Source organism: Cricetulus griseus, chromosome 8, assembly GCF_003668045.3.
Source record: "Cricetulus griseus strain 17A/GY chromosome 8, alternate assembly CriGri-PICRH-1.0, whole genome shotgun sequence".
NCBI classification, from domain to species: domain Eukaryota; kingdom Metazoa; phylum Chordata; class Mammalia; order Rodentia; family Cricetidae; genus Cricetulus; species Cricetulus griseus.
The window spans coordinates 23,259,563-23,331,651 of NC_048601.1; the positions used below are offsets into that span (position 1 = coordinate 23,259,563).

Here is a 72,089-nt window from a genome sequence, read left to right on the forward strand (position 1 = left end):
TTCTATAACCTGTAATAGTGAAAAGAAAAGAAAATTAAGATGGGCTTGGGTTTCCATGAGCAAATGATGTCCCTGTCTCTTAAGTATGAACAGCACAGTGTCCAAGACAGTTCAGTAAATACAGGAGGGAATGGGACCCATTGCAGACAATTACTGTAAGGATTCAGGCATTATGCTGGCCTGCTCTGTCCACCTGGCAGAATGCACTCAGGCAGAACCCTGGTCAGCCCAGATGCAAAGAACCCCTTTAAAAGAAAGACCTCCACTCACTTGCAATCTCTTTCTACTCTCTCTTTCCTGCTCTTCCCCTAGGGCAGAGAGGACTTTTCCTGTCTCCCTCTTCTCTTCTGACCTCTCTCTGTCTCTTTACTTCTTTTTTCTTTTCTCCTCCCACCCACCCCTTCCCTAAGCTTTGTTTGCCTGCTTTGTTTGTCCCTCTGCCTTGGTCACCCTCTCCTGCCATGGAATCTGCCAAGGTCCCCCACAGGCTTTATCATATATAACATTGATTCACATGGCTCGGCATGTTTGCCTGGCATTTTCTCCTGCCCATGGTAGTCTGAGATAAGCCAGGACCCTGAAACCTTCAACTTGGTCACTTTTCCAACTAAGGAGCTCTGAATTTTTCTGTTCACCACCGCCATGCCTGGTAAGACTTGCCCTTCCTCTCTACCTCTGCCCACGCTTCCATGAGTTAGGACTTGTGTGGAGACTTGCCTTTTTGGCCCAGTGAAAACCCCAGTACTGGATGACCATGTGTCTCTCGGACTCCAAGAGCCCTGGTCCCTGATTTGTGCTCAATGGACCGCAAAATCAGCCTGTGCCTCTTGTATCTGATCCTCCCTTGGTCTCTGGGATGCTATGGATTATAGACCTTGGCTCTTCTCTACCTCTCTCATGGAAACTGAGCCCCCCCATATCAAACCATGTACCCACTTATTGGCACCCTACATTCTAGTTGGAAGTTTGGCCTCTGCTCTTTTTTACTTGTCTGTTTCCCTCCTGTTCCTGGCATGCTAAGACTCTCTCCTGCCTGCCACAGCAGCATCCTGCTAAGCCTGTCTCAGGATGTCATCCTCCCCCCGCCCGGGAATATCCTGGGAATTTGCCAAACATCTTATGCTCCTGTTCTAAATGTCTCTCTCTCCTGTTTGTCCCATCTCTGCCGAGCCATTCAGCCCTGGATGGCGGGTTCCTCTTTTCCATCCAGCTATGTTACTATCATGTATCTTCCCCGTGCAGATGTCACCTGCTCACAGTGGGCTGGCCTGAGACAGCATCTGCTCAGGATTCTCTGAGAGATTTTTGTTTTGATTTTTTCCCCATGAATGAGATTTTCGGGTTTTGTCCCCTAGCCTACCACCTGCCATACTGACTGGTGCATTTGTTTCTCGGACCTTCAGTGGGCTTTTTGGATGTTGTGCCTCCTGGACTCTGGTGTCTATGGGCTTCACATATCTTTCTGCCTCACTCATGGGAAACAAGCCAATAAAATTATATCTCAAAACTTGCTAACTTCTGCCAGTGACGAGAACCTGTTTATGGCAGCCGCCATCTTGACTGAGAGAGACCATTTGGCCTAGCCATAGGTCTACCCATGCCATGGGTTACTCCCTTCCATCAGCCTAGGCAGAGGGACAGTCTAGCCAGTTTCTGCTGACAAACCTTACTGTCGTCAGACATAATTAATTTACTTTTTTGCCTTTCTTTTTTTTTTTAATCTCTTATTTCTTCTTTCACTGATTCTGTTGCACATGGCTTGTTTCCCAATGGAATCCGCCAAGGTTCCCCTTGCTCTTTATCATAACAATTACCCAATAAGCAGTGCTGCAAACTAACTGAGGGTTAAAGAGGCATCAGGCCTCTCCAACACACACGTTTTTCTATAATAATATGCAATATAAGCAAAATAATTCCTAAGAATGCTATTCACGTAGAATTTTTTGGAGGAGGAAATTTGGGAGACAAACCAGAGGAATTCTGGCTACTCTTTAAAGGAGGGTGAACTGTTTACCTTCACTGCAAGGAGCACTGTACTCAGCGAGTGCAAACTCATCTGAGAGAGAGAGAGAGAGAGGAAACAGAAAAAAAAAAACCATTATGTGATGTCATGATGAACATCTGTGATTGCATCAGAAATGTCCACGTCATTCTCCTGATGCACTGCTTGCTGCCTTGGGCATCCTTCCAGGTACAACGAGACATTTCTTTTAAGGACGTCGTTGTACGCCCTTAAATCTCATACTGTCCTACAATTGGATTACCTGACAGAAAGTTAACTGTGCAGCTATTATATTTTACTGGTTGATATATTTAAAATGTGCTTTCTCCAGTAGAAGTAAGGAGATGAAAAGTCAAGTAGCCAGCCTGATTGGAGACAACACGAGGTGATGAGAAGCCATTGCTAATGGGCTACCCAACACTTTGCTAAGTCCTTCTGTGATCAGGAGTTGGATGTCTGGTCAGGTGGCTCACACTCACCTTTCTCGTAGTAATCATAAACTTTCACTATGGCTGGCTTCAGTTCTCTTACTGGAATGTCTTGCTTAACTGTGAAGGTCAAGTTTATGGTCTGATTTGACACCTGGAAATCAAAAGGAGCTCAAATGACTTTCTGGGAGCTTTCTTCTCACTTTGAATAAACAGAGAAGTATCAATGGGGATTTTAGGGGGTGAGAGCATTATCTGATAACAGCATGGTGTACTGTGTAGAAAGCCTTCAGAGTAAATGGAAAAAATTACTACTTAAGTATCTAATGTAACTTCATCATTGCATATACCTCAATCCAGTGGTTCTCAACCTTTCCAATGCTGCAACCCTTTAATGCAGTTCTTCTTGTTGTGGTGACCCCCCTAACCATAAAACTATTGTGCTGTACTTCATTACTGTAATTTTGCTGCTTTTGTGAATCATAATGTAAATATCTAATATACAACCCCCAAAGGGGTGACCCACAGGTTGAGAACAGCCGCACTCATTAATGCCAGCAATGACTCTGTTCATGGTGTATGTGCACTTTCTGTTCACTACTACTATTATATCTTCTTTTAAATTTCAGAGTTTTGGTAGTTTTGCCTTTCCATCCTGTAAAAGTACAGATACAGACCCAAAGAAGTCTATAAAAGATGAACCACCACTGCTTTGTCAAATGAAATTCCTATCAGTAGAGGTTTGAACAACTACACTACCACACCTGTCTTTTCAATTATTGGTCCATGGGTGGACTGGTGTCTTACTATTATGTGGTCCAAGTGCCAGCTGAGATGGCATCCTCTTTTATATTGTTGATAAAGATGATGATATAATGACTGACGACAATAATCACTTTCCTGCATTATTTAGCATCTTCAAGCTAATTGGTTTATGTAATGAAAGCTGTTATGGAGAGTGTCTTACAGGTCCCTGGAAGTATTTATACTCCAGTAGTATACTGTGGCATTTCTACTCATAGTCTCAGGTCAAATACCTCCAAGAGAGGGCAGCCACTGTGATACGAGAATTCTCATGCCTCTAGCACTGAGATGATGACTCTAAAATACACTCACTTTCCAGATAGTTCCTGGAGGATTATTTTCTATGTGTTTTGCACCAGACAGTCAGGGCTCTCACCTTCTCCAAGTAAATGAAGACATGGTTATTGTTGATGTCTGTCCGGCTCACATACATAGAGCTTTCAAACTGAAGAAAATGGAAAAACCACTAATGTTAATAAATAGAAGAAATACCTGGAGAGTCCAGGGAAAATGAAATTATATTATTATCAAAATACCCTGAGAGCAGAATTTCTTCCAAGGTCCCTTACAAATAAAGCATAAAAGTTAAAAATGAAAGGTAATTTGGATGAAGGGCAGACTTCCTGTATGGTATATGATGTACTTGTAAAGCTATGTATCTGAAGACAGGGGAATCACTTCTTTTTCAAGGTTCAAGCAACATTTTATTTATTCATGAAGGAGACTTTTTCTTGCTTTTTCCCTCTAACTTTAAAAAATCTCATTTTCTCTTAGCATCTGTGCTACAGAAGTTTATGACATCAGCCATTTTCTTATTATTTCATTGGTTGATATTCAGATGCTTTATCTCCTAAGATTCTAAGTCATCAATTAGATGACTGTTGAAAAGGACAATGGGTCTTTCTCAGGGATGAGCCTCATAACTGGTTACCCACCACTGAATGGCCAACTATGAAATCATATCACACAAGCAACATGAAATGGCCTTAGCAAGTTGTATTTATGTATTTGTGTTTATATACGTATACATATAGACACAGATATGTAGCAATAAAAAAGAAAAAGAGGCCATGAACTTGAGAGACAGACAGTAAGGGGAACATGGAAGAGATTGGAGGGAAGGAGGGCAAGGAGGAGAGAATGGAACTATATTTTAATTAAAATAAGAAAATAAAGAGAAAAAGGTTACATATGTTTACAAATTTCCCTGGTATCCATGACGTCTAAACAATACTACACACGCAAGCACAAGCACACTTCATTTGGAGAAAGCATAACTCTGAAAGACTTAATGCATTTTAATAAACATTATCTTGGTCTGCAGATGCATAACATATAAACTGAAATGGGCTGTTGTGGGCATATCGTGAACATACCGTCTTCAATGTTAGCTTCAAGGGGATGAAACCAGACACCATCTTCACATCAACAATCACCATGTTGGATGCTGGGCGGCTCCCTGTGTAACTGCAGATCCAGGGAAGGAAGACTTAGGCTTTTCTTATAGTATTTAATATTCTTTTTCTAGGTCTATATATTGACTACTTCGTGATTCCACAAAGTATACATAAGACTTCCCAAGGGTCCTGAAAAAAACTTGTGGTATATTCAGATTTGTATAGAACTTGGTAAATCTATAGAGACTAGAACTGGAATCAGAATTTGAAGTAGATTGGACTCAGACCTGTGCTTTCAGGAAGTTTGGCAGGGGACACACCTTCAAGGCCTTCACTCTATACCAGATTTTTACTGTTCACACTTCATCTCCCCAGTTCCCTAAGTAGAGTAGCCTACCAACTCACAAAGGCCTTATAGATATATTTTTGTAAGTCCTGTGGCCACTTGACTATTGCTATGGATATGTATGATGTTTTCCAAACCTATTATACTATATACAACTAGATTTACTTATTGACAGTGCAATTACAATGGAAGAGCGACTACTTCCTTCTATTTAAGTCTTCCAAGTATTTTTTTTTCTTCTGTGAAGACCAAGATTACTATAAAATTTCATTATATAGAAGGAATTCAAGTGATAGACAAAAGGTGATACTGTTCATTTATTTATTACCAGGAGTAAGTAATTATTTGAGGGAATTAACTTCTGAAGGTGGAGGACAGGCAACATAAGCTCCACTGCAGAAAAACTCAATTTTACCTACTTAAAAAGGATACCTTATTTTCAAAACACATCCAAATATTTCCTATCCAACAGCTTTGCTTAGTGAGAAATTCCAGTAAGAGGATGGGTTGTCTGCCCCTCCCCCCTTATATAAAGGAGTCTTACCTGATGTTAAGTGAGATCTGAAAGCTGGTGTGAGCTTTTCGATCATTACAATTCTGAGGCAGAGTCTGTACCACTAAAGCAAATGGGAATGCCATCTCTTCTGGGATGACATTGTATTTCAAGGACGTCTATGGAACATTCAAGACAGGAATCAATTTTTGTCCTTTCCTCGGAGTCTCAACTCCCTCGATGTGCTCTCTCTCTCTCTCTCTCTCTCTCTCTCTCTCTCTCTCTCTCTCTCTCTCTCTCTCTCCTCTCTCTCTCCTCTCTCTCTCTCTCTCTCTCTCTCTCTCTCTCTCTCTCTCTCTTCTCTCTCTCTCTCTCACTTGGCCATTTGCTTGCTGGGTTAAGATTTTACAGGGAGCACAATTCCTGGCCCCCCCCCTCTTCTGCCCAAGTCTCACCTGGAGGTACACACATCCTTTTCCTGACACGATTGCAGTGTAATCCCCGGGCACAGCTGGCAACTTGACATTTTGCAGTAATAATTTGTTGTCATTGTTCACTTGGAATTTTGCAGAAAACGAATCCAAAGAATAGATGGTCACATCTGCAGCTTTCTTAGTTCTTACGAAAGTAACTGACGCATATTTGGACAAAGCATGGAGAGCCACCGCGGTGTCCTGAAAGAGGAATGGCACAACTCACACGACACACTTCTAAGTGATTTGTTGCTCCCAAGTCTGAAGCTTAGTCTCCATGGTGGTGCTATTAGAGGTGGATCAAAGCAAGTAGGAGGTTTGTTCTGGTTTGAATAAAAATGTCCCACAGAGTCTCATGCATTTGTCTGTTTCCCTGTTGGTGACAGTGTTTGGGGAATTTTAGTTGGTGTAGCCTTGCTGGAGGAAAGTATGCCGTTGGGGTGGATTTTGAGAGTTAAAAGTCTTGCATTATTGCCACTTTGTTCTCTGCTCCATGCTTGACATTGAAAGTGTCTGGTTCCTGCCACCATGTCTGGGCCTTGCTGCCATACTTCCCTGCCATGAAAGATTCTTATACCTCTGGGACCATAAGTCAAATAAGCCCTTCCTTCTGTAAATTACCTTGATAATGGTTTTATATCATAGACTCAGAACAGCAACTCAGAGGACCTTGAATCACTTGCCACATTGTTCCTGGGAGGGAGTATGTTCTGGTGGGAATCCCATAGAGTTCTTGTGAGTACATTGTTATAAAAACAGCAACCCTGCCCAGAGGATCCTAACACTCAGGAGGCAGAGGCAGGTGGATCTCTGTGAGTTGGAGGCCAGCCTGGTCTACAAAGCTACACAGAGAAATCCTGTCTTGAAAAATTGAGAGAGAGAGAAAAAAGAGAGAAGGTGGTAGGGAGGGAGGGAAAGGGAGAGAGAGGGAGAGAGAGGGGGAGGAAAAAGAGAGGGAGAGAGAGAGAGAGTGTGTGTGCAACCTGGCCTTACACAGATCTCTGGCTTCCTGTTTTAAAATAGGGTATTGTCTTCCCACAAGTTTCCTCTATGGTTATCCACCCACCATAAGGTGAGGAAGCCATCAGACATGGCAGCCTGCATCAGAGCCTTATTTCCATGTTCACATGTTCTGTGGACTTTCAGTATCAAAACCTTAAGCTAAATCAGCCTCTGTGTTTTGTAAATTACTCTCAGATATTCTGTTATGGAATTAAAGGGGCACTAATATAGATACAAAAATTCCAATTTTCCAAAGTCCTGTTAGCAGTCACAAGGGCTTTGGGTTTCCTATTTTTGTATTGTCCTCACTTAGATAGTTAAACTTTAAAGACCAGTTATAACTTTTGGGTGGATAATAGGATCATAACATCACATTTACACCTTGGGTTGTGTGCCAACAAGTCCATCAGCAGCATGATCTCTATCTACCTCTCCCTATATAAACATATGTGACACAGGATGTAGGAAATATATGTAAATGGAATTGAATACTTTATTGGCATCAGCTATTTAATTATGATAGCCCTTTTGACTGTTGTGATCCTTTCTGCTGTTCCCCAGCCAGAGCTTGGTCTGACCCCCTTTCCAAATTAAACTTCTCCTGTGCTGATGAGAAGTCAAGGCCTTTATAAATGTTCGGAGTCAGGTGTCAGTTTCTCCAAAGGAAGCAGGGCATTTATCAACAACATCCTCCTGATGTGTTGCTGTTCTTCCTTGGCTCTCCCCTTTCATCAGAGTACCACCTATGCTCGCCTCCTCCTTGCTCAATGCCACTGACTCTGAGCCGCGAGGGCACATTTAAATAATATATTTCTAAGAAATAAATGAAAATGATTTTTAATCAAATCATTTTTTTTCATTCTTGTGGGAAAAATAATTGTATTTTTAATGCAATTGAAAAGGGCAAGAACTGGGCATTGGTGGTGCACGCCTTTAATCGCAGCACTCAGGAGGCAGAGGCAAGCAGATCTCTGTGAGTTCGAGGCCATCCTGGTCTACAGAGCGAGTTCCAGGACAACTTCCGAAGCAATACAGAGAAACACTGTCTTGAAAAACCAAAAAGGAAAAGAAAAAAGAAAAGAAAAGGACAAGATTGTATTTCTCCATATCCTCCATTCTCTTAGAGAGGACATGTGCTAACATCTACTTTGTCTGAAAATGAGGCTTCTTGCTGGACACCTGCTGATGAATTGTTTAGATGCATGAATATATAGTTGAGCTTAAGAGATTGGATGAGTGAAGACAGTCTATTATGTTCCCAGTAAACATAGTTTTGTGTACTAAGAGTGAAGGAACCGGCTTCCCTTTTGGCAGCCATAACAGCCGAACATGTGCTTCTATGACCTTGACCTAGTCACTAGAAAGTCAGATGCCTGCCTCGTGACAAGGAACCAATAGGAAGTTAGCTGGTGGTGCTATGCTTTACGACCCTGGGTGTGCTTTACGGACAAGCGCACAGCAATGACGTAGAGAGCATAGCAACCACCCTGGGAGGGCCTATGGGCCATAACAACCAGTTGACCAATCAACACAGGGCAAGCCCTCCAAGCCTGGAAGCACACCAATCGTGAGCCTGTGCGTAAGCCTGTGCGTACCCCTAGACACTCCCCTTACGCTGCCCTATAAGATCTTTTGGGAGACCCAAGGAGCCGTCTTTTCTAGCCATCCGCCATGGTGGGTGGGTGAAAGACCCGAGCTAACATGGGGTTAGCTCGTTAAATTACAATAAAGCCTCGTGCAGTTTGCAGCAAGCTCTCGAATCCGCCTGGTGATTGGGGTGACCTCGAACGTGGCCTGGGACCCCGAATACTTGAGTTTTCGGGGGTCTAACAAGAGGTGTCTGGGGGAACATCAAAACTGTCTAGTTTAAACATAGACCTACTGATGGACACATCTGCAAGGAGAGACTGTTGAGTCAGGGTTCCCATTAACAGTTCAAAAGAGAGTGATAGCCTTCAAGGAGAGTAATAGGCAATTTTCCCTTCCTTCTTCTGGTGCCCTAGTCCTGTTGTAGGCTCATGGATTTGTTACTGAAACTGGGAGACCATAGTAATACAGGGATGGGGTGGGGTGCTGTAGGCTAAGAATAGTTTTTTTGTTTTTGTTTATGCTGTCCTTGAATTTCTTCTGATTATTTTTGCATATTAATAATCCTTCAAGTCACCCTTGCTCTTTTATTCTCATGTGTGTTTGCAGTTGGTAAATCTTTTACCAACTGAAGGGAAGTAAAAGGTTCTGGCCAACCCCTGACCTGAGTGGAGGAGAAGCCACCAAGGGAATTCTGCTGCTTTATGAGCCACTTGACAATGAGCATCGCAGCAGTCAGATCCTCTTTGGTTGGAGCAGGCTGGTTGGTGAGATAGGCAAGGAGCACGTAGGCAGTCATCTCTATCTCAACAGAGGAAGCCTGGGGTTGGTGCCAAACACTCACTGGCACTGTGGGTTTCTGACATTTTGTCCAGTGGATGGAAGTGTCTGGAGATGAGAAAAAGAGATTCATTGGTGACTAAATACGTATTCTTCATTGTTTGAAAGCAGCCAGGGCAGAGCTTAAGTGAGGCCTGCACTTCTAATGTTATCTTTCAAACCTTGGAGAGCTACATTCCCTTTGGTATGAATGTTAATTTGACATTTCAATCCAGTCAAGGCAGGGAGTGTTTGTAGAGTCACTTAAATTAGTTAGTACAGTTGTACGATGGGAGAAATTTTTCTCACTGATTGTGGGTGTTCGCTGTTTCTGATGTGATCTTGAGCTTAACTAGAATGTATTGGATGTCTTATAAAAACCTTTCCCAAAGTGTCTTATGAATATCACAGAGCACATGAAATAATAGAAGTTTATACTCATTAGACAGCCCGAAGCTGACATGGCTGTTAAGGAATGGAACTGACAAGGACTGTCAGGGAAAGTCAGTTTATCTTAGTGAGCAATTTGGCAGCATTCAGCAAAGAAAAAAAAAGTGTCTGGTTTCTACTGAGTCATTAAAACTCTAGAAGCATAACTTGGAGAAGCTGGCATGTACCAGAGAGATGGGCACCTGTGCATCCACTGGGGAACAGGAAGTGTAGCATAGTGGCAAATCTGTCATTCCAGGATGTGGGAGGCTGAGGCAGGAGGATTGCCATTTTAGGCTAGCTTAGGCTACCTAGCAGGACTATGTCTCAAAAATAAGCAAGAATGGAAATTAATAAACTAAAGTTGCAAGTGTTGGTAGGGAGGTTTTTAAACTTAAAAATTAAAAGGGAAATAAGCTGCTGAAATGTCAACATGTATAGTACTGCATATGTAAAGATGAAAACTATAAAATTAAAAATATTACTTATGGACACATGCAACAAATACACAAGTATATATTGTAATAGTGAATTTAAGATAATGTTAACCTTTGAGGGTGGAAATGAAACATGGAATTTTGTGTGTGTGCTTGGGGGATACCTTATTTCTTATACTGGGAATGAGTTGCCCAGATATTTTCTAATTGTTCTTTATGCCTTTTGCACTATCTGAAGAATTTCTCAATATATTGAAAACATTTAGTAACACTATCAAAGAAGAAGGTCTGAAAGGTTCAGGCATTATGTTGGCCTGCCCCTGTTACCTGGTGGAATAGGCAGTACCCTGGTCAGCCCAAGGTTCCATGGGAACTAAGTCTGCACGCAGATACAGAGGACCCCTTTAAAAGATAGGCCCCTGCCCATTTATGCTCTCTGTTCCCTCTCTCTGTTTCCCCGCTCTGTTTCCTCTCAGCTTCCTTTCTACTCTCTCTCTCTCACCTATGCGCTCTCTCTATGGCGACCGGCCATGGCGGTCAGCCATTTACCCCTGTTCCTCTTCTTAGTCTCCCCATTATGCCGGGCCTTATAATAAACTTATAGTCTTATATCTCGTGTCTCAGCATTTCTCTTCTTTTTAAACAAAAGAATAACAAGGTCAATTTCATTGAATATGTGCATTGTATTTTCTATTTCTTTAACTTCTCATATAACTGTGATATATGCAAAATATTATATGAAAATAAAAAAGATTGGTCAACATGACCAATTTGTGTAATGAGACAAAATGCTAGAACTTTCTTATGAGGTCACCAAGTAAGGGTCAGATGTAGATTAGGGACTGATGCCTTAGTAGTAGGTAATGTTTTGGTTTTGGCAGTGGATGTCTCCTCTCTAAATAACAATAGACTTGGGCCCAGGTGCCTTTACTCTTAACCCTGAAGGACCAAAGGCAGGTGTGGCTAGCAAATACCTGGAGGATTAAGGGAAGTAAATCTCTTTGCCCCTTATACATGATAATAGAAGTCTTCTGCCATTTTGTCCTCACTGTTGGTTGAATACATAAATCAGATCGTGAAAGAATAAACTACAAGCGTATTCAGTATGGATTGAATGGCCCTCCTAACAGCTAACTTGCATCTCTGTCTTGGATTCTTAACCCCTTTAGCTAGCCAGACTTTCTGTCATCCACACTCCCCTTCTCAGGTATGAACTCGGGCTGCTCAGCTGGCTGTGACTGCAGCCCCGCAAAAACAGCTTCCGACACTTCCATACTATTTACCACTTGCCACACTATCCACTAAGTGTTGACATTTGTTATTCACTTAATGAAACAACCCTACAGGGCAAATGTTACCCCCATTTACAGATGACACTTGTCCGGCTTCACACAAATAGTTCATTTTGGATCAAGTCTCCGAGTCTGAGCTTTTCACCACTTAAAGCTGATGCTTCTTATTTTTTCATGTGTGATTTCACTTTTAAAATCATAAATTTTTTTTAAAAAAAGATGTTATATGCAATATATAGGTACCTAGATGATAGGCAGCAGGTAGCAGAGAGGACAGAGGTCACAGATGCAGGTAGGACTCTCCTGCAATATGTTTTTTGGTGCCCAGGATGTCGGCAGGAGAAAGATCTCAGGTATGTTCTTACCTTCTTTTACAGATTCCCCATCTAGTGATTTCAGGATCTCTTTCCTCATGGCATGGTCCCCAGCAAGGGCAAATGCATAGGCCAACAGCGCCTTAGTGTAGACATGGTTGTCGTGGGCTCCTTCCTTTCTTGACTTCCAGGCTGTGTCCAGGCAAAAGAGGGCATTGCGGATAACATTATGCTGTGAAGGAGAGCAGAAAGGAAATGGGTGTGTGAGCAAAGGTGCTAGCATTCCCAGGTAAGCACACAAAGTAGACCATGGCGCTAGAGATAAAGAAGTTTTTGTCCAACTCATTCTTATACATAGAAAAAATAGCACCTAACCAAGGCTCAGAAGCACCATATAAGAGGAAACAGAAAGAATGTAAGGATAGGCAGGAGTGCTGTGAAATGCTCACTTCTGAATATGGCATGGCTAGCACACTTATGAGCTTACAGAAGGCTACTGACGAGACCTACAAATTATCAAGTCAGCCAAAACTGGCATAGATGGGTAGGTGCTCTCCAGCTCCCACTCCCTACTGAGGGATTCTTGGTACTTAGTTTCTGGAGGGAGAGACAATCATTATGTTTCAAGCTTATAGTCACTGATCAAAGTCCCATGCTTTAGTGGATGGTCCCACACTCGTGAACATGAGCAGACTAACTGGACTTTGTGGGTTATATTTTTCAAAAAAGGCATGAAGTTGGGAAGGGATGGATTGATGAGGATACGGAGCAGACTTAGGAGGAGGGGTGGATATGATTGTATGTTATTGCATACATGCATGCATTTCTCAAAAGAAGGATAATCTATCAGTAACCATTTATCTGGTATCAACCATATCTTTTTGGAGTTCATGGGAGAGAAACAGCATAGATGCCTCTCTGAGAAAACGTAAACCTTTCTTCTTTGATGGAGCAAGTGGACCTGTGAAACATTTGCACTGCATAAAAGGGAAGCTGACACTAGGTGCTTGGGAAGCTCAAGTCTCAGACAATAGGCCAGGGTTTTCCTGCATCCAGAGCCACCTTTTAACAGGGAAGGGAGTGGTACCCACAGTGACAGGGAGAGACATCTCCAGGAAAGCAATGGTGATATAGGCAGACACGGTGACCTCATCGTCTACTCCTCCCTGTTAATGGGCAAGAGGAAGAGATATGAGTAGTTCTATTAATTGGCTTTTCTTATTCTGTTGTGCGGTGGGATATTAACACCTTTTAATATCCATCCCCCAGTCAATATATCACAATTAATATGAACTCTATCCTCTCTTTCTTGGTGATGTCTATGTCTTATTGTTCTTTGATGGACCTGATGGTAATTTCTACCCTATGACCTCTCCTCTCTGTCCTCACAGATCTCATACTAGATAAATCAAAACTAGCACTAGAATGACTCGCCTTTATCACATTATTGAGCAGGGACCCGGAGCTCCTGAAACAGCCATTGTCCTTCTGCTGGTGGGTGAGCCAGAGGAGGGCTTGGGTGATGTGTGCTTCTTGGATGAAGATATATTTTCGAGCCTGAGCAAAACTCTTCAGTACAAAGGCTGTGAGCCTGAGTGAAGACGATACATTGCTGTTACAAGGGTTTCAGGACCACTCCACATCAACTTCATGAATCACCCCCTTAAATTGAATCCATGTGCCCTGGAGATGCCCCCTCCTTTAGTCTACTCAAGGTGCTAGACCTAGAATTTGTCTTAGCTGTAAGTATCTGCCTGATTTCTGACCCAATTGTTTCCCTTAGTTCTTTGAGGAAGGTCTTTTAAAAAGGCAAAAGATTTATAGGGTCTGAAGATAAAAGAACATGAGATGGTCCTTGACCTTTTTCTTTAAAGGTGTCTTTCTAAGGATGACAGAATCCTCTCATGTCCGACTCTTCTATGCAGTAACTTTATTTATTTATTTATTTATTTATTTATTTATTTATTTATTACTTAGGAATGTAAAAAATAAGATATTGCATCATTCTTAATTCTTTCCTCCCAATTAATTCATCCCCTCTCAAGGTAAGTATGACCTGAGAAAAATAATACAAGCTGAAGTTGATATGGCTTATCTAGAAGTCAAGCAATATACTCACTATATCCCTTTAAAATTCTCAGTTGGGGAGCTGGTTTAGAAGAGAATATGTTGGTATAACATGGCCAGGATGGCTTTTGGGAACACAATTAACATACATGTGCTTGAATATCAGATTATCTGCTTGTTAACTTGCTAATACCAGTGCATTCATGTAGTATAGTCCATTCTAGATCTCCTAGCATATGACAGAGTTGCTATTGATATAATTGGAACACATATAAAGAGCTAGTACAAAATAAGAGCTCAAGAAATTGGCTTCTCCTTACCAAGTATTAGCAGTATTCCCTCCAGGTTTATCCCCGAAGGTGCTGTAGGAACCATCCTGGTACTTGTAGTTTAACTGTCTTTGGTACCCTGCAATGGGAAGTCAGTGAAACAATGTGGCAGGTTGAATACCCATGGAAGCCTGAAAGGTTATTAAAATGTTTGACATGTCTTGTGATTTTTCTTAAATTTTTTGTCCACATATAGTATGTTCTGAGTTTGGAATGTTTTATGGGAGTTTGGAAAGTACACAGTTTCTATGAAATAAACCATGCTAATGTTTTCTATTATGGTAGTCATTACATTGGGATAATATGTGACAGTAATAATAAATAACTCAATCCTATTGGGCAATCCAATGGAAACAATGCTATCAACTTTCAGTCCCACACTCAATACTCACCCATACTGAGGTAGTCAACGGCCTTGTTCTTGATCTCCTGGGTCAGCTGCCGGGTTTTGTTCAGATAATCCAGGATGTAGACGATAGGAGCAAACAGGACCATATTCTGTTCTCCACAGCCATAGGGCATGTTAAGGAGATTCTGTGTGTTTTGCATGGCAGAACCCAATATGTCTCCTAGAGAATGGGAGAGGTGGGAAATAATGAAATTTAAGATTACATCTGAAATATTGGAAAGTAAGTAATTAGCCATGTTAAAAATGAGTAATTTTACAAAGGGTGCATTTCCGGAACAAAGGCACTATTGGAAACAACAAACAATTCAAAGAAGAGAAGTTAAAGTTACATTTTCATGTATGTTTGTGTGTATGTATGTATGTGTGTATATATATATTTAAGACAAGGTTTTGCTATGCTGGCCACAAACTCTGTACCCTTCTGCCTCAGGCTCTCAAGTGTTGGCATTGTAGATATATGTATTACCATATTTTTGTTGTTGTTTGTTTTGAATAAATATTTATAGAAAAGTAACACTGTATGGACTGAGTAGTTGTATTAATAATATATTTAGGAGTGTGTGTGTGTGTGTGTGTGTGTGTGTGTGTGTGTGTGTACGCAACAACAATTTTTAAAATGAGGTAATAATTTAAGAGAGAATGCAAGGGTATATTTGGGAGGGGTTGGAAGAAAGAAGGGGAAAGTGACATATATTTTAATTTAAAGAATTAAAAATTATAAAGTAAAACAATTTTGTTGTGTAAATACAAATAGCTTCTCTCTGTGTGTCTCTGTCTCTCTGTGTGTGCGCACACACACACACACACACACACACACACACACACACATATATATATATATATATATATATATATATATATATAATTTCCCTAGGGTGTGAACTCACCCAAAACTGTGACAGAGGCTTGGACAGATTCCATCACCACATCTGGTGGCAGCTTCAGGTTTATCTGTTCAGACTCCTCAGCACCTAGGGCAAGAAGCAAATCAACAACAGGAAAGGCTGTTTTGCACTGTATCTTTTAAACCATTCTTCACTGTGTCTTTTAGAGATGTCAATGGCCAGGAAACTAGAACTGTGCCGTATACATAAGCTACTTCGGAAAAGTTGTTCCTTTTTTAAAAAAATAAAACAGGTTTGGTTTTTGTTTGTTTGTTTGTTTTTTGGCTTTTTGGTTTTTGGTTTTTGTTTTGGTTTTGGTTTTTTCAAGACAGGGTTTCTCTGTGGCTTTGGAGGCTGTCCTGGAACTGGCTCTGTAGATCAGGCTGACCTTGAACTACAGAGATCCACCTGCCTCTGCCTTCCAAGTGCTGGGATTAGAGGCGTGCGCCACCAACGCCCGGCAATAAAACAGTTTTTGTTCTGATGTTAGGGGCTTTTGGGACTTGGAGGTTTTCAGAATTTCATCCCAAACCAAATGTTTTCCCTCGATGTCAAGTAGCATTTCCAAAAGAGGCAAGAAGTCAGTGAATCTGAAACAGAGGTTCTGTCACAGTCAACCCACAGCCTGCCTGGTGACCAGTGATGTGACAAGAGGACCCATTTTAAGCACTCACCTTCACAACTCCTCTCTCAATAATTGTGAGAAGGGAAAATCCAACAGAGATTTGCGTGTATAAATAAGCAAAGAAAAACTCCATAAGAAACCTAAATTCTACAACAATATCGTGTTCTTTCTTTTAGATATGAATAAAGTATATTTTAATGGAGTAAGAAATAGAAGTAAGGAATAGTACCTGACTAATTAAACATAAAATTATCACTATAATAAAGATAAAATAGAAAAGTATAATAGTTATTTCCTATGTATCCTTTTCATAAAGTTAATGTCAAAATTTTTGCAAGAAAACAAATACTCTAAGCAAACATAAAATAAAAGTAACCAAGTGGAAGGAAATAGTTTGACTCGCTTAAAATAAAGTAGTATCAATTGAAAACATTTTAACTTGCTTAAAAAAGTAATATTGATTGATGAATAAATATATACCGCCATTTTAATCTTCATAGAACAGATGCAGAGGAAAATGACAGAACTGTGGTATTAGTCATCTCTTTCTCATAAAATTAGTGCTGAGCTACATAAGAAGTCAGATGTCACAGCTAACGGTGAAAGAGAACACAGTGTGTCCCTCAAATAATCTGTATTAACTCAGGTCAAAAAAGACAAAGTAGTCAACACATGTGATCAGATGATATGATGGAGTTTTATAAACGAGCCCTGACAAACAAACAAACAAACAAAAGCTAAGTTCAGCTTCACTTACCATGAGTCAAGACAGCTTCACAATGATTTTAATCCAAAATGTTGACAACATTTGTAAGCAATGGAGATAAATAATGACGCTGGGCATACATTTTGGAAATGTATACTGATGGAAGGATGAACACAGTCATGATAAGGAGGTGCATTTTCTACTGAAACTGAGACTAGAGAGAAATAAGATGAAATAGGAACTATGAAGCCCCACTGTTTCCCCTGCAAGGTTCAGCCAGAATCTTTCCAGGGACTAGAGCATGTTTGGAAATTCTCATTATACAGAAACAATCTTAGAAACACTCGGGGGGTGGCCCACAACTGAAAAGAACCCAAACCAGAAGGGTAAAGACAATGCCATTTTAATCACTCCACTTCTGCTTTCGCCAAGTTAGCACAACGCTTGACAGAGATCTCCCCAAGCCCACAGCTTGTACAGGGAGAAAAGACAACCAGAGACAGTCATCCATCCCACTTGGCCTTCTAAGGGAGTTGTTTTCCAGAGAGCCCACCATGGTCCCAAGTCACAGAAAACTTCAGGGCAATATCACAGCTAGATCACACAGATTCAGAGGAAGATGCCTCAAGACAGATTGCTCTAGGAAAGATGCTTTAAGCCCTATGGCAGCTAAAAAGAAGAACTTTAGTAGAAACACAAATCAAAATGAAAAAGGGTTAAAAACAACACTGCAGAAAAACATCAGACCAGGAAAGAAGACAGCAGACGGGGAGAAATGAAGCATCTACACAACCAGGAAATGTTAACGTTTGGAAACAGCCTTGCCTGTCAATAACCACCTCGAATGTAAAGGGATCAATCAGTCTCCAGTATAAAGACAGAGAATAAATGAAAAGATGAAAACAAGACCTAACTTTGTGGTGCTGCAACACAATCACTTTTTCAGGACACACATGGAAGCAAAAAGAATGGGGATAATGGCACTTCTATTGAGTTAAATAAATTTAATTAAGAATATGTGAAAAGGCCAGGCTTTGGTGGCACATGCCTTTAATCCCAGCATTTGGGAGGTAGAGGCAGATGGATCTCTGTGAGTTCGAGGCCAGCCTGGTCTACAGAGTGAGTGCTAGGGTAGGCTCCAAAGTAGTACAGAGAAACCCTGTCTTGAAAAACAAACAAACAAGAAATACGTGAAAAGAATCAAAGACTTGTTATTTAAGAGAAAAATAACACTTGTAAATATACAAGTACTTCCAACCAGAGTTCATAGACAGAGCAAATATTAAAGGATCTGAAGCAATACAAGCTATAATACAATAATGGGATACTTGTTTTAATGCAGTAATTGAGGGGGACCTCAACACCCAACTTTAAAGTGTGGATAGGTCTTCCAGGGAGAAAACAAATAAAACACTCACTGGACTTAAGCAGCACTCTAACTTAGACCTAACAGACAACTGCAGAATATTCCATAGAGGACAGTAGAACTCCACTCTTCTTTATGGAATGGGGAGCAATGCTCATAAATTATATTTATGTGGTCAGGATATGAGGGTTTTGATTACCAAATGGAATATATTTCTCAGATTTTCTTGGCTAAGCTTTTCTTTATTCCTTGCTGGCCCCCATCTTCCTGTCTCAAATTCCCTTCATTAAATTGTGTGTGTGTGTGTGTGTGTGTGTGTGTGTGTGTGTGTGTGTGTGTGTGTGTGTGTGTGTGCGTATACATACTCACATTGCAAACATTTGCTAGTTTTAAAAAAATTAGTTTTTTGAGAATTTCATATAACATATTTTGATCATATTCATACACTTCCAGCTCTTCCCTGATCTGCCTTCCCAGCTTGGCGCCCCCACCACCCTCCCACCTGGCTGCTTCAGTACCAATTTGTTCTGTTCAAGTATTTTTGTATCTGTGGTCTTCCACTAGAGTGTGGTTGACTTTCTAGGGGCTATACTCTTAAAGAAAACTCTCTCTCTCTCTCTCTCTCTCTCTCTCTCTCTCTCTCTCTCTCTCTCTCCAGCTAAAAACTGCCATATGCTTGACAGCTAGGGGTGGACTCATGTGCCGAAACCTTTACCAAGCTGGGATTTGGTTCTGTTGTGGGCTTACACAAGGTTTTGTGCATGGTGTGAGTTCATACATGCAGCTGCCCTACTTGGTCCGCTGCTCTGCTGTGATACTGTTTCCCTGTAGTCATTTGCCACCTCTGGCACTTACACTTTTTTCTGTCCTCTCCTCCACAATGATCGCTGGGATTTAGGAGGTGGTTTAGTATACATGTTCCCCTTCACTCTGGCCAGCTGTGGGTCTCTGTGTTAGTCTCCATCTACTGCAAAAATAAGCTTCTCTCACGAAGGTTGAGAGATGCACTGATCTATAGGTACAACAATAAGTCTACTTTGAGATTTCATTTTACCTCATTTAGAATGGCAAAGATAAGAAACACAAATAATGGCAAATGCTAAAATGGATGCCGGGAAGAGAGATCACTTCTGCACTGCCTGTAGAAATGCAAATTGGTCCAACCACTGTGGAGGTTCCTCAAAAAAGCTAAAAACAGATCTACCATATGATTCAGCTGTACCACTCTTGGGTATATACTAAAAAGATTCCATAGAGTCCTACTCTGGAGATACTTGTTCATCCATGTTCATTGCTGCTCTACTCACAATATGCAGGAAATGGAAACAACCTAGATGCCCATCAACTGATGAATGGATAATGAAAAGTGGTACATTTACACAGTGGAACATTAGTGAACTATTTAAAATGAAAATCTGAGGCAGAATGCATGAAGTTGGAGACAGTCACTCTGAGTGAAGCCGTCAAGATCCAGAAAGACAAATGCCACATGTCTTCTCTCATCTATGGATACTAGCTTTGAATCTTCACAACGGGTGTTTCATTTGGAATAACCATAGACATCAAGAAATTACTAAGGGAGCCATGAGGAGGGATGTTCAAGGGTGGGGAGATTAAGCTGCCCTGGTGAGGGTTAAGAGGAATAGTGCAACAGGAAAGGTTAAACTGGGGTCAGGAGTGGAGGGTAGAATAGAGTACAGAGGACAGGAGGGGTAAATAATCCTAACGACCTTTCAAAAAACAACCATTCCTGGGGCTCACACTGGGGAAGCAGCTGAAAGGGAAAGCTGACCACCTGCAGGAGTCTAGGCAGCTAGAGGAGGATCTAAGGCTCTTTTCTGGGAAGACTCACCTCTTCCTGACCACCCATTCTTCTGAAGTTCATAAAACACTATTGGGGTAGATCGCACATTAGGATTAAACAATATGGCATCACTTTTTGGAAGCATGTCATGAGATAAAAGGGAGAATCCTGGAAAAATCATGAATATGTAGAAATTATGCAACCAGCACCTGAAGAACCAGTGTATCAATGAAGAAATTGATATCCAATTAAAAACATAATGGGACCAATGAAAAGGGAAACACAAAATAGCCAAACCTATGGGTCACAGACAAAGCAGTTCTAAGAGGAAAAATGCATACTATTAATTGGCCATTACCCAATCGGAAGGAAGTTCTCAAGTAAGTGACTGACATTCCTCCTAAGCAACTGGAACAAGATGAGCTACCACAAACTGGCAGAAATAACACACTTATGCAGCACAAATCATATCATTTAGAAGGAATGGGCACAATTCAGGATATCTGCAACCAATCAAGACTTCATCAAAAAGAAATAGGAAATCTTAACAGATCAAAAATGAATCAGAATACTGACCTGGTATTAAAATCGCCCTTAAAGAAAAGTCTAGAACCTGATTGACTGCACCGACGAATTCAATCGTCTAAAGAAATAACCCCAATCTTTCTATCTTCAAAAACATTAAAGAAGGAATAGTTGCAAATAATTTTTGTGAGATTAGCCTTACCGGACAAAGACATTACAAGAAAAGAAAATTGCAGGCAAATACCTAACACAGGTGTGACAACAATCAGCAATGTAACAGCAAGCTAAATCCAATGCCACACTTAAAGGATTATACACTATGATCAATTGGGATTGGTCCCTTGGCTGCAAGAGTGGTTCACCATGGGCCAGTCAATGTTATACCACAGTGACAAAATGGGGAATGAAAGTATTATTGTTTCATTACATGGAGAAAAGTAATTGAATAAAATTCAAAATGCTTTCCTGATTAAAACCCTCACCAAATTAGGTATAGAGGAATATACCTTAACACAACAAAGGCAACACTCACTCAACAGAGAAAACTTGAAAACCTTTCCTCTATGATATGGGACACCCTACTTTTTCCACTTCTACTTATAGTGCTGGAATTGCCAAGAGCAATCAGACAAGGAAAGAAAGAAAATCATCCAAACCATAAAGGAAGAAGTAAAATTATCATTCTGTTGTGATGATAGCAGGAAATCTCCCCCGTAAAGTCATTCTAAGATGTAAGTGAACATCTTAGAATTCAGGGCACAGAATCAACACACAAAAACCAGAAGCATTATTGTTCTAACAATGAATGATCTGAAAAAGAAATTGAAATAGGGGCTGCAGAGATGGCTCAGTGGTTAAGAGCACTGGCTGCTCTTCCAGAGGACCTGGGTTTGATTCCCAGCACCCACATGGTGGCTCAGGAGCATCTCTAACTCCAGTCTCCGGAGCACCAATGCTCTCTTCTGGCCTTCATGAGCATCACACATACACATGCAGACAAAACACTCATACATTTAAAATAAAAACAAATCTCAAAATCTACAGGAAATCTAAATAAAAATCCCATTTATAGTTGCTTTGGGGAGAATGTGTAGGAATAAATTTAAGACAAGAGATTAAAAAAAAGACATGCTGGGAAGTATGAAGTGTTGAAAGAAATTAAAAATTAAACCGATAAATGGAAAGATATCCCATGTGTCATCAATTGTAAAAATGCTTGTGTGACCCAAATTAATCTATAGATTTAATACAACTCTTTCAAAATTTCATGACCGTTTTTCATAGAAATTGAAAAGGAAACCTTAAAATAGACGTGGGAGCAGAAAAACAGCAAAGGCAATCACAAGCAAAAATAGCAGAACTCGAGCCTTTACACTGTACCTAAGCATGTTACAAAATTGACATAATTAAAATCACATGATATTTACATCAAAATACACATAGAGAGACCACTGGAAAGGTATAGAGACATTAGAAATGAATCCACATGTGTATAGACAATTCTCAATGAATGCAGTGAGAAAAGGATAATCTCTTCAAAAATTGGTGCCAAGGAACCAGATATTAGTCTGAACACAAGAAGAAATAGCTCCTTGAAGAATTCTCTTGTTGTAATGAGAGTTGTTTGTTTGTTTGTTTGTTTTGGTTCCCCTGCCTTGGCATCCCAAGTGCTGAGACTATAGGCATGCACCACCATACACTGACCTTTTTAGGAACTGCTTTCTAACTCATCTGTCATATGTGTTGATGACATTTCAGGTTTTATCCCACAGAGAATGGAAAAACAATCTTTGAATTTCAAATGTTATACAAGTCTTAGTCACAGTGAGGTTAACGATAATGGCTGAGGCTTACCCATTGGACAGTGCAGACTGTTGATTGTCACTTCATTCTCTAGACCTTCAGCCTGTAGGTAAAAGACAGAAAAGTGGGGACGAAATGCATTGACCTTCAGGATATGTGTGTTGTTTACTCAGGGACCGCAGAGTCCCTAACAGTGAAGAGACAGATTTGATACACGAGATAAATAAATTCTATTCGTTCTAAGTATATGAAATAGATGGGTTGATAGAAAAGCAAATGAATGAAGATTAATGAAATTCAAGGGATAGAAAAGAATGGTGGTAGGTAGGAGATAGATAGATTAGATAGATAGATGATGGGTGGAGAGATGAAAATTTTGTGAAACCATGTTATTATTGTTACTACAGTACCTACATATTTATGTTATTATAAACCTTATTGCAGACTGTGCATCATTCAACATTAGAAGAAGAAATTGAAGAGTTGAGTTGAAAACCTAAGAATTTCACTCTTTGGTGACTCAGTGTGTCCTCTCGGGTAGGCAGGGTTACTTACTTCCACCAACAGGGACTTGATGATTGTGTCTTTCTTTCCAGTTTCAGGGACCTTTGGGACTTCATTCCCACAGAGCTCCTGAGAGTTGAGTGCCTCTGTACTCACAATGAAACTCACATATCCTAGTAGGAAAAAAAAAAAAGCCAAGTAGAGATGAGCACATTTCCCCTTCCTCCACAATTCCAAACTCAGAATTTATAAGGGTTTGCTTTAGATTAATAAAAACACGGGAGTAGAAATGGAAGCAACATCCACCAGAGTTAGAGGTGAGCAAGTGAGATTCTTACACCCTTATCTTACATGATAAGGTAACCTTCTTTTGCTGTGGCTAGTGTTTTATTTGTGACAGGACTCCATTATGTGGGCAAGACTGGCCTTGAACTCATGATTGACCCTGAGTAGCCTTGAGCTCATGGTTGACCCTGTCTCAGTCTTCTAAGTGCTGAATTGCAGGTGTGCACCAGGAAACCTGGCAGTGCTTGGCATTCTGGAATGAAAGTCAAAGAGAAACAGTTCCCCTGCCTGGAGGTCTTTGGGGAAAGGAGCACTGCTCCAGCTGTGATTGCTGATCCTCTGGGACTCTGCTACTTACCTAATGTCTTAGGGGTTACTATCCAGGACACAGTTTGACGCTGCTTCATACAGATGCAGTGAGACCTTTGTCTCCTCTCCATCGGGGCAGTTAGGTAATTTGGAGAAGCCTCCAGGTGCACAGCAACCTGGAAACATACAAGAAGCAAGATTAAAGGTAGGAGACCAAGTTTAGCCTGAAGCATACTTGGAGATGGTTAGATTTCATGTTGCCTGGCATTAACAAGACAAATAAAGATGCAGTGCTATGGTACATTTATTAGCACCTCACAGAGAAATCTCAGCACTTGGAGTATTGCTTGGTCTTTTAAGTGGTGAAGCCAGAAGAAAGACAGAGAAGGAATGTTGCCTGGGTGAGCGCTATCTCTGGGACTTGGAATCGTGACTATTCCCTGGCTCAGTCACTCCATAAAAGTCTATATGAAGTTATGGTTTTGACAGAGGAGAGATGTACACAAACAATATTCTAAATGAAATTATGTATAATGAATTCATTAAGAAGAATAAACATATAAGAATGCAGGAGCTGGATCTACAAACACTAAAGCATGATTCTTGCTGGTGCAAGAAATCTTTCTACTCTAAAAATGACCTAACCTTGAAGATTTGTGGTTAATGTCAGAAACTCATCTTTGCAGGTTGATTCTTAGAGATATTCACTTTCATAAAATATGAATACATGTATGATAGCTTCTTCTATTGATCGTATTTGTAGAAAAGGGATGGGTTTACTTTTTTCTTTTTTTAACTTTCTTGGGGGTATTTCTAAGAATGAGACTTTCTTTTAATCTGCTTGAGCTCAATTGAGGAAGTAAATCTCTACCCGGATGCACTTTCGGAGGAAATTCAGCACAGTGGCCTTGAGTGTGAAGGTTTCTCCACGGATCACAGAGTAGGGCATCGTGAGCGTCACGAAGAAGGGCTGGAAGGCTCGGAAAGATACCACAGGAGAGAGGCCAAGTCCAGTGTCATTGGACAAGCAGAAGGCTCCAGCCTTCCACTCAGTGATGGCGCCAGGTGTTATCACTTCCTTTTCACCCCTTCCTGTGGAGCTGCAAGGGGTGGGATATGAAGTAAAGGAAGTGATCATCTAAATAAATCTCCTTCAGGAAGAAAGCCCTATAAATCATTCTGTGGTCATGGCTTAAATGAACTCAGTAGAAATATCGGTAATTGAAGAGCAAAGCAAGACTCTCAGTGGCAAAATGGTGAGATTTTCTTCTGTTTACAATTAAGTCCAATTTAAAATTGTCTCTTGATTATTTGAGCTAATCTCTTACAGAAAGACATAATTATAAACTGTGCATGCAACTGGTATTTTTCTCAATTTCTGTTACAAAATCTGATCCCACTAGGGTGGGCCTATAGATTTTACTTCTGCTACTAATTGTGTTTGTTTGGCTAGAATTATTCAAAGCTTAACTTTCGCTTTCTAATCAGTAAAGGGGCATATCTTTTTTTTTTTTTTTAAATATGTACTGTTCTTGCTTCCATTTGGTCCTTATACCCATTTTCTAGAATCTTACAGTTAAAAATTTCCAAAAAGTCTTGCTTCTGATTCAAAAAAATATAGGTGACATGGTAACTTTTCCTGAAAACAGTGATGGGACTTAAAGCTGGGAACTGAAAATTGAGAGAAGAGTTTTTAGTTTCTCCTAGAAGAGAGTCATTTAGCCTCATTGCTCTCAGATAGTTGGACTCCCTATTAGCCCACTTTAGAGAGGGGGAGGTCACACAGAAGACCACTAAGAGTCCAAAGAGAAAGGTGGAAAATTCCCGCTATTCTACCCAAGGTTTTTGCTTCAGTGACAAAAATCAGTTTCTGGCTTTTCCTGGAAGGAATTTGTCAACGCATCAAGCATCTCAACTTTTGTAGTTCTGTCCAAGAGTCTGGTCTGCCTCCTAAGTCACCCACCTCAGGGAAGAGAAGGTGTTTGATTCTCCAGGACTCTGACACCATGGAGAACAAAGAGAAGACATGCAACAGATGTGCACTTGTGGCCAGTGCCTAGTTTTGTCCTGGAGTAAGTTTGACTACATACTCGGTGACACTGTTTTCCCCCAAGGGACCAGGTCTTTAATGCGTTTATAACATTGGAAAAGCCCATGCTCCTTCTGCTGGATGGCTCCAGAGACAGAGCAAAGTGTCCCAACAGCTCTCCTGTCCCTGGAAGCAAAAGGACAAGGCTGGCTCCTGAACATAATGACTGAAAGGATGTTCAAAAATAGGAACAATATGAACAAGAATGCAGCCATTGTCACAGACCCTCTCCTGGGCTTTGCACAGTATGAACCCAGCTCTGGGACTCTCCAAGAGGAATGAAGGGATAGAAACAAACACTTAACATGCAAACAATTTCCACGTCTCAGAAGATCAGTTTCCATCTCATCTATCTCAAGGCACTGACAGATCTTAATAATTGCTAAGTTCCTGGTGACCACAGTGACAAACAGGATGGTGCAAATAAGCACAAAAATCCAAGAAGTATCTAGAATCTTTGGCTTGGCTAGCTGGTGGAGTGCCTCTTAAATACTGGGAGATCCCAATACCCCATGTTCAACCACAGCCACAATGTACAGACAAATTCCATGAAGGAATAATAAACTTAAAAAACAATCAACCAAATAGACATATATAGAACTTTCAGGGAAAATAACAGACTATGATGTCTTCTCAAGCACACAGCAGGTATTCTCCAGGGTAGATCATATGCTGTGTCAAGAAACAAGTCTCAACAACATTAAAAAGCACAAAATTATTTTGTGTATCTTTTCTGACTAGATGGCTTCACCCATCAATTGCTGTACTTTAAAGAAGAATTAATTAACATCAGCCTTTCAAAGATATCCAAAAATGGAAGTAGTGACCAACCTCACTCAGGTATCAGAGTCAGATGAGAAGCCCAAAGGAAAATTAATCTATAAGCCAATATCTTAAATAAACCAAGGACCACACTCCTTAATAGAATAATAGCTAACTGAACCCAATGGGACATTAAAAAGATTGTGTAGTGACCACTGGATGCAAAACAGTACAATCAGTGTGACACACCACACTAGCTGAATAGAAAGTAAAACCCATATGATTATCTTAATAGGTACAGAACAAAAAGTCAACATCATCAGTTCATGATATGAACTCTCAATAAAGTAGGTATAGAAGGAAATTTTCTCCATTTAATGCAGACTGCTCACGAATGTCACTGGCATTATAACCAGTGGAGAAAACCCCAAAGCTTTGCCTGTAAGATCCAGCACAAGATAAGGATCCCATTCCCACTCTTGTTCGACTGAGTACTGTTGAGAATATCTAGAGAGGAAAAAGAAGTCAAGAGTATCCAAGTTGGAAAGGATGAAGATTATCCCTGTTTACAGGTTATCTCATCCCAAATGAAGAAAATCTCCAAAGTCTTTTAAAAAATAAATAAGACTGTTAGAACTAATAAATAAACTCAGCAATGCTGTTGATTTGAAATTAATACATGAAAGTATGTGTGCATTTCTGTACCAGTGACAAGCTATCTGGGAAAGAAATAAAGACAATATTACCATTTATGGTGGAATAAATACTTAGAAATCAATTTAGCCTAGGAGATTCTACATTGCTCAACCGTTTTTGATGCTTTTACAGTGAAAGTGAAACACTGTGTGAAGCAATCCTAAATATATATATTAAAAAGGGAAAACTCACTAAAGGTTAAAAACTGTCAGGTATCTGTATTTCTGCAATCCTTAAAAAAAAAAATAAGTTACTTACTCCAAGACCACCAAGTCCCAGATCCACGTCTCAGGGAAGTATTTCCGTATAGTCTCCATGGGAGACTGAGAAGCCTCTAGAAAGTCCTCCATGGGGCTTTGGCTTAAGAATCGGTAAGCAGCTGGTACTGTGGTAGGACAGAGAAAACAGAGGTAATAAATACAAAGATTGAGTTCAGGAGATGGTGTGCTACCAAAATGCTGCCACCGAAAGATCAGGGGGGTGAGGTGGGAGCAGTCAGGAAAGGGCAGTCAAGAAGGCCTCTGGAAGGAAGTGGCGTTTCAGCTGAATTCTGAGGCATTAGAACAAACTGAACCAGGGGAAGAAAATCCCAAGCACAGAAAGCCTTGGACTGTGTGCAAAAGAGGAGGCCTCATGGAATCCCAGGAAGCTACTGCCCATTGTGCCAAATGAAGAGACCTAGGGTGTTGGGTGTGGGGGAGGGCAGAAGCCTAGGTTGCCATTGACATGTTCCCCTATGGGAGAAAAGAAAAGAAAAAGATGGTAATGGTTTTTAGAAACAGTTTACACCAATAGAGGAATCCAAGCTAGAAAAACTCTATCTATACTCCATAGTGAGTCAGAATGCCAGTCATACTGTGACAGCCACTCCCTTTATGGAAATGTACACAAATGGACATATTGATAGACAGTGGATACACAGGCAGATGACAGATATATTAGCTTCCTACAAATCTTAATAATAAAGGGCTCTACAATAAAAATACCCGATTCTTTGCAGCAAATACCACATAGAAAATAGATTCTCATGGAATGTTTTCCTAGACTTTCCTTTCTTCACACTTAACACGGCCAATCACTAGTTAACAATATAACACTAAATCCACGCTGCCTACTATGATTCAGCAAAGGAACAGCTTCTATCACTGAAAACAGGGAGGAGTCTTCACTGATACTTTAGGGCCATTGAAGAGCGTCTTTGCTTGACTGGGAGAATGAAGCCCCGCTTTGTGAACAACTAACACTGTTTTCATAGTTAAACTCATGGAAACCATTCCTTTCCCTTCACCCCCCTCATCTCTGTTGGCAAAGACCGGTTCTTGGTGCCTGATTTCCTGACTCCTCAGAGGCCATCCTTTCTTTACTTTGTGCCTGCACTGGATCTGCAGTTCTCTTAGGCCACTGTGGTGGAGGGGTAACAGTATCAGATTTGGACTTATTTTGTTATGAACATCATGCAATGGCCTTAATATGTCTGAATCAAGTCTTTTGTTAATTTTGGTCACATTTTATTTTTTAAAAATTTTATCTTATTTGGTGCAGTATTTTCGGCACTAACCTCTTTTTCCGCCTTTGTTCTGTCCACAGACTTTAGGTTTACGGATATCTGAATTGGTGAATACCTTCAACCCCATATCCTACAAAGGAGATGATCAGCTGATCAGTGCATAGCCATACACACCTCCTTTTGTCTGAATTAAACTTCCCACGTTTGCATCTGAAGCAGAAATGTTAGCACGACTGTGGTGTTCATATAAATTTGTCCCATAAAATCACCCAACAGCAGTAATTTTATATGTGAAATCTATAAATATCACAAAGCAATGAATTTCAATAAAAGGAAAATGTCATTAAGCATTAAAACTTCTGACCCTGATTCCCCTGTGTTTGGCAGTTCTGCTCCTGCTGGCGACCTCAGAGAAATCATTCTATCCCTTTACTCTGTTAGTTCCGACCGTGACTAGAAGGCCTTGAAGCAACTAACTTTTCCACACAGGATGCATTAAGAACTTTCAGAACTGTCTCTGTGGTAGGGAGTTTACCTTTAGGAGGCCATACATGTCTGCTTCATTTGTATGCAACACTGGCGAATACAAGATGCCGTTAACGTACAAGCTGTTTTTCTTAATACAGTCTTTGCTGTCTTCTTCCTCCAGATCTGCACCCTCAGGGAAGCCAGTGAGGTCTTTCACTGGGAGCAGATCATAAACCTAAAGAAATGCAAGCCATAGAACTAACTTACTGTTGGCCTTTTATTAAACAAACAAACAGCATCCAAGAACAGCAGCACCAGCCTTCCCTCAAGCACTGAAATGTGGAACATTTTCTTACTCAACAGAAATCATTTTACGTGTGGTTTTTTATATCACAATGCATTTTCATTTTGAAGATGTTTAACTGTCTTAGAAGAAAACAAAACTAATGTACTTCCCTATTTAATTAATTGAGGGTCATCATACTTGTTTACACCATTCAACAGCAAGCACTTTACTCGATGCTAAAAGGAGATGAAGCCTTAATGAGAGATTGAGTTGTGCTGTGAGTGCCACAACAATTTGGGAAGAAGGAACGAAGTGATAGTTCTGTCACTACCTTGTAGTTAGCAACTGATTCTGCATAGAATAAAGGGCACGTGCCCCAGATAGAACAAGTACTATAAACACCCTCCATGGGGTGGGGGGACAAAGCTTCCTCCTAAGCTTTTATCCAGATACAAATGCTCAGATCGTCAGACAGTCCCTAAGTGCTGACCCCTGAAGTTCTTGACACGATGCCTTCAGTCCATTCAGGGGAGAGAAGTAAGACTGACATGAAGTGCTGACAGATGCACAGATGTGCCGTTAAGGGAAAATAGACCATGACCTGGAAAGACCAGACTGGGAGCATGTGGTGATCCTCACAAGCACCTCCTTCCTCCTCAGCCCTGTCCCCACAATTTTCCTCCCCTGCTTCATTTTTCTCCGAAACATATATTGTCCATTTCAATTGCAAAAATGTAAATTCTATAAGACACAAATATCTGACTTTCCATAGCTCACAAGTAGGTCCCGGTACTTGTATAGCCCCAAACACAGTAGGTGTTAAGGACGTGTTTGGTGAATGACTACCAGGTGAAACTGGTATTATTAGCAAAATACTAACAAAGGGTTGAAAGGAGCTCATGTCCCGTTACAAATGCCTGAACACTCTGCTTCACAATTACAGAATTGCTGGACTGTTTACTCTCTATCCATCAAGCTCTGACAAGAACAAAAATTACATTATACATACACAAAACAATGTTATTTTTCTGCTTATTGAAATGTACTTAATATGTACTTTAGATATATATTTTAACATTTTCTATTGGAATATCACTTGAAAAGACCAAGCAGTGTGGACGGTGATGAGATGTTTCAGCAGCTGTGTCTGCCATGCAATCCCGAGGACCTGAGTTCAGTCCCAAGCACACTGTGCAAGGACAGCGTTGACACTTGAAAGTTGTTCTCTGAGCTCCCCAGTGATCTACACTGTAGCACTCACACCCACACCCACATCGTAAATGCACAACAATAATACAAGGTAAATATTTAAAGGCCAATAAGTTATGTTTTCTCATACTTCTACTTCCTTTTTAAAATCTTGTTTGAGACAGAGTCTCTCTAGGCAGTTCAGGTTGTCCTGGAATTTGCTGTATAGTCCAGGCTGACCTTGAACTCACAGAGATCCTCCTGCCTTTGCCTCCTAAATTCTGGGATTAAAGGTGTGTGCCACCACCCTGTCCTTTTTAAAGTGTGTGTGTGTGTGTGTGTGTGTGTGTGTGTGTGTGTGTGTGTGTGTGTGTGTGTGTGTAAGTCAGAGAGCAACCTGTGAGAGTGATTCTGTCCTTCCAACCATGTGGGTTCTGGGGACTGAATTCAAACTGTCAGGCTTGGCAGCAAACTCCTTTATTCATTGAGCCTTCTTGCCAACACTTACACTCATATCATTATCAAAGTAAAAACCTATTATTTCCTTTTGTAAGCTTTCATCAAGCTTCAACAAGAACACATTCCCGTTGGTCCCATACTGGAAATGGGAACCCTTGAATAAACTACAATTAGTACATCCTGGTAAGTAGTCATAGGTAATGGTGTACCCTTCCATCGTGTCCTTCAGCAGTTCTATAATCTCAAGTATTTAATTCTCAGGGTCACTTATCATACAGTGATTTGTTTTCTCAATTTTTATTCATCGGCGTATCTCTTTTGTAGGTAATGATGGTCACTTTGTGACATTCCTTATTTTACTGAACACCATTCTCATGAAAATAGAAATCTGAAATATCATTGAGTTCGTGAAGCCTTGGTGTCAGCAGATAGATCACCCAGGCCCACTTCATGGAGTACTGGCCCTCATTAGGCTTTCCAAGATGTTTAAAACTGGTTTGAAAACATATATTATTGATTTTGCAGAGTTATGGGTTCCGGGCACTCTATGCTCTTTGCACGTAAGTATACTTTATCATGACTTTCCAGGTTCTACAATAAGAAATAAACCTTTTTCATTTCACACATCCAGACCTCTCTTGTAGCACATCTTTAGTCTGGGCTGTTACCCTCCACTACCCCTGGCTAGTACTGCTAAGCTCAGTGACTCAACACAGTCCCAGCTGGGTTTATATCATCATGTGATCTGGAGCAAGACATGACATTGATGCTTGAATCAAATGTCTTTCTGGATAATTTGTATTGTTTTTACATTTTCAAAATATTGCTTCTCTGGTTCACCAAACTAAGCAAAATACTTGCATCATTTTTTTTTTTCACCTGCAGAAGCTAGTGGTGTGAGAGGGAAGGAGAAATAGGAGAGAATGTGTGGAAGCAAGCATCTTCCTCATGAAGCAAAGTGCCTGCCAAAGAGTTCAGAACTATCAACCTATAGGGAACTATAGTTGTGTTCTTGTGCTTTTATTTATTCTTTGGGAATTTCATGTAATTAATCTATTTTGATCATATTCTTTCTCCCCCCTCAATGTCACTATAGCTTCAATAGGTCTTACATCACTCAACCATTTCTCCTTGCATCAAGGCCCTGAAATGGCTGTCTTTCATCTCCAGGGCCGACAGGGACTTACCAAGGATGCAGAGAGCTCAGCCTCGGGCTTCGTAAGCGGCACACTTTGGTCCACAGCTCGCAGAGCACAGAGGGAATGCGGAGAAGCTGTAACACTAAGGAAGGTACGAGTGCCTGGAAGACCTTTCTTTGTACTGAAGCTCATATTCACCTGGCATATTGGAAAGAAAGGTCAGAAAAACCAATTTCTGTATTCCTACGGGTAGCCCTTATATTTTGCAGGTGTTCCTCACCTCCAGCATGTAATAGCTTTGGTTGCTTTCACAGTGGTTGGTGTTATGCTACTTGAGTGAGGCTCTTTCCCCGCCTTGGAATTTGCTTTGATTCTCACCATTAGTTAGACTATTGTAATGGTCTCTAAAGATACTTTGTGGTGCTATATTGTTTATGATCTAATAAAGCCACTGGAGATAAGAATGCAAAGCCAGCCACACTAGACAGCCATGGAAGCTGGGCAGTGGCAGCACATACCTTTAATCCCAAGACTCAGGAGACAGGCAGATGGATCTCTGTGAGTTCAAGGTCACCCAGGGCTACACATGAGTAAATCAGTCTAAAAGAGAAACAGAGCTCACGCCTTTAATCCCAGCACTAAAGAGGTATATGAGGAAGAAGCAAAGTCAGTCTTAGGCAATTAGTCTCCAGCCACGCTGAGGAGAGCATAGCAGTATAGGATTCAGAGGCCTGGTGGAGAGCAGTGCAGTCTGGAGATGAAATCTGAAGTTCAGTGGATCATCCCTTTGGTCTGAGCTTTGCTTTTTTGATCTTCAGCTTGAACCCCAATATCTGTTTCTGAGTTTAATTATTCATGCTACAATACTTCTAAAGTATCTCTAATTACAGTGAGTGCTCATTAACTCTGGATTTGTGAACTACAAAAAAATCTAAGCATTTTTACTTGTGCTTCATGTGGCCTTTAGACTCGCTTGCATATTTCCTAATATTCCACCACAGAGAGAAAGGCACTGGGAGCTGGGCTATCTGCTAACAGTCAATGTTACACAGAGAATTTTAAAAATAAGGCGATGTCATGATTTCTTAATGTGACTCTGCTGGGACATTCACCTAACCCTTCCTCCACCCATGTGTAAGAGAACAGCTAACACCAGGGACAGCTAGTTACAAATGTTGAGGTTTTATTATAGGAAGCACCCACCTTGTTGAACAGACAGTCCCCGATCTCATATTTGACGGTATCTGCAACTACTTCGCCATCAGGCAGAATGATATAAAGGAGTAGTCGAGCCACAGGGGCGAGGTCTGGATCCACGGAGATGAGAATGGAGAAATGGCCTTTCGCTGGAGCAGAGAGGAGACGCAGCAAGCATGAATTAGACACATTCAGAGTGAAAATGAGAGTTACTTTATCACACAGAGCTAGTCTGGGCCACTGGCCTGGCCAGTGACTGCTCCTATTAGTGAACACAATGGACAGTGCACATAACAAATGCATGGCTACCTTGTAGAACCCTGGCTCTGGAGAAGGCAATTACACAAAATCCTCTCTCCTGCATAAATCATACACCTCTTTCTCTTCACTTTTGAGCTTTAGCTGGCTGACACGAGCCTCAAATGCTACATCAGGGAGCGGAGGTTTTGTCCTTTTCTTCAGAAGAGAAAGTCTACACTCCCACAGAAGCCAGCTCTGATGCCTATGGACACTGTAGTGTCTGTATTAAGTGTTCCTCAGTCCACTGCAGTGCCAACATTTTGGCACCCAGAGCTAAGTAGGTGCTCATTCATAGTTTTCTAGACCCCATCACACAGGGGAACCTTCAGATGTTTCTTAGTCTATTATTCCTGAGCAGAATTCTATTCCATGGTAGAAATGCCCAGCTGAACTCTGGTAAAACACTACTAAGTTCAGGGGAGAAACACACACACACACACACACACACACACACACACACACACACACACACACAGAAGGAATGTGTAGGGAGACAGCTTAGTGAAAATCCTGCTAAGTAGAAGCATCCAAAGTTTTCCCCATCTCCATTTATAATGTTCTTCACATTGAGAAGAGTCCATAAATATTTCTGGCTAGAAATTCTGAAATAACTACAGTATTCTCATGACTCTATCAATAGCTTAAGTAACCTAAGCAAAATATACTGGGGGGGGGAGAAGATCGACAAAGAGGACATTGTATTCCTCCCTGACTTCCTCTTTCTTGTGACTAAATAGAAAAGAGACCCTTTGGAAGCATCCCTGACAGGTGATGAGGCCGGGTAGTCAGCGTGGAGTAGAACTGTGGGGATAACCCATACTCACTCTCTCCTTGCACCACAGGCAGCTCGTGAGTCCCCGATCTGATAATGCCTCCCTTTGACATTATCTGAAAAACAGGGAAGTGGAAACTTTCCAACAGAGATCTTATCCTAGCTTCCATTCTACACGCTTGTCTTATTGAGCCCGTGCTGGAAATGATCAGCCCCGGGAGAAGTCGGATTTTTAGGAAGAAACAAGAGTAAGAAACCAGGGGCCGGGGTAGATGGCTCAGCAGTCAAGAGGGATGCTGTTCTTCTAAAGGATGCGGATTCAGTCCCCAGCACACAGAGCGGACAGCTCACAACACCCTGGAACTCCAGCTGTAGTTGCGGTCTCCCCGGCCACTCACACGCATGACACAGCCACAGCTACATGTATACATAAAAATCATAAGCTTTCAAAGGAAGTGAAAGCCATGATGTCCCCAGAGCGCTTTATCTGTAGGCAGTAACGCAGTAAGCGCCCTTCTCACCAGGTAATGGAAGATCAGCTCCTTCAGCTCCTGCACTGCCTCTCCGTTGAGAATATAATGCGTCTGGACCTGCAGTGTAGTGTCACAGGACAGTTTAGTAGCCACGGGTTCCAGGCGCACAAAGCTTTTGCTTGGCGAGAAAACTGCGTTGGCGGTGTACCGTGCCTCCACATTCTCTCCTGTCAACCATCTGAATCCATAACAGATATGGTTATCCTTGTATTTGGCCTACAGAATTAGAAAACCAATGTTACTTCATTAGATAGTTTGTCAGGAACCATTGTCTTTACAATGCTCTGTAAGTTTACCACCCCTCCTTAACTAGTAGCTAGAAGTCTTTTCCTCTACAGAAGAAGAAAGAAAGAACCTTATTTTATCTGCCTTAAATATAGGCACAGTTGTGACTTTGCACCACAGAACACCCTGAGTTTGATATGTATACATCCGAAGGGGATACCATGAGCTATGTGTCTTGCAGGTTAGTTGGCTTGAAGTCCTTTGCTCCTTTGCCAAGCAGACTGACACCGTAGTTACAGAACCTCATCAGAGAGAGTAAACACCAGTAACTAATTCACAAATTAGTCGCATCTTTGTTCATTAGTTCCAGGTGGGTTTATGAATAAATGAAATAGTGTAACCTTATGGATTTGAGAAAATAACTGCAAAAATCACTGGCTAGAGCTGAGTTGGAGAATAAGCTGATATCCTTTCTAGCCTGACTTAGATATGTGATGAATGTATTCTATAGTTCTGAATTTCATAATATTTAAATCAGATTAAATATCCTATTTGTTAACATAAACATTAAGAAAATGTTTTAGAGAGACTGGGTAGTACTTGGGAGGCAGAGGCAGGTAGATCTGAATTTGAGGCCAGCTTGGTCAGAGCAAGTTCCAGGACAGCCAAGACTACACAGCGGGGGAAAAAAATTATTATTTTTTTATGGTTAAAACATTTTCTCCTAGCTTTTAAAAATATACTTTATGTTATCATTAGCTCTGGTCTTGCAACTGGGCAGCAGGGTGAACACTAATGCCCAGTGGTAAGACTGTTAAATTTTATAGATACTCCAGTTGTTTTTATTTTATTATCTTGAGAAAGTGGCACAATATTTTTCACAGTGTATGCACCATCTGGCAAAACCGAGCACCCATATTTAGTCACAACATTTCTTTCTTATTAAAACCATTAAAGCTAACCTTAAGTTGTTAAGTCATAGGGTATTTTCTCTCCATAGGACTAAATCATGATTTGGAGATTTCATCCCTTAGGTTGCAATTTCATTTTCAAGGCTTATGCATGTCACCCCTTTCCACACTCACCCTGATAGTGAGGGAGGCACCCATAACGCCTCTGGTGTCAATGGAGAACTGCACCAGGCCGTTCTTATCAGTGGTAGCATTTATGTGATAGTTTGCTTCATTTGCTTCGATGAGGATCGTTTCGTGTGGGATAGGGTTGCCTTTCCCATCTATAAAGAGCACCTGCAGATTAAAAGTAAAAGTCTGTCCCTAGGTGTGGCATGCACACAATGCCAGGCACTGTGCTACCATCAAGGCGTTATAGGGTGGTAAAAAGAGACAGATGCTAAATAAACACCACTAATGCAAACTTAGGGAGTAGTAACCAAGCCTAGGAAGAAAAATAAGAGCGTGAGGTGATACAAAGCAGAAGATCTTCGAGTTCTTAGTGACATGGCAGATGCATTGTGGCTCATTCGCAAAGACTGTATGCTACATAACTTTCAGGGAGTTGTGGAGAACAAGAGTTACATAGTGATAGAAAGTTTAGTTCAGTAGTCAAAAAATTGAGCCTCAGACTCTTATCTTGTGGTAGACAAGAGAACTTCCTATGGCTTAATGTTATGGCATGGCATTAAGTATGCAAGCGAAGAATTGTACTACAGGTCCCAAGTGCTTCTCCAGCTGACATATGTATGCACCTGCTTCTCATCTTAGATGGTCAGCCTTCTGGAAAATGGGCAGACTTGATGTGCTTCCCATAGCACACATGTAAACTTGAGGAGGCACACAGCATGATATCAGGTTTTAAAACCTAACAGTTGTTAATAATGAACTCGGCAAAATAAATAAATGGATAGGTAGGTAAGAGACAGATGATAGATAGATAGATAGATAGATAGACAGACAGACAGACAGACAGACAGTTAGATAAACAACCCAGTCCCTATTATAAAGTTGGTGACTTTTTTTTTTTTACTGTAAGCTACTTTGAAATTATTTTGTTGTGAACCCAGCCTTTAATGGCTAAGCCATCTCTCCAACCCTACTTTGAAGTGAGTTTATTTATTTTTAATTAACACATAGTACATATTTATAAAGTCCAATGTGAAATTTCAGTACATATCCAAGCAGTGATAATGATGAGATCAGGATAATTGACATATCACTTGTCTCATATATTTTGTAGCAAAAAACAAAACAGGCTGACATATATCAGTATTCCTAGCAATCAAATATAGGTTTATCAAGAAAATGTCAGCTTCACATGCAAACACAAGAATGGGCACACAACTTCACTCTTTTGTCATTGTAAAGAGTCTTCTGACAGATAATAAAGTAATTTCTCAGCATTAAATTAGAGACATTGTAATATACTTCTGAGAAAATTTTAAATGGACTACACTTTGGTTTTAGGAAGTGGGTAAAGTTTCTGAATATGTTCTGCAACCATAACATAACTGAACTTTCCACAATGTACTCTATTTCATTTAAGTCTAGTCCTGTCTTTCACAGCCACCACAGTGAAGCAACCTTTTTATTAAAAACATGATACACAGTAGTTACACACTGAGGTGGACACAACTGTCACCTCAGACTTCTGGAGTCACAAAGGTCATTTGCACATCTGCTTACAACAGAAAAATCCTAATGGAAAGTTGTTGCAGGTCTGTAGGGAATGCCATTACAAACTGCTGGAAACCTCAGTGTTTTATCTCCGCATTTAGGGCTGTTTAAAAGTACATATTTGTTCTTACAGAATACTGATAGTAATATAATATTTATGAAAAACCCTGACGCGAAGGAAAAATGACCTGCATATCCATTTCCACATAGTCAATGTCAGAAGGATGACATGATTTGTCATTATGAATTTCGACAGGCTTAAGGGATAATGTCATAAAAATCTGTAGGTAGTCCATGAAAAGACTTACTGATTTTAAACAATGCTATTCTAAAAATGATTTTAAAAACCTCATCAACTTGATAAGCCTTTGGGATAGTTGTAGGGACTTCTATTCAACTTTAAGATAAAAGCATCCATTTTTTGTAAATCACAACTTTTGGTTAGCTAACAGATATTTGATTATATATTTTCCCCCTTTGGCTACATTGATTGACAGCACTAGCAAATTTTAGCAGACATTGTACCCACGCTGTGAATTCTGATAGCACATGGCTTGATGAATTGAAAAATACTCCACCTGTCCATCAAATGGGATCCCTTGTCTGAAATATGAATCCATGTTCACAAATGTCAGATTGGTTAAGGTTCTTGTGACTTTAATGGACCCTTTTCCAGTTGCTTCCAAACCTGAAACAGAAGCAGAGATGTTCTTTTGTTGAAGGCCGATGTCTGTGAATGTCTTATATCATTACCTCTTTCCTTACAGTTCATAATTTGGCCCAAACAAGAAATCAATGTCATTTCTTCTCCCACACCCATGCAACACACAACCTGTTTCTTCGTCTTTGATCTTGGTGTTCACTTCAAGCTGCATCTCATACTCTTGCCTCTTTAGTTGGAAATTCTTGGTTTCCAGTAGCTTCAAGAAGCAGCCCTGGCTGTCTAGCTAGTAAGTGAAAAGATAAAACACAAAAACATAACGCATATTATACTGGAGAGATGAATAGTTGGTTAATCTGGCAGAATTTAGGAGGAATGATAAAATAATCTAGGCATTTTGTATAATATTATGACATATTATGCACTGTCCAGGGCATTACCCACAATTTTATATGATATCTTGTGTATAATTAACAGATATAATTCCTCACTGCCTGCCATTGCCTAGAAAGAATGACTGAGAAATATGCTAATGGTTTGTGTAATCTTACTCCAAAAGAGCCAACATTTCTCCAAATGCTGGGTCCCAGCTATGGCAGACATCTGCTAACTGGTCATTTATCTGATGACTATCTCACCTCCCTGGCAGGGAGGTTGTAATGAGTTCTTGCTTCTAGAAAGAAAATAGAACTGATACCCTTCAGGTCAAGGTGATTTAAAAGATATATGGCGAGTCTCCTTTTACAGAAGATACCTGGCAAGGCTTTGGATGGCTTGACATGTTATTCTGGAACATGCACATTGGGCAATCACAAAAGACAAGCAATTATTTTTAGCTAAGCCATTTTTTTTAAAGTTTCTTAAAGGTATTATAGAATTTGCCCCTGGCTTAGCACTATGTTGCTATTAACAATGTGTTTGTTGTTAGCTCCCACAAGGCACAGCTCTGAGCCTACCTGGTGACAGAATTTCTCACAGAAAGCCAATGACTCTTCACCAAAGCAGGTAGAAGGATGACTGTACTTTCTACAAATGTTCACAGTCACATGTCCCGTAACAGGCTTCCCGTAGGTGTATCTGCCATGAGAACGTTACCAAATGACTCAAAGCAAGCACCGGACACCCCCTATTGATTTCTTCTGTAAATCCCCATCAAGTACAACATGTCTGTTCTCAGTGTTTCTTTCTGCCAAGTGCTGAGATCATTCATTACACACCAGAAGTTGACAAGCTGACTGGACTCAGAAAACCTCCATGCCATGCACTGGAGCTCACTTCACTCTTCTTTTGTCAGTTTTTTCTTTTAATCTTGATTTTTTTATCATAAATTTTATTTTGAGATAGCTTTATATCCGAGGATAGCCTTGAACTCAACCATCCGCCTGCCTCAGTTCCCATTGTGTTGAAATTATAGGCATATTGCACCATACTCAGCTTTTAACTTTAAATTTTCAGTATAGTCTTTTAAAAGGTTTTTTTTGTTTGTTTTTTTTTGTGGTTTTTTGCTACAAAGGCTAAATAGATTGTTTTGTTGAAAAATTAGATTAGGATACACACTATTAGGTTTCATTATGACATTTTCAAATAGCATTCTTTAATTCTCCCTGGACTTTTCTTGCTCATTCCCTTCATCTTTCCTCTGCACTTTTATGCCACACATATTCTCTCTCTCCTTTTCCTTCTCATGGTCTCCTAGTCTCATAATGTGTGCCCGTATCCATTCCTACTTGCATGCACTCATGTGAACATTACAAGCTAGGACCCACAAGTGAGAGAGGGTGTGTAAATGTCACATTCTTTTTTTTTTAATTCATTTATGTATTCTGTATACAGTATTTTGTCTGCATGTTTCCCTACAGGCCAGAAGAGGGCACCAGATCTCATCACAGATGGTTGTAAGCCACCATATGGTTGCTGGGAATTGAACTCAGGACCTCTGGAAGAACGAACAGCCAGTGCTCTTAACTGCTGAGCCATCTCTCCAGCCCGTAACGTCACATTCTTAAGAGAAAAGTAATACCAACATACACACAATAAACTTAATAGAAACTGCAAACATTATCAAAAAGACTTAAGAATCCAGACTATCAAAATGTGTCCTCGGTGTAAATCTCTCTGTTTATGTTTGTATGTTTGTTACTTTTTAATGAAAGAAATAGGGTTGTGGCATTAATGTCCCATGTGATTGCTTTGTTTCCTTCCCTATTTGGAAATCTGAAACATCCACTGCCTCTGTGTGCAAGACATTGCTCAGCAGTTACAGGGGACTAGGTGGCCATGACCCCAAGGAGCAGACAGTATGTATGCCACGTGTACGACCTCACAGCAGCGCTTGTCTTTTTTTTTTTTAAGATTTTATTTATTATGTATACAACATTCTGTTTCCATGTATATTTCCACATCAGAAGAGGGCACCAGATCTCATTACGGATGGCTGTGAGCCACCATGTGGTTGCTGGGAATTGAACTCAGGACCTCTGGAAGAGCAGTCAGTGCTCTTAACCTCTGAGCCATCTCTCCAGCCCAGTGCTGGTCTTTTTGCTTCCTGTTCTGCTACTGCCACTACAGGTCTCTTGGGGGCCCAAGGTCCTTCAGACATTTCTGGATTCAAAAGGATCATCCTGAAAGAACGTGTTCAGTCACTCTGTGAAAATGGCAGTGGGAGAAGGAGGTGACAGCCTAAAGTAGCCTGGTGAGTTATGTATCATCTTGATTCTGAATCCACTCTCTTACCCATTATTTGCAAGGTCAAGTAAGTGACCTGTTGCTGACTGAAATCCCTCTACAAGCTTGCATTATTTTTCTTCCTCCCTAGTGTATTGGTATCACTTATGGCTAAGGGAAAGCCAGTATCCTTCAGCACACTTGCGCTCATGGGTGCGTGCGTTCGCGTGTGCGTGCGTGCGTGCGTGCGTGCATGTGTGTGTGTGTGTTCAGCTTTCTCATTTTCAGAGTCAATCCCAGCCACGTGGCCTCTCGACAAATGGTCCCTACCTCACAATAGTTATAGAAATGCTGACAGAGACGATGTAAAGGAACATAAGAAAACACAAAAAAGGAACAGGAGAAGAATGTCCTACAGTTGGGAACCCTCCCAAGGGGCTTAGAGTTCCCGCGTTGCCCCTGTTCCTGGGGAAATCAGCCAAAGCATCTGAAATGGTGAATCTGCGTCAAAGAGTTGTTGCTGTTGATTTGATGGACTCACATGCCACACACAGACACATTAATCTCTTTGTCCAGGATAGTGATTATCTCCGGCACCTCCACTTTCACTTCAAACTTGGGAAGCACTGTGAACCACAATAAAGGAGGTTAATGTTGCTCTTCAGATTGGAAGGCTTTAATGTTTCCTAGTTCTTTGTAGCAATTCCCTAGGGACATACTGGTATTATGTAAAGGTAACTCCATTCTTCAATTAATCCACACTTACTTCATTTTCAAGTAAAGATTTTGATTAAGGAACTATGGCAGTCTCCCTCTCTTCCTCTCCCTTTCCCCCTTCTCTTTTCTCTTCACTTTCCTTCCCTTCCTCCCTCCCCCTCTCACTACTGAAACAGTATTTTATTTTGGTCATGCAGCATTGCTACAAACAATCAAACTAAATTTTATTCACCAAGCACTGATGCCCCATTGAACTTAGATCTAATCGATTCTACTCTAAGCCAAAAATTATCCACAGGAAACAAAAGGAATCGAAATGAACTCAAACTAGGAGCTCTAGACATCTCAGTTATGAAAGACAACATTCCATGATTTTCCACAATCCATACCAAATTCCTCCACAGAGAAGGGGTGCTCTACCGTCCTGCCTGTTTCTGTCCGCATCACCACCTTGTAGAAGCCCAGAGCGGGCTCTGAGGTGAGGGGGAAGGAAAACTGTTTGAGGCCACCTTCTAACTTGGAATTCTGCCATTGTATAATGCGATTTCCTTTGGGGTCCTATAATAAATTAAATATAATTCATTGAAGTGCAGAGAACATCAGATATTATGAAAGAAATCTATGGAAGCTTCCCTGTTATCATAAAGAGGGTAAATGGCAAGGGTCAGAGGGCAGGTGAGTTTCAGCCATCCATTTCTTGGTGGGCTGGGGGCTTTTCCCTTTCCCAAAGTCTCCAGCATATGATTATAAGAAGTCCGCAAAGAAGGTTTCTGAAATAACTGCTTTCCCCTTGATAGTGGACTATTCATGTTGCTTCTTACCTGAACGTACAGTATAGGAATCTGAAAGAAAAGAAAGAATTGTATAATGTTCTCAAATATGTGGAATAACTCAACACACACACACACACACACACACACACAAACACACACACACACACACACACACACACACAAATATCTGTATATTTATTCTACCAAATTAAATTTTACCCAAGTTTTAATTTATTCATTTCAAGCAATTAATAGGTGATGTTAAGAATTCAGTACCTCAGCTGGAGAGATGGCTCAGTGGTTAAGATCACTTATTGCTCTTCCAGAGGACCTGGATTCAATTCCCAGCACCCACATGGTAGCTAACAACTGTCTGTAACTCCAAGATCTGACACCCTCATACAGACATACATGCAGGCAAAAGACCAATGTACATAAAATAAGAATAAATAAATTATTAAAAATACACTTAAAAAAAGAACTTAGTAGCCATGGACAATGGATATATATTGTGAGCTATTGTTAGGAATAGGGCTTACTAATATTATCTAAAAACTGTAGCATCTTTGTCAAGAACATTCCCTTCCTACGCAACTTTACAGACTGAAAAATAAATACATGGTGCTGGAAGTAATGACTCTTGATCCCAATTATTAATATTCATCGTTAGGTACTTCTAAAAATGAGAAAGGATGGAAATAGCTCCTCTACCACCCACATTTATTCACTTATAAAACTAATATTTATTATATATGTACTTATATGCTGTTGTCATTCTAGATGCTGAGAACATAGCAGAATAGAAAAGAACAATATGCCTGTCCTCATTCTAAAAGAATGGACAGAAAACACACACAAAAAAAATCATATCCTATGTATAAGGTTTGAAATGTATTATGCTTGTCACATATATATTACACATACACATTAACTTGACAGAATGGCAGCTATCATATTTAATTTTAGGTAAAGTAAAAGCAGAAGCTGAGAGACAAATATCAAGGTTACTGCAATGGTCTTGCTTACCGATGTTGGCCAAGTTGTAACATTTCAGATAGTGAGACAAGGTATTTTTTCTGAGTCAACATGATTTTGTGTGAAGTAGATGTAGGTGTGAGAGACAGAGAAGTTGGGGTCATGGCATTTCCTTTTGTCTTGGAAATAAAGGACAATTGATTCTTTTTAAGATGGGAAGATGTAGAGGAAAATTCAATTGAGAATGGAGGATTGGTCTGATGCCCACATTGTGGTAGAAAGAGTTGTGACTTCTCACAAAGGAATAAATTTAATACTCCCAACTTCTTCCATAGCAGAGACTTTGGTGTGTTTGAAAAAGATTTAAAACTCTAAGAAATATTTGAACTTAGATTTTTGGACAGTTGTCCATTGTTTATTTTCTTACTCTTCCTAGTTAGAAACTGAAGAGTGTGTTAGAAACTGACAAGCAACCGAGTGCCAGGTCACGGCAGAACGTGTTCCCTACTGCTTGACATGGGATAGTGTTTTAAATGAAGACCCTGAACTATTGCAATGTGAGAAATCACTGTTAGTGTTATCCAAAGCTTGCTCAATAACCCAAGCAGAATCATAGCCCGTTGATACAAATAACAAAGATTTTATGTAAATAATAGGAGACTTACCAATTCATTAAGGGGGCGAAAATTTTCATCCAATGAGACAACACGAAATTTCACTGAAATAGAAATACTTTGATGAGCCCCTGACCCGTCTTATAGGGAACAGGCAGAGGGAGAGGAGTTGCCTTTTTGATGCTGTTCTGTCTGTGGACCTCACCATACCTGTCTGCCCTGCTTTGTAGATGGGTTTGTCAGTCTGGACAAAGATGAGACTCTCGTTATTCTTAATCAGCACCGTGCTCCGCTTCCTGAATTCATGAGTTGGTCCTTTTACTTGGACAGTAAGGAACATCACCTCATTGGACAAAGACTGTGCGACCTGAAATATGGAAGGGAGTCTGAAGCCCAGTGAGTCTCTCCAGCCTCCTTCTCTCCCTGCTCTACGTCTCTACGGAGATCTTGCTCGTTTTGCTTAATTACACCCCTTTGTTCTCATCCGGGGAGTTGGCATAGGCAGGAATTCTGACATTTTACAAATGGGAAGACCCAAGCATAAGGGTAGAGAAGACACACTAATAAGAAAAGTTGTGACTGAGAATCTCGTCTTGATTTGTTTGGAAAACAGTGAAGTCTGGATTCAGTTATACACTGCATTTGATCAAGTAGTTACACACTAACAGGACATTGTAGATGCAGGTCTTTGGGGTCTTAACACTATGGAAAAAAGGAAGTATTTGTTAATACTAGCTTACAAGTATCCCCCATGCATCCAGCTCTGAAGAGACTTTGGACGCATGTCCAGGGTATAGGTGGTGGCTTATGATTATCCTTGACCTAGTTTGCTTTATAAACTTTAAAAAATAATTTTGATTTTAAGTAAAAGTCACATTTCCCTGTTCTCTACTGCATGCTGTTGGATTTTTTTTAGACTAATGGAACTTTTTGACCATTGAATTTATTTTCAGTATGCCTATAATATTGACGTGAAGCTGATGAGTTGATTCTGAATCTACACTTGGTGGCCTCCTTCAAATCCTTTATTGAACACCCCAGTCCCCAGCCCTGCTGCCTCCACCCAGTTTCCCAATGCTTCAGCTTGGTAATACTGGAGTACTCCCTAACTGAGTCAAGTGTACACAAGCCAAGGGGCTGCACTCACTGTGAAGGAGACACACTGGAATAAGTCCTTGGAAACCACCAGGTCGCTGAAGAGGCTTTCGTTTCCCTGGACCGACTCCATGAAAGCACTCACAGATACTGTCTCATTTAGATGGCTCAAGAGGAGGCATCCCTTCTCAGGGGTGCCTGTGTGGAGCAGGGAGGGAACCAACACCATGTAGATTCTGGGGATAGAGGATGCAGTTAGAGGAGAGTAAGGGAGTTCACTTCACTTTGTCCCAACACAGTCCCGTTATCATTAGTTATACGTCTTCCTTTCCTATACAAGCATTATCATCCGTCATCCTTAGTTATACGCTAAGACGGACATCAAACTGCTGTGAATGGCATATGAATTCCCTCCCCCTTTCCTTCCCAGGCCATTGTGGTGAACAGAGAGAGAGAGAGAGAGAGAGAGAGAGAGAGAGAGAGAGAGAGAGATTGTACTTATGCAGCAAGCCTGTAAAACTCTCACACCAACAATTTGCTTCTGCTTTACAAACATGGAATCACAAGAAGTGGTTGAGCCTCTCAACTGTGGCAATCAGATAACAAAGTCTTTGTGGGTTACTCAACCTGGATGTTTGCATCGTATGCATATGCCTTTCCAAATGTAGGGAAAAGCTCCGTTCAAACATAGCCCATCCTTTGGTAACTCAGGAGCGGGCAGACAGTTTCTCAATACTGTACCATATGACTAAAGACTCCCCAGTTTCAAACAGCAAATCTCAAGATAGGTTTTTTAAAGTGCCATGTACCTCTTACATACTCTCAAGTTGACTTCTATTTTTATTACATTTTAAAACAATAAGCAAATATACTCTTGACACTCTAAAATAAGGCTTAATTTCTCTTAAGTTAGGTTTCAACTTCTCCATAGAATCTTAAATCTTATAAGTAATATTACCTATTTAAAATATATATTGAGAGATATGGTGGCACATGACTTGGGAAACTGAGGCAGGAGAATTACCATGAGGCCTGCCAGGCCTAAATAGCAAGATGCTATTTCCAAAATAAATAAATAATAAAATGTAAAAGTTCTCTTTGTAATGGTCAAAAATTCTAATTTCTGTGTTGCTAACTACCTAGATGTTTATACTATGATTTCCTTATGCTTCAAAGTATCTCGGGGACAACACTTCATGTTTCATTAACAGGTATATACACATATATATTTCTACATGAAATTTATATACCTATGGGTTACCCAACCTGGATGTGTGATATACCCAACCCACAAGTATGTAAATAGAACAGTAGCTCTTCTTTTAAATGTGTGATCATAAATTTGGTCAAATGTTTTCTTATGATTGAATTTTCAAAAGTTATAATATACAACTTACCAAAAATATACATCACGATTCAAAGATATTAGATTTAAAATTAAAATACTTTTAAAGCACATCTTTATTGAGAACTGTATTACTCCTACCCCCTTCCCCACTGTCCCCCAGTGAACATTGATGATCTATGGTTGGTTATTCCTCACGAAAACAAATAACACTTTTCTTTTGTGTAAATGTAAGCACTAAGGAAAACGGTGTCCAATACAAGTAAGTAAATGGTAGATAACAATTATGTCTTTGTCATCATTTCTTGCCCATCCTCTTGTGTGTTCCCAAGTATTGTTCTAGCTGTCTGTCTACTCTCCTTGGTTCTTTCTCGTTTCTTTGAAACACAGACTTTCATCACCAGCTGATTTGTACAGAAGTCTTCTCAGCATCAGCATGGGGAACCTTTCCTAGGGATATGTAAATCCCCGGACAAAGCGCCACTGGGGACAGGTGTGTCATATTTTATCTGAGGAATGTAAAGGACACGAAGGACAAAGTCTCAACAGAGCCACACGGTCTCCGGGTTCTGAAGACCGACTTTTAACACGAGCATCCAAAAAGGTGGTGCGTCACATCATTGGGGAATTTGGATACTGCAAAATCCAGAGAGTTTAGGAGAAATGATAAAGGCTGAGTGAATGAAGGGGATCTGGGAAATCTCAGAGATGAAAGGAACCTCAGAGGCGAGAAAGAAGGAGATGATTGTATAGGAAAGGAACGAATAAGCCCAAGACCCTACAGTCAAGCTTCTCGCGGTGTGTGGAACTCACGGCTTTTTTGTTTCGGAGGCGTCTGTGGGCGGGGTCAGCAGCAGCAGCAGCAGCAGCATGGTCAGTCTCGGGTGTGGCAGCCTGTGCTTCCCCATGCTGCAGAAAGGACCGGAGACCCCGCTGCCTTGCACCCTGCTCCCCGCTGCCGGAGATCTGGTCCTGAACGTGCTGCGGAGCAGCTGGGCTTTATGCTGTTCTTTGTGCAAGCAGCTGGTTCTACCCACACAAGTTCTCTAAACAAAGCTGAAGTCTTTGAACATTTTCTGAAAGGGTCATTGACGGCCTAATTACTGTCAAGGTTAATTCCTGGCCGGTTAGCCTGAATTCCCAGAAGGATTAACCACTTTCCAGTTTTGCTCACTTTTTCTGGTTTTTACAACAAAGCGGATAATCGGCTTCTCCACCCCCTGTAGCCTCCCGCTGTGCCTTTTAATGATGCTCTGGGCTCCTGCCTGGAGAATTGGCTAGGAGGCAGGCTGCTGCTTAAGCAGCACTAGGGAGACTGGAATAGTTCATTCGAAACGAGTGTGCCAGCAAGTTCTGGGCCACATAAGGCCTGTCTTTAACGTGAGGCCCACGGTCAGCAGAATTTTGAACCAAACTAGCTCGTAGGTTTTAACTTTAGAGATATTATATACTAGGTTGCAAATGAAGCGTCAGGGCCAGGAGAAAAGATTATTTTTAAGTTTCCTAATGCTTAGCTGTAATCCAAGTGGTGGTGGACAGGAGACAGGAGTATCCTGAGCTTGCTGGTTGGCTAGTCTAGCCTAAACAGTGAATTTCGAAGTCTCAATACAGCATAACAGTGACCTTACCCTCCACACACACACATATCTATTTTAAGAAATTGAAAAGTAGCAAGTTTCCAACAGCCCCCACCCACTGTGCCTAACAAAGATCCTAATTGCCCTTGGTCATCCAACATTTTTGTACAGCACCGCCCCCCCTCTAATCTCTACATCCTGGAGACAATTTTATTAATTCATGCCTCCATCCACTCATTCTCAAAGCTCCTTGGTTATTTCTAAGCATTATATTGATCCTCCCTGACTAGAACCTAGCGATAGAATGTCAGATAAGTAGAAGCAAGAATGAACAAAAATTCTAACATTCTTATGGGGCAGGGGATAGGACAAATTTTACCATCGAGACAAATTAAGTAGCCAACCATTATCATTAGAGAAGCTGAAGACTCCCTGAGGGCAGATATGGGGGGGGCACAAAGAGCAGACGTGGGCTCCTGGAAACAGTCTGGGAGGGACTGAAAATCTGAAGGTAAACTGTGAAGGGAGTGGTGGTTAGGCAGAGGAAGGAGACGGGGGAGGGGGCATTCTAGCTTTGGAATGGCACACATGTGCCCAGGAGGCAAGAGCAGCGATGATGCCCCTCAGTAAAATGAAGCGTATTTGTCCTGAGAGGAATGCCTGACTGGTGAGAGGGGTGGCAAAGACAGCTGGCTTTAAGTCAGAGAAGAACTCTGGCAATACTAAAGTTCGGATTTGCTCCTTGAAAAGATCAATCTTACTGAAATATGGAGTGGTGACAAGGAACTAATCCAGAAGATGGCGGAGTGTGCGGAGTGTGCCGAGTGTGTTCTATGCTAGGGCATTCACGATGGAATTGGAAAGAGGTTGCCGAGTGACAGCATATTTGAGAGATAAGATTACAGGTGGGGGAAACCTTGCTTGCTTTAATTTCCCAGCTAGTCGGTGAGTGGATTGTGCTGCCTTTAACTGAGTAAGACAAGGAGCCGCAGGCAGGAGTAGAGGCAGGGGCAGGGGGCTGAGCTGAAAGAACACATAATTTTAGGACATTCTGTGAGGTATCCAAGTATTCTGTTCTTGGTCTGTTTGTTCTAGGGGTAAAGTCTGTACCTAACTTTGTGTGTCATTACTTATACGTGAGTCATCTCTATCCTTAACTATCAATGTCCTGGGTCATAACCCAAACCTGGGATTACATTGCTTCTTTGTGGACAGCATCTTGAAATATACACTACTTCTTTTTCTATGCCAAAGTTAAGCTGCCTGGATACCTGAGGTCCCTAGATTCACCTGCTTGTACCAGCTAGATGAACCAATGTCGATACTTAGAAGATGCCAATGACAAGTCAAAAGTCCAAAACAAGGACTCAAGGAACACTTGTCTAAGTGATAGGCCGTGGCAGTCAAACAGAGCAAAAGTCAGGATGGAGGAATCTCAGGAGAGTGGGGGGGGGTGTGTCTCTGAGTCCCAAGAGAAGAAAGTAATTTACTAGACCAGTGTGTTCGTGAATTCATGCCAAGGCATCCATAACAATAGCATTCAAAATTTAAAATACAAAGGGCTTACTTTATAACACCTTGATTCAAACAGAGTTTTAGTTATTTTTTTTTTACATGCTAGAAACAAGCATTTCCAAGGATGATTTAAGACAGGATGGACAAAAGTTAATAAAATTGACTTGATCCCTCATCATAAATTGTGACGATGAACAGTGAAGATCGCTACTGCCAAGTATCTGGCTGTTTGTATCCAATGCCACTTTGAAATTAAATTATAGAATGACCACATCTAGTTTAGGGATGAAAGCATTGCGGTCCGTCCATGTCCACGTTTGTGTGGGGCAGAAGCTTCACACGGTCACTAAGGGAGCATGAGAGACAGAAGAGACTTTTGTAATTGATCTGAAAGAGAGAGAATGGCAGTGCATGTCTGCTAGAGAGGCAGAAAGAAAGGAAGGTTCCTAAAGAGTAGAGAGTCTTAGCGCATGTAAATAAAATATTTCTTCTATAAATGCTGAGTGGGAGCGGGCAATATAAGGGGCAGGAGGTTGAACTGTCTTGTGTGGCTAGAGTGAATTGTCAAATTGGCAGACTCTAGAACGACCTAGGATATGGACCTCTGGACATCACCTATTATCTTGGTTTCCTTGGCTAAGGTTGGAAGACCCACCTCTTGTGGTTGGCACAATTGCTTGGACGGTGTGAAAAAGAGGAAAGTAAAGGGACACTGGTCTGTGTGCCGAGTTCACACTCACAGTGATTGTGGCTGTGATGTGTCCAACCGCTACATGGCCCTGCTGCTTTGAATTTCCCACTGTGTTGTACCCCTAAACCTGGAGCCGGAATGAACTTTGTCCTTTAAGTTGCTTTTGCCAGGCTGTTCTTGTCACAGCGGTGGATAAGAACCTAACACTTGTGTAGAGAAGGAATCGTCTCACAGAGAGAATCCGAGGACACGATGAGCAGATGTGCTCTGACTGTGAATCCCAGTGGAGCGGTACCCATTTATAAACAGTAAATGAGATGCTGTCATTTGCAATCAAGGACGGACCTTCAAAACACCACGTTAAGTGAAACAAGACAGACGAAAAAGACAAGAGAAGCCACCTGGAAGTAGAACTACGATGACTAGAGCCTGGGGAGGCCAAAGGGGAGGTTGGAACCCATCTGTCCACAGTGTATGCAGGAGTGGAAACAATCCTTTTTTAAAAAAGGCTGTGTGTAGAGGCATTAATTCCCTCGTAAATCCCATTCCTCACATATTCATTCATTCACAAAGAGGAAATGTTTTTGCAAAACTATTTTACTTGGGGTGAAGAACTCGAGAAGAAAAAAAAATTGATAAGTGGGTGGAGCAGTCAATCTCCAGGTCTCCAGAGCCTCTGTTCTGAATGAACCACGTGGCCGTGGCCAGCTGGGCTGTCTTGCCAGTGAGTTGGAAATATCAACATCTGTGCTGTCAGATTCATGGGGTTAACATGGACCAGACGCTGAAGCAGTGATCTTCAAACTGTAAACCTTATCACACTAGTGAAAATTAATCTTTATATCTTAAATCTTAATGGTGGATAACAGATTGTATCTTTTGTAGGTTTTGCTCTAGAAGTGTCCAGTACTATTTCCGGGGGTAAGGGGTGATACAAGCTGCTTTACCTGAATAGACCATCCCTCATGGGAAAGGGAGAATACAAACTGCATGCGTTTTATACAGCTTTGAAGAACTTAGTACGTGTTTACAGATAGAAAGATGAAGAAGGGCAGTTGAAGGTAAGAGAATAAGAAGGGCAGTTCATGGAACAGAAATGTTTTCCCTGGTGCAGAAAACAGGGAAAATATTTAGAACTTAAATTAAAGAAAAAAAAAACAAGATTAGGAGAAAGGTCTTAATAAAAATTAGTAAGAAGAAACAGTTCCCCTCGCACGCAGAAGTATTTACAGGGACTAGAAAGCTCAGTGAGTTCACTGGATGTGCACTAGCTGACATCACCCAAGACAAGAAAGCGTGGGAAACAGATATACCTTCTGTCCCTGTTGTGGTGAGGATATTTCAGCTGTTTTATACATTAACCACCTTCAAAACGGTGACATGGTCACACTCACCAATTCAGAAAGCATGCACATGTGGGGTCAGGAATGAGGGGCAGAGCGTGTCCACAGTGAGACTCCCGGGATCGAGCACATTTTGTTTGCACTATCTCATGAACTTCCCAACTTTTAAAAGTGAGATAAAAGCAAATCAATTCCCAGACATTTCTACAACAATGTGCTTGCTGTGGATTCCCCAGGTTATCAAAAGTTTAGATTGTTTCGCCTTCTCACTTAAATTCTGTTTGCTCCCTTAGGTTTCTGAAGACAACTGATACCCACAGCCAGATACTCACTGTGGTCGACCCTACATTGAGATACGAAGAAATTAGTGCCTAGACTAAACCAATTTAATACAACCAATAAAATTCCACCCCAGTCTCCATATACACTATGCACTGTTTTTTGAAGTCTTACAGATGTGTTTTTGTTTTGGTTTGGGTTTAGATTTATTTTATTATTATGTGTATGAATGTTGGACCTATAGGTATTTCTGTGTACCATCTGCACACCAGTACCTGCAGAGGTCAAGGGAAGGTATCAGAGCCCCTGGAATTGGAGTTTCAGATGGTTGTGAGCTACCATGTAGGAAGGAACTGGAAATCAAACTCAGGCCTTTTGGAAGAGCTGCCAATGCTCTTAACCATTAAGCCACCTCTCTAGACCCTGCAGACATGTTTTAACTGATGTATCTGTATGGCGTTTGCTAAAAGTAGAGTCCAGTAAAAATTCTTACACAGACTTTTACGTCATCTATTCAGAAGTATAATCTCATGTCAGCAGTATAAAAGACAATATCATGTTCCCACAAGTGATCTTTTTTAAAATGTCACCAGTTTATGGAAGGGACACGCACATGCTTTTCACTTTTGAAGTCTATGATCTCTGATCTGCTTGGCATCATTGTCACTTCTAGGTGTCATGTCTGTTGCATATATGGCTTACCTTGGCTTAGGTTTTCTTTTCTGATTGGGAAGTGCTTTTTCCTAATCAGAGGATAAGGGTCTGTTAAGATGAAGCTGTCAGTAATAAATGGCATAATTCACATAATTCATGTATTTTTATAAAAAGGTTAATTAAGAATGCTCATAAAACTTGAAATAACATGATGCCATTTGAAGGTAAATTACAAGTTGTTTATAAAGCAAAAGACCACAAGGCATATGTCATACTAGAGGGTTTTTTTTTTAGCTGTAATAATAAATAATTCTATTAATTGGTTAAACATTACAATGTCTTTTCTCAAGTTAATACATTTTAATTTTTGTTACAAAGCAAATATGTTCATTTTCATTAGAGAAAATAATTTAAAGATTTCTTGTTGGCATATCCTATAGCTTTTATAATCACTTTTAAACCCCATCATTTAGCCTGGTATAGTGTTTTTGTACATGAAACATTTGCTCAACACGGCAACAGTTTCTAGAACTTGAGCTTTTTGTAGCATGAAAAATGAAAGTCCAGAGACAGATATAGGGATTCAAGCTTCAAGCTGAAGATCAGAGAAGCAAAGCAGTCAGTCACTAGCTCTTACCTCTAGCTCAGGCTGAAAGGGCTGTCCTGCTCTCAGAGTGGCTGGAGAATAAATCCACCAAATCTCAGATTGCAATCCTGTTTCCATCAAGACTCAGACTGCAATCGCAGACTCCTTCCTCTTCCTTTTATACCTCTCAAATCCTGTGATTAAAGGTCCCAGTTGCTGAGACCACCTTTGTGTGAGGTGTTTCTCCTTAGGACAGGATCGATTTCATTAAGTTTACTGTGGCCTTGAACTAACAGAGATCCATCTGCTTGTCTCTTGGGTCCTGGGATTAAAGTTGTGTGCCTGGTTCTATGGCTAGCTAGTATGGCTGCTGGGATTAAAGTGTATAACGCCATTGCCTGGCTGTGTGGCTTGTGGCTAGCTTTGCTTTCTGTATCCTCAGGCAAGCTTTGATAAATCATAAATAATATATCACCACAAGCCCTTTATAGATATTTTACAGCTTGCCTTAAAATAGGTAACTATTTCTTCTGGGCCCAATTCAATGGAAGTTTTGTAGGAACTGCACAATGAACCTCCCATTCTACCAAATAAACAGGATGCTGTTAAACAAGATACTGCTAAAGGGTACTGCTAAAGGACGGTGCTAGAGGATGCTTCTAAGGATTATGCCAATATTACTGCACTGACAGCTTTGGAAGTTTGCACCACACAAAGATGAGACACTGAACACATAACCAAGAGAAGAAATAAAATGCATTTAGATTCATTCAGTATGTTTACATTCATGAAATCCTGATATATTATTAAAGACTCTTCTTGGCCACTTCATTCATTTATTTATTAAGTTGGTTATTTTTTTTTAGGTTAGGTCTAACTACATAGCCCAAGGTAGCCTTAAACTCAGGAGTATTTTGTGGGAATCAAGATTGACTAGTCTCAGTACAGGTGAAGTGAAGTTTATTTGGGGAGAATGCACTGACACAAGAAACAGATGACTGTTCCCACTCCAAGGATTCCAACCCTGACAGCCTGGATGCTCTCCACGACCTGACCAGGAAGAAAGAGGACCTAATCCTTCTCTAGGTCACAGCCACACCTCCTACAGGTGCAGGCGGGATGGATATCTCACTACAATTCCCCTGTTAGTCTAAAGAAAAGATTCAGGCTTGATACAAAACTATATACAAGGATAGCAAATATCAAGTATGCTCTGGGAGAAGGAAATGTAAGAAAATACACCCTTAAGACCTATTGCCAGAGAAGCAACATGGAGCAAATGGCAACAACTGCACAAGAGTCTCCTAGCTCATCTTCCCTTGTGATAGGATTACAGGCATGTGTCACCATGCCTGAATTCACTTTTTAAGACATTTATTTAATGTTATCTGTTTAAGTGTTTTTCCTGCTTGCATGAATGCATGCCACATGTGTACCTGGTTTCACAGAGGCCCAAAGAGGGCTTCTGATGCCATAGAACTGGAGTTATAGAGATTGTGAACTACCATGGAAGTACTGGGAATGGAAACTAGGTCTTTTGCAAGAGCAGCGAGTGCTCTTAATTCCTGAGCCATCTCCCCAGACCCCTTTAATATTTTGAACTGACAATATAAATTGTCTAATATATACAATAGATAATATGTGTATATATAGTCTAAAGCACATCACTTGAAAATGTGTATACCTTGTAGAAAGGCTTCAACAACATTTTTAATGACATTTTCACTGTGTGTCTGTGTGTGTGTGTGTGTGTGTGTGTGTGTGTGTGTGTGTGTGTGTGTGTGTGTGTGTGTGATGCCAGTGCACATGTGGAGGTCAGGGGACAAGGTCAGGAGTCAGTTCTCCCCTTCCACCATGTGGCTCCTGGGATCAGGAGTGGTTGGAAGCACCTTTACTCACTGAGACATTTCACTGGCCCTTGCCTCAATCACATTTTCAGGGGACTCTTCTCTGTTGAGTCTTTCTAAGACTTTTGACTTTGGTTTTATACAAAGACAGAGATGCCTTTTTCATATTCATATTTATATTCTATCAGTTCATTTATTACTAACATAGATGAGAGTTACAATGATACAATTGGCATGAGTTAGGAAAACAGCACAACAATTTACAGAGAGGCTGGGCTTCTAGTGTAAGTAGCAAGGGATTGGGGTGCTATTTGACACAATCACTCATTCCTCGTATTTCACTGGTTTCATTTTCAAGAATGGAAACTATTGGGGGCAGAAAGACGACTCAGAGGTTAAGAGCATTGGCTGCTCTTCCAGAGGTCCTGAGTTCAATTCCCAGCAACCACATGGTGGCTCACAAACATCTATAATGATATCTGGTATCCTCTTCTGGTGTTCAAGCATACATGCATTTAGAACACTGTATACATAGTAAACAAATCTTTAGAAAAAAGAATGGGGCTATTATTTCACAAGCGCTTTAAGTTCTGACTTGTTAAGAGGTCACTGTACGTCATTTAAGTGTTATGTAAGAATATGATGCTCTCCTGAGACTTCATTCCAGAGCAGTAACAACTTTAGAGCTGACATTTAAGAGACAATCCAGTCTGTGGAGCAGCCACATGGGACAGAACACTCTGAGAGGGACATTCAATTCTTCCTGCTGGCTCTTCTATTTCTCTTCCTTTCTGAGTCAAGTCGCAGTCCCAATACAGCCTTCTTAATTTTTGCAGAAGAACAAGGAACTTACCAGCAGGATGGTGAGCTGTTAAAGTGACCAGTGTTTCAAATGTAGGGATTCCCTATGAGTACCAGCATCCTACAATGCCATGTCTCTAACACTGGATGCCCCACAGCCATACAGTTTGTCTATCAGCTGCTGGGTCCTTGCAACCTGTCAACATGATCCTTTCGACTTATCTCTGCTTCCCGTCTCTAAACAGAGGTGGACCTAATTTACCGTGCCCATTTGTCTAGTCATTCTCATTCATCAACATAGAATACTGGAAAGGACATTAGACTTTTGAAAGGTCAGACTAATCTGTGAAAACAACACTCCAGGTAGAGTAGCAGGCTCCGGGGTAAACACCATGTCCATGAATGGCAGTTCTGGGACACTGTCAGGAGGCCACGGTGGGCACACTAAGTTCTGGGGCACTGTCGGGGACCACTCTGGGAACACTACACCCCCTCCTCAGCCCCTTCTTCTTAAATTCCTTTCTCTTTGCACTTCTGTATTCCTCCCATCTCTCCAAAACAGAAAATTTGAAAATATCCACCTAACTCTATTAAGAATTAAGGAGAGGAAAAAAGAACTCGAATAGTTTTAGCTTTTTCAAATAGTAATCAGATTATAAAAGTAAGTCATAATTATGCTAGCATACAGAAAATGATATGAAGAAAACAAATATGAGTTGCCTTATATATTTCCTGACTATAAATATCACACTTATGTTAGACATAAGGATTTTTTTTTCTTTCTTCCCTACTCATAATGATTTTAAGTTCAGAGTTAAGTGGTATTACATATATTCACATTGTTGTGAAACATTTCATTTTTTCCTATGGTTTTCATTAATGTCTGTTTTATTATTGGTGAGTAGCACATTTAACAATTAGATAATTTAAATAATGTAGAGGTGGCTGCATGATGGCAGCATTGGTAGACAACCAGCCAATAGGGAACTATCTACTAAATATTTAAAAGACAGCTCTTGTTTAATCAGCCTTTGATTTGACCTCCTCCTTAGAAGGGGTGAGGGAGCAGCCTGCTGGACACTTGTAAATATATTAAGGCCAAATCTTGTGAAATCTGTTCCCAGAGGTTTCTTTTGGTTGGATTAAGCCTCCAGTTCTAAAGTAAACCAAAGCTTGTGGCCTCCAGCATTAGAACTTCCAGGCTACCAGAGCAGACAACGTAAGGTTCACACCAGGCCTCAGAGTCTGAGCGTACCCCACTCTAATTAAACTAGAGTTGTTGACCTTTGAAGCAATAGAATCCAACATGATTTTCGACACAATGCCGAGATGAGTGCAGTTGGCACCTGATGTCCAAGCAAGGTTTACTGGTGTCAAAACCTTCACATACTTTCTGATGAACTGATCCTCCAAATTCTGCCCCATTATTGACACTAGTGTGTAACTGCACATCCCCAGTCCTGTAGCCTACTGCAAAGTCACTCTTTGCTTTGACTTGTCAAAGGTCAACTGGTATCCAGCCCTCTAACCAAAAGCAGCTGAACCGTGGATTGCAGGTCCAGCAAAATGAAAGTCAACATTACACCCAAGGTTGGCAAATGTGTTAGGTACACAGGTCATATCAAATGTCAGTCTCAAACGTTGACATGTCTGGTCTTCAATTGCAGTCTCTGTCCCCCCAGTGTTACCGATGTTCCATTTTGCTGTGAAAGACAGACCCTACTCACACCATTTATATTTGCTCTTCCAAGGTCCCAGTAACTTTCCCAGTGTCTGTGTTAGATGAACTAGTTGTTGAGAGTTCCACACCACTGCAATACTTTGTTTTCACACTTCCAGCTTTACCAACTCAAAGCCAAATCCTCTGTTGAGAATATCTCTGGCAGCTTTGCCAAGGCCAGCACACGATGGAGGTATACACATTGGCTGAGGGCAGGTCCATGTAGAACAATCCACCATGGTGAAGTCACACGCATGTGTGTGTGAAGGGGCGATGATCTGCTTGTGTCCCGAGGGGCGCTGCCACCAGGGATTGGCTCTTAGCTGAAGTCACTTGATGTCTGGAAGTTGAGTGCGCTGCAGCCATCACCAGCCAGGGGCTCAAATTTAATTCTTAACACTCAAATTTGAAATTTTATATTCATTAATCAATGATTCTTTTACTTCCCCTCCCCATAACATCTAGTAACACCATCTGCCTTCTGCTTCTGTCACTTCTGTTATTAGGTATTATAAATAATCTAATAGCAGTTTTTAGTATATAAGATAGTGTACATAGATTATACACAAACACTACAACATTTGACATAAAGGACTTGATCATCTATTGGTTTTGGATGGCATCTGAGGATGCCCTAAAATCAAGCTCTCACAGATACTGAGGAAGGATGGTCTACCTACAAGTGGGAATGCTGAAACATGGCATTCTCCATTTATTTTTAGAAAATTTCATATTCTTTTCAAACAGTGCACAAGAATCAAAATTTCTCTACATTTTCACCCCCATTTCTTATTTTCTGTATCATTCTTAAACACTGACCATCATCAGATACAATGAGATATCCCACTGTGGTTATGGTTTGCATTTCTCTGCTACGTAGCAATGTTAAGGTCTGTCCACAGGCATCCTAGTTATACATACCTCATCTTTGGAGAAAGTATCTTCCAAGACACTTGTCAACTGATCAACTCAGGCTGATTTTTTTTGTTGTTGTACATTTATAGGAGTTATCCAGATTGCTTTTTAATTTAATGGTCATGGTTGTTAGGAGGAGAAATGTCACCACATAGGCTCAGGTATCTGAGCAATTGGTACCTAGTTCAGGGTGCTCTTCATGGATTGTTATAGACTCTTTAAGAGGTGTGGCTTTGTTGAAGGAAATGTGTCACTGGGGTCAGGCTTTGAGAACTTACAACCTCACCCAACTTCCGGTTCATTCTGTCTGCTTCATGCTTGTAGTTGACGATGTAATGGCTCAACTTCCTGCTCTGGTCCTGGTTGTCACGCCTTTCTGTCATTATGGAAACTCTCTCCGAAACTGTAGCCCAAATCAACTCTTAATTCATCTCTGGTCATGGTATTTTATCACAGCGACAGACTTGTAACTAATGTAGTGTCTAAAGCTTTTACATTTGATATCAACTTATTAGTCCATATTTGCTTTTATCAAATAGGCTTTTGATTTCTACCCTACAAATCATTGCCAAGACCAACACGGTGAACTTTTCCCACTGTTTTCTTCTAGAAGTTTTACAAATTTAGGTTTTGTTTTACAACTTCAACTCTTTATTTGGTTTTAAATTTGGTATAGCATAAAGGTCTAGTATTTCTCTGAGTACAAATATTTGTTTTTTCAAATACCTTTGGCTGAAAAGTCTGCCCCTATTTAGTAGTCTTGATACTTCATTAAATATCCTTTGACAATAATAGAAGGGTATATTTTTGGACTCTATTGTATTCCACTGTTATTTACCTTTCTTCCAGTATAACTGTCTATATGACTGCATCTGTATAATGTGAAGTTAGAAGTAAGAGCTGTTTCCAAAGAACAAAATTAACGGTGTATGGTCCCTTGAGATTCCATATGAAACTTAACATTGATTTTTATTTTCAAAATAATATCTTACAGTTTGCTCTGATTTATTTAAATGTGTTTTGAAGATAAGTTCCATGTAATAAAAATATCTACTTTAAAAGAATATACTATTGTAAGTAGTTACATTATATATATTATAATTAATAAGACATGTATAGACAATCACTTCAGGGAGAATCCTTTCTTTAGAGAATAATCTGTAAGTTAAATTACTAGGTACAACAATATTGGCTCAAAGATAAATATTGGATATAATCTCATAAAATAAAGGATTTGGGTCATTGTTACATAACACTCAGTGTGTATCAGATGCTTGTTAAATATGCATATAATGATGAAAGGGAAACATATATATTTCTAAGATATAACTTTTGATATAAGTATTAAAGAAATGAAAAGACATTTTCTCAGTTGCTTCCCATTGCCACAGTGTCCTGGGAGACATTGCTCAGAGAGCAATCTTTTCTCTGGCCATCTTCAAGACAGTTGTGACTGTTTGATATAATCTGGTCAAAGAGGTTGGTCTTAGGTTTTCTACTGCTATAATAAACACCACACAAAAGCAACTTGGGGAGTGAAGAGTTTATTTCATCTTACAGCTTGTAATCTATCATTCAGAAATGTTAGGTCAGGAACTCAAGACAGGGAGCTGGAGGCAGGCATTGAAGCAGAGGCCATGGAGAGGTGCTGATTACTGGTTTGCTTTCCTTGGCTTGCTCAACCTGCTTTCTTATAGAACCCAGGACCACCAGCCCAGGGAAGGCACCACTCACAATGGGCTGGGTGCTCCTGCATCAATCACTAGATAAGAAAATGCCCTACACAAGCTTGCCAACAGGCTGGCTTTACAGAGGCATTTTCTCAGTTGAGTGCCCCTCTTCCCAAATGACTTGAGCTTGCGTCTTAACATAAAACTAGCTAACACAAAGATCAAGTGGAAAACTGCTAGGTGGGTCTTATGGACAGGGATGAAATGCTTTTTAAACACACAGAAAAGGAGTTGCAGTGTGCATGCTGGCTTTCCTTATGCTTCCTCCACGGCAAGTGGATGTCTGTCTGAAATTCAGTGACTGCCTTGAAAACTTCAAGTGGCAGCACGAGGACAAAGTTCTGTTCTCTAGGCAGGTGCCAAAGACAGCAATGGCCTGGCTCCGTCCAGCACGTTTGAGCAATTCCATCAACCTGTCAATCAACCTGCCAGCCTTGAAACACCAACCTATGGACCTCTCTGTTTGTCGAGGTAACTGGCAGCTGCTTTCCTGCTGTTTGTTGCCAGAGGAATTCCGGGTTAACTGGCGGGCACATGTGACATATTCTGGAGATAAGGCAAAGTGGCCAAAGAGATGGGGTGATGAAATAACATGAGTTGTTAGACAAACTACAAATAAAGGAGTTCAGCTTGACTGGGGTCAGGAGATAAAGCTAGAGAGAACCAGAACCAGAGGGTGCAATAACAGAGGTCAGCATGGCTGGGACATGTAGGAGCACTTGGAACTGAGCAAAGAAACCATGTATGAAAATGTGACAGGGTGCGACAACAGAAGTCAGCACAGCTGTGGTGTAGGAGCACTCGGAACTCAATCCCTTGCCCTACCACAGCAGATCTTTTTGGTCTAACATGCACCAGCAGTAACCTAGGAGGACGGACCAGCCAGGTGGCCCTCTGCTCAGTTGAAAAGCTGCTGAACAGACTTCAGAAGAAGTGTAAACGGCCAACAGATGTATGCAAAGACATTCAGCATCTTCAGCCTCAAGAGAAGTGCCAAGAACAAGGTGAGTTTCCAATCAGCAACATGGTTTGTCTTTTTCCATCTATTCAGTCTGCAACTTTGAATTAGTAAATGTAGTGTATTTATATTCAGACTTGTTATTGATGGCTGAGGGCTTTTCCTGTCATCTTGCTGAATTCTCCTGTTTTGAATGTTCTTTGTCCCTTCCTACCTCTTGTTCATATTTGTGCGGTGAGGATTTGCTGTATTGATATCTGATTCTTATCTATTTCACGTTTGTGTATCTGCTCCTCTAGCATGGTTCACATCCTGACGCACTTTCATGGCGGTGGATAATCTTCCTCAGGTTCATTGTAGGTATTATTAAGCAGCCTTTGCAGAGTGCATCTGGCGGTCATGAATCCCATCTAGTATTGCTTATCTTGAAAGGCCATCATCTCTTTTTCATTTCTAAATGATATTTTTGCCGAGTATAATATTTTTGTTGGCAGTTATTTTCTTTCATAACTTACACGTAACTCCATTCCTTCCTGGTCGTAGGGTTTCTGCTAAGAAATCTGTGATTACTTTAATGAGATGGCCCTTACATGTGACTTAGTGAGTTTTAGAAATCTTTCTGAATTGGACTTGTGGCAACCTGACTGTAATATGCATTGATCAGGATCTTTTCTGGTCATCTCTGTTTAGGGTCCCATGGGTATCTTGTGCACAAATATCCATATGCTTCCTAAGGCTGGGGATTTTTAAAACATTTACATTTAATCGATTTTATATGTCCTGAATTTCTTTCTCATCTTCTTAAGATACCTCATTTGTATTTGCCATTTAGTGATGCCTCAAACATCTTGAATGGTGTCTCCATTCTTTCCTATGTATTTACTGGTTCATTTGTCCATTCATTCATTTCAAAAGACATACCAATTTGGGTTATTCTTTCTTCCACAGAAACAGATCCAATCTATTATTGAGGTTTTCTTTATTTTTTAAAATTGAAATCATTTTATGCATATGAGAGTTTTGCCTGCATGTATGTCTGTGTACCACATGCATGCCTGGTACCCACAGAGGTCAGAAGACAGTGTTGGGGCCTCTGGAACTGGAGTTACAGAAATTGGAGCTGCCAGGTTGGTGCTCAGCACTGAACCCAGCCTCTCTGGAAGAGCAGTCAATACTCTTCCCGGTTCATCAATTGCCCATGGCCCTTTATTTGTTTTAATATATATATGTATACATATATACATATATATATTAAATTTTTTATTCCTGAGATTTCAACTTGACTTTTCTGAGTTAATCACTCATATCTTCTACTATATTGCTAATGTGACAAATGCATTCATATCCTTTCAGCACTCAGAAGGCTTTCTTAAAATTACTCTGACATTATCATTTATTTCATCTGTATTGCCTTCTTTGGAGTCTGTTGTTGAATGCTACTATTGTATTCTTTTGTGGGCATAATACCATCTTGTTTTTCATATTTCTGTGCTCCTACCTTGAGATTTACACAGTTGATGGTTCAGTGTTCTCTATCAGTTTTCCAGGGCCCCTTAGTAACTATTTTTTTCTTTCTAAGGTGTGTCAGTTTCTTACTTTGGCCCTAATTTAGCATCATATATAGTATTCCTGTGGTTTTTTATTGTTATTACAGTTAATGAATAAGGACATTGCACACCATGCTGGAGTTGTAGAGACCCACTGTCTCCATAGGTCAGATTAGCATAGTAGCATTCTAACAACTAGGCAGATAGGTATAACTTACTGTATGCAGACTCCGAAAGTAGCTGTGGTGGCCATTGTTGGGTCATCAAAGTTTCTCAGGCACTAGTTCTGATATGGGCAAGTGCCTTGGACACGGACAACTCAAACAGTGGGAGGAAGCCAGAAACAAGCATCCTTTACCCAGCATTGCAGTGAGCTTAGTTGTTACACGGGGCAGGAGAGCCTGGAACTGCTGTGCCCTCTCTAGGGTGCTAATGTGACAAGGTGCAAGGTCTGGGAACTGGCAGGAATCATGTAGATAGAGTGGGCAAGGAGGTATAGAGTTCCATTTTGCCAGTTCAATGGCAGCATTGCCCAAGGGTGTGTCAGGGCTAGAGGCAGGGCTTCAGTCCTGATTCCTTTAGCTGCAAGCCATACCTAGGAGCAGGAGCAATTCTAGAGTTGGATCAAAGTTTGTGTCTGACCCTTAGTGTGCACCCAAGATTCAGGGGTACAAAAGAGAGCCTGTTTTTATAGCTAGGGGAAAAAACTTTCGGGTTCCTTTCCAATACTGCCACCAATAGGCTTCTGCGTGTGGAACAGTGGGGGTGGGGTGACATTGAGAACAGCAAGTATGCCTCCTTTCCCACCTGGCACTAGTCTGAGTTCACATGTGGCTGGCCCTGATCTTCAGAGAGCAAGCACCTGGTCTGGTTCTTAAAGATGAGCTGTATACCCTTCCTAACACCTGTCCACTACAGCTTGGCAGGCATGGGCTAGGCACTACAGCAGACTAATCAAAATGAAACATTTTGATCCCTGCTCTCTCTCCAGCAACTTCTCACCCTGTAAACAACCCCCTCTCATCTAACTGTCCAGACTCTAAATCTATAGGATCACCTCAGAGTTCTGCCTTCCAACCTGGGGTTTAGCAGCAAATCAATGTCTATTCTGGACCCACAGTCTTTTGTATAACTGAACCACCACTGTCCTTTGTCATTGGTGAAATGGCCTCCTAACTTGTACCCCTGTTTCTGTCATTTCTCCCCCATTATCCACTTTCTTTATAAAAGCTAAATACATCCTTTAAAATAAAAATCTGATGTGTCATGCTCCAGAAAATGTTTTCAACCATTCTCTGTTATTTCAAGTAAAATCTAAAGTACATATGAATGTTATGCATTTCTAGCATACATATATTAACATACATGCATATATACAATACATACAGAATACATATACATCAGCACCTATAAAATGTCAGTTGCTATAAGAGATTTAATAAGCACGTATTGAAAGAACAATTCAAATTGAATAAGTGTCTCAAAGAACACTATTAGCTGTCAACTGTTAATCTTTACCTCTACTTCTTCCAATGTGGTTCCAATGTCCATAGTGTTGTTGTCTTTCTGGGCACTGTGTTATTTGCAAAGCAGATAAGCATGTCTCTTGTCAGTTAATAACCAAACACATAAAACTGAAGAGGATAAGTATCAAACAACCAGAGTTTTTTAGGAAAGAATTCTAGATAAAATTTTATTTATCAATTTATGTTCTATTTGCACCTTAATCCACAAATTCACTAACAAATATACAGTTCACACTAATTACATTTTTGCACAAAGCCATAAAGGCTGCATGAAGTTTTTTGCCAGTATCATGTTAGATTATTGCTTGCTTGCATCTTTATTGTGTGCTACCAGGGATTAATTCCTTTCTTTTTCTTTCACCAGCACACCAGCAGCCTTTGCTGAGTACACACTGAATTCAAGGCAAATAGTCTTTTCCCCAAATTAAAGTAGGCTCTTTGTGAGTTTGTGTAGCATAGAATATTGGCACCCACAAAACACTGATGGTTGCAGCCTGGACTCTACTTGAGCAAATGTGGCATTCAGGGTGGCAACCTATAGAGAAATCTCTCACTGCAAACTAAACAGTGACTATTCCAGTAATAATGACACGTTTGAGAGTTTTGTGAAAAGAAAATCAATATTATTTTCGGTAAACTGAGCATAACATTGATATCAAAACTTGGCAAAGATCATGAAAATGAAAGGAAGCTTACAGAAAAGTACCAATGAATGCCTTAGAGGAAAATAAAAAGTACTACAGCAGACATTAAAGAATCGATGTTTTTATAACGTGACCAAATTGGTTTTATCCCATATATATTGGTAAAAAGGTATTTGAAAGCAAAAGAATAACCAAGGACTAGATATATGACTTTATGTAGATACTGAATTAAATAAAATGCTCAATGAAGGTTTATCAATAAAACTTATGGATAAAAATTATCGATGGTAGAAAAGAGGATATAAAAAATCAGATTAGTTCAGCTGGGGGTTAAGCTTAATGGAAACTCGGCAGCATAAAGGAAAAAGGCCAGTCAAATGGGAGAAAAAAAATCAGCAATGTGGACGAAAGGTCAACAAATGAAAGAAAAGTTCAACACATAAATGGAGAATTTTGAAGGTAAACAAATGGAAGTGTTGGGAACTAAAAACTGGATATATCAGGGCTGGAGAAAGGATCTGTGGTTAAAAGGTCTTGCTGCTCTTCCATAAGACCAGAGTAGAGACTAGAAAGGATTGGCTATGGAGTCCTCACTCACATTTAGCAGTTTGTAAAAACAACACTGGAACTACAGGACTCTCATCAAAAAAAAAAAAAAAAAAAAAAAAAAAAAAAAAAAAACCAGGACCTGAGGGCTCTCTTTTCTATTCTGACCCCAGATGTCACCCCATGCTCTATCCTTCCATGCCACCACTCCAGGCCCAGGAGGGAGCTGTGTATGCCTCTCTCTTGGTGGGTCCACTCAGTTCCCTGCTTCCACACTCCATCTCCTTCCGGTTCCAGAGCCAGACAGAGCCAAGACCACACACTCTCTTGTTTATTCTGACCCAGGACCCTGACCGGATCTGCCCATCCATGCTGGCACACCAGGCACAGGCACAAGAGGGAGCTGCAGGGGCACATTCTCTTGCTGGCTCTGACCCAGATCCCCAGACTCCTGCTGCCACCCAGGCCCATGAACAGCTGGGCACCAGCTCCTGTGGTTTCCTTTAGGGAGTTGGTCTGGTCACTTGCTTCCCTCCTTGGCTTCCTTTCCGTGCCCGGGCCCAGCTGGGGCCACACTAGAGGACTTTCTTGGACTTCATCCAAGAAATCTCACCTCATTTCTAAGACTCCCCAGATCAGAGTATGAGGGCTTGAAGACAAGTTAGAAGAATTGGATCATTCAAATAAATGTACGAAATATTTAAAAAAAAAAAAAACTGCACATACAGAAAGTGCAGGATCCCGAGAACTCTTAAGAGGACTCACACTGCAAATTTAGACATAGAGCAAACCCAAATCAAAGCAATAGGGGGCTATTTTCAATACAATCATCACTGAAGAAAATTCCCCAAATCTAGGGGAAAGATGCCCATCCTTACAAGCAGAAGAGGCACACAGAATATCCAACAGGCAATGAATTGTGGTAATACACACAATGGAATTCTACTCAGTTATAAAGAAAACTGAAATAGTGAAATTTACAGGCAAATTGATGGAGTGTGTGTGTGTGTGTGTGTGTGTGTGTGTGTGTGTGTGTGTGTGTGTGTGTGTGTACTGGGTGAGGTAATTCAGGCCCAGAAAGACAAATGGCAAATGTTCCCTCTTTTATAGATCCAGGCTTGGAATAGTGAGAGCTGTGTGTTTGACTTCAAGTGCCTGTAAATGTAAGGAAACCAGAAAGTAGCCATTCGAGGGAGGAAATGCTTTAAAGGAGGAGGAGGCTTGGTAGAACATGGACAATCTGAAGGCAGAAGAGGGGGGGTATGAAGGTAGAAAGGGTTAAAGAGGGCTGGGAAGGGGAGGGCAAGATGAGGGGAGGGTTAACACAAACAAGGGTGCATGGAAAGGCCATTTGGAAGCTGGTTATTCTGTAAACCATTTAAAAAACAAGCTAGGAAAACAGTGGAAGGGAGTTATTTGCCTGGACAGATAATTCCGCTTCTGGAGGTCATGGGTTGGTGTAGTGTGGCACCTTGCCACTTCAGGCTAGCAAGCCAAATCCTCAGTGCCAGCTCTGAGGTCCCTCCCAGAAACATTGACCAGCAACAGGAAGCTTCAAAGAACAGGTCAAAAAGTATGAAGTAAAACACTAAGAGTGATCGCCACGGACTGGACGGTTGATGAACATGGGCGAGGACTAGAACCTCTCAAAGGAAATGGTGTGAAACTTCTGTCTCCCCAAGTTTCTTCCCCCTTTCTCCCAGCTTGTTTTCACTCATGACTTAATCTTTTTGAAAAACAAAGGTTTTAACTATGTTTCCTCCAAATATTGTAAGAAGACATAGAGTGGAAGCCTTAGATTCTCGGGATATTTGATACTATTATGTATACTCTCCATAGGATAGTATCAGAATTATGAACAAAATTTCAAGAGCTGCAGGGGAAAAAAATCCTCTAAAAGGGACATAAGAGAGTTGTCCCCAAGGAAGGTGGAAGAGAATGGAGAGGCAGAGATCCTTGGAGAAATTCAAGGGATGGTTTCAATCCTGTACCAAGTTAGAGTGTGCTCTACTTGTTCGCTGTCCTTTGAATCACACATTGTTTTGGTTCATGTAAGAACTTTTTTTTTTTTTTAATTATGGAGATCTAGTCTGTAGTGGAGAACTCTCCACAAGGGGGAGCTATATTCACAGCATCCTCTGAAAGATTTTAGAAAAAAAATAATTAAAAACATTGCTTCACTTCCCTTCCTATGTGCATTTTGGTTTATTTCATTCAAGTATATAGGCAGACATATGAAAATAGATGTCTGTGTAATGTCTTAGGTTCAATCATTAAGAATAAAACTCCATAATTTTATGTGTATTGTGGGTACCTGTGTTCTGTACAACACGTGTTGCCCTAGACAAGGCAATATAAGGTGCTCTGACGTCACAGAATATGATTTGATTAAAAAGTTCTGGAAGAAGCATCCTGCTTCTAGACGTATATACTTTCTGTGTAAAAACACTTTGTGTAAAATGGGGGAATCTGTACCATTTGCTCTTACCATTGAGCTTCTTCATCTAACATATTCAGTGTTTCTCTATTCCTATTTTAGCTCCTGCCAGAGTAAAAACACAAGCCCAAATGACTGTGGTTTAGATATGGCTTTCTGGAGTCCCTTCCTCGCTGTGTCGCAGGCTGACTCCAGGCAGGAGAGGTCTTTGGGAACAATAAGATGCTGTGAAAGTGAAAGGTGGTGGTGTCTAACTAGGGTGAAGACAGGACAAGGTGATCCCTGAGCCGGCTGCTAGTGGGCAGAAATCTAATCAATGGTAAACAACCACATGCCTATCATACTTAAACTGAAAAATATTAAGGTCTCTTCACTTCTTATTTAACCTTAAATAAAACGAGGACTTCTGCTCTTGGGTCCAAGGGCATTGCCAGGCAAGTTTAAATGCCCCATTAATGCACTCCCCAAAGAACTCATTGATCTAAAAGAAATGCCTCCTCACTAAGCAAAGGAAACAAGATTTATCTTTTGGTCAGGTTTTCATTCTAGAGAACCGGCAACAGTTTTCCTCATGGGGAAAAGCTGGTACCTGTGTAGCTGGGATCCCAGAGAGCATTAGTAACACAGGCTACAAAGGCTTCCTCATCATTTACTCCTTCCTAAAATTAGAAAGGGCCATATGAGGAGAGCAGAGGGGTAGATTGAAATGGTCTTGACGTCCCACTCCACGCTGTAGTGTGTTGTCTTGTGCTGTCAGGTGGGAATTCTCCTTACCTGCCTTTCTTCTTCACTCTGTAGAGAAGGTTACTGTGGTCAGTCTTCTATCTAAAAGTTCAACCAAATATAGATGGAAAATATTTGTTTAAACAAATCATCTCTATTGAGCATATATAGTTCATCTATCTTATCATTATTCCCTAATAAACACAGTATAACAAATACTTATTTACCACTTATATTGCATTAAGTACTATTATATGTAATCTAGAAGTAAAACATGCAGTTTGTATGCAAATGCGACACTATCTTTTTTTCAACATTAATACTTAGTGGGATATTTAATAGTAGTTGGGCAATAAAACATCAATGAACTGTAAGATACATTACACAAAGTTTCCATGAATGCAATGCAAGAGGGAAGACATACAAAAGGAAGGTCAGCAATACAGGAGACAGAAGAAAGGGAATGCATTAAAATTTCTTAGTGTGCACATAGACCCCCTTTGAAGTAGTAAGCACAGGCACAATATATTTGAAAACAATAGTTACAAATATTTAAAACAAGTAAAAAGATCATAAATTCATTTGCAGAACACTAGGTGATCAAAAGTGAGCTAAACAAAAAGAAACACATATTTAGTTATATCACAGCAAGCTACAGAACTAGTGACAAGGAAAGATCTCTTTAACCCAGTGAGTGGTTCACAACCTTCATAATGCTGCTAACCCTTAATAAGGTCCCTCGTGTTGTGGTGACCCCAGTCATAAAATTATTTTCATTGCTACTTCATAACTGTAATTTGGTTAAGAAGTAATGTATAATTCATTTTTAATCTTTTTAAAAAATGTCATTTTACATTCCAACCACCCCTCCTCTTGTTCCTTCTCACCCTACCCATTCTTCTCAAAGTGTAAGGCCTCCCATAGGGAGTCAATAAAGTCTGGCACATTAAGTTGGGGCAGGACCAAGCCCCTCCCCACTGTGTTAAGGTTGGACACGGCATCTCCTCATAGGGAATGGGCTCCCACAAGCTAGCTCAAGCACAAGGATAGATCCTGGTCCTACTGCCCGGGGCCCCTCAGATATTCCAAGCTACACAACTGTCTCCCACAGAGGGCCTAGTTTGGTCCCATGGAGACTCCCAGCTGTTGGTCTACATAGAGTTCACAAGTTCCCACAAGCTTGGTTCAGCTGTCTCTGTAGATTCCCCATCATGATCTTGACCTCCCTTGCTCATATATTCCCTGCTCCCTCTCTTTGACTGGATTCCTGGAGCTCAGCCGGGTGCTTAGTTGTGGATTTCTGCATCTAGTTCCATCAGGTACTGGATGAAGGCTCTATGATGACAGTTGGGGTATTCACCAATCTGATTACAGGAGAAGGCCAGTTCAGGCACCATCTCCACTGTTGGTAGGAGTCTTAGTTGGGGTCATCCATGTGGATTCCTGGAAATTTCCCTAGCACCAGGTTTCTCCCTATCCCCAGAATGGCTCCCCCCTAGATATCTCTTTCATTGCTCTCCCACTCAGTCCCTCCCCCAACTTGACCATGCCTTTCCCTCATTTTCTCAGTCATTATCCCCACCCTTCTTCTGCTCCCTAGGCCCCAGTTTACCGAGGAGATCTCATCTAATTCCCCTTCCCAGAGCAATCCCTCTTAGGATCCTTCTGGTTACATAGCTTCTCTGGAGCTGTGGATTGTAGTCTGGTTATCCTTTGCTTTACATCTAATATCCACTTATGAGTGAATACATACTGTGTTTGCCTTTCTGAGTCTGGGTTACTTCACTCAGGATGGTTTTTTCTAGTTCCCTCCATTTGCCTGCAGATTTCATGATGTCATTGTTTTTTACAGCTGAGTAATATTCCAGTGTGTAAATGTCCCACATTTTCTTTATACATTCTTCAGTTGAGAGGGCATCTAGGTCGTTTTCAGATTCTGGCTATTTGAATAATGCTGTTATGAACATAGTTGAGCAGGTGTCCTTGTGTAATGATTGAGCATCCTTTGGGTATATGCCCAGGAATGGTATCACTGGGACGTAAGGTAAATTGATTCCTAATTTTCTGAGAAACCACTATTTCCAAAGTGATTTCCAAAGTGGCTGTACAAGTTTGCACTCCTACCAGCAGCGGAGGAGTGTTCCCCTGACTCCACATCCTCCCCAACATAAGCTGCCCTCAGTATTTTTGGTCTTAGCAATTCCTTAAACATCTTTCATCCATTTGAGATCCTTCTATTGAGAATTCTCTGTTTAGCTCTGTACCCCATTTTTAATTGAATTATTTTGTATTTTGATGTCTAGTTTCTTGAGTTCTTTATATATTTTGGAGTTCAGCCCTCTGTCAGATGTGGGATTGATGAAGATCTTTTCCCATTCTGCAGGCTGTCCTTTGCCTTACAGAAGCTCTTCAGTTTCAGGAGGTCCCATTTATTGATTGTTGCTCTCAGTGTCTGTGCTACTGCTGTTCTTTTTAGGGAGTGGTCTCCTGTGCCAATGCATTCAAGGGTACTTCCCACTTTCTATTCTATGAGGTTTAATGTAACTGGATTTATGTTGAGGTCTTTGATCCACTTGAACTTGAATTTTGTGCATGGCAATAGATATGGATCTATCTGTATTCTTTTACATGTCAGCATCCAGATATGCCACCACCATTTGTTGAAGATGCTTTCTTTTGTACCATTTTGTCAAAAATCATGTGTTCATAGGTGTATGGATTATTGTCATGGTCTTCAATTGGATTCCATTGGTCTACCTGTCTGTTTTTATGTCAATACCAAGCTGTTTTTATTACTATAGCTCTACTGTAGAGTTTGAAGTCAGGTATGGTGATGCCTCCAGAAGTTCCTTTAATGTATTGTTTTTAGCAATTCTTGGTTTTTTGTTTTTCCATGTGAAGTTGAGTACTGTTCTTTTGAGGTCTGTGAAGAATTGTGCTGGGATTTTGATGGGGATTTCAATGAATCTGTAGATTGCTGTTGATAAGATTGCTATTTTTACTATGTTAATCCTACCTATCCAAGAGCATGGGAGATCTTTCCATTTTCTGATGTCTTCTTCAGTTTCTTTCTTCAGAGAATTAAGGTTCTTGTCATTCAGGTCTTTCACTTGTTTGGATAGAGTTACCCCAAGATATTTTATATTTGTGGCTACTGTAAAGGGTGATGTTTCTCTGATTTCTTTCTCATCCCATTTATCATTTGTATTTAGGAGTGCTACTGACTTTTTTTTTTAGTTAATCTTGTATCCCACCACGTTACTGAAGGTGTTTATCACTGTGGGAGTTCCCAGGTAGGATTTTGGGGGTCACTTATGTATACTATCATATAATCTGTGGATAGTGATAATTTTACTTCTTCCTTTCTAATTTTTATCTCCTTGATCTTCTTTTGCTATCTTATTGCTCTAGCTATAACTTCTAGTGCTATCTTGAGTAGATATGGAGACAGTAGCCTTGTCTTGTTCCTGATTTTAGTGGAATCACTTTGAGTTTCTCTCCATTTAATTTAACGTT

General features: G+C 40.6%; 1 protein-coding gene and 1 pseudogene across 1 annotated transcript; both read right to left on the reverse strand.

Moving 5' to 3' along the window:
• Nucleotides 1–1,991: 1,991 nt before the first annotated feature.
• Nucleotides 1,992–47,442, reverse strand: LOC100755770 (alpha-2-macroglobulin-like). Its single transcript, XM_027429354.2, has 35 exons — nt 47,348–47,442; nt 45,242–45,425; nt 44,305–44,461; nt 44,146–44,198; nt 42,554–42,574; nt 42,122–42,290; nt 41,557–41,641; nt 39,308–39,428; nt 38,523–38,637; nt 38,269–38,378; nt 36,146–36,307; nt 34,824–35,051; nt 34,355–34,418; nt 33,237–33,379; nt 32,082–32,231; nt 29,029–29,196; nt 28,545–28,623; nt 27,245–27,371; nt 24,311–24,539; nt 23,489–23,615; nt 22,897–23,018; nt 22,393–22,444; nt 15,516–15,599; nt 14,612–14,788; nt 14,211–14,298; nt 13,258–13,414; nt 12,915–12,989; nt 11,875–12,055; nt 9,197–9,420; nt 5,926–6,144; nt 5,522–5,649; nt 4,611–4,701; nt 3,611–3,679; nt 2,482–2,584; nt 1,992–2,056 (listed from the first exon to the last, which is right to left on the reverse strand). Exons 1-35 carry the CDS (start codon nt 47,440–47,442, stop codon nt 1,992–1,994), a joined length of 4,422 nt encoding a protein of 1,473 aa, XP_027285155.1.
• Nucleotides 47,443–56,969: 9,527 nt separating this feature from the next.
• Nucleotides 56,970–57,768, reverse strand: LOC100756067 (annotated as a pseudogene).
• Between the last annotated feature and the right edge of the window lie 14,321 nt (nt 57,769–72,089).

Bases quoted from the DNA above. Each gene is read 5' to 3' on its own strand.
- LOC100755770 (XM_027429354.2), bottom strand. From the start codon at position 47,442: ATGGGGAAGCACAGGCTGCCACACCCGAGACTGACCATGCTGCTGCTG. The intron at 44,462-45,241 runs GTGAGTGCAGCC...TCCATATTTCAG, and splicing joins TCCAGTGTGTCTCCTTCACA to GTCGCACAGTCTTTGTCCAA. The intron at 15,600-22,392 runs GTAAGCCTCAGC...TTCTTGCCCTAG, and splicing joins CAGTCTGCACTGTCCAATGG to GTGCTGAGGAGTCTGAACAG.